Here is a 59,499-nt window from a genome sequence, read left to right as displayed (position 1 = left end):
GCAAGCAAGGTCTAATATGCTGTGAGAGCTGTCACGGCTTTGAGTGAGTGTTCTGACAAGGCTGTTATCTTTCTGAATTATGAATGCTGTTGTCGTGCCTGCTGATGAACAGTTTACAGCTGGAACATCACGACGCACATCTGCGTGTTAGTGCCATTCTGCACAGATTAATCATCAGGGGAAATGATCCAGCTTTATGCAACACTCCTGTTCATTCAATAGCTATCTATAAAGTTATATTTCACACATGATGGCTGTTCTTAGGTTAACATATTTATGTTTCTCCAATTTGCATTAGGATCTAGACCAGTGACAAATTGCCTGCATCATATGGCTAATTTAAGAAAAACTTAAGTTTCGCTGAAACCTACAATTAGACTTTTGTTTACTGTGCTGACAAAACACATTAGTTATTCTCCACACATTTTTTTCTGAAGGAATTTACAGACAGCGACTGACACCGACAGAGTGGTGTTTCGATTCCTCAAATTTGCTTGTTTGAGAAAATTATTAAATTACCCATTCTTGCTTCGTTGCTGAATGAATCAGTCCTTTTGAGCAAATCGAATAATTTAACGACTCATTCGTCAAGGGGCTGTTTACATGACACCGTTTTCAACTAAAAACGTAAAACTTTTTATGCTTTTTGGCCGTTTTTTTACACGACAACGGTGTTGGATGCCTGAAAACACAACGTTTTGAAAATGGGTTTTAAACGCTCGCGAGTGAAAACGTAAAAATATTTTATCGGTGGTGCCTTTCGTTTACACGGTGTCGACGTTTTGGGGGCTTAAAAACGCAAAATAGTGAAACCATCCACCAGAGTGGGAATCTCAAAAACGCTCCACCGCCATGTTCCCGTGTAAAGGGTAAAAACGGTAAAAACGCAAAAGTCTGCTTGACATCGAAGGTTGTACGCAGGCGCGCGGCCCTAGTGTTGTTGTGTGGCAGTGCTCCACATTGCCATCTAGGCGCCTGGAGTGCATACTACATTGAATTTCACACACTTTTGCGTCACCATATGCACGCTGATTTCCCACCCAAAATGCTCGTCTAAACGCAGAATATAAAGTGATAACGCAACGCCTCTTTTGCTTTTTCTCTTCAGATCGTTTCCGTGTAAACATAGCCAAAGTGCATGTTTTTGAAAACGGTCTCCGTGTAAACAACAAAAACGCGAATCTCTGAAGACGATGACGTCATACACATTACCTCGCACCAGTGTTAATTTTGATTTAGTTTTAGTCATAATCTTTTGACTAAAATGCCATTTAGTTTTAGTCATATTTTAGTCATCTGAATTGTTTTAGTCGACGAAATTCATGAAGATTTGAGTCGACTAAATCTAAAGTAGATTTACTCGACTAAAATATAATGGGTTTAGTTAAATTGTAATGCATTCATTTAGAATTTCTCTAAAATGTCCAAACCCATACCCCTGGATAAAACATCTATTAACCTATTAATATGAATGATTTTTAAGTTTGAACATTCAATGCAGATACGTTTTAACTACTGTGAATTAAAATTAAATAAAACCACTTTTCCTAAACTAAATCACAGTCTTCTTTTCAATGAATGATAAATGTATTCTTTAAGACTACATGCATACATCATTCTTTATTCTTTCAAACAGATATTTATTTGTATGAATTAAATACAATGAATCCTTATTTAAGCTATTAACAGTGAATGCTTTTCTCTTTTTCTTTTGTTGCTTGAATATTAAGGACACAGACCGCATTAGGTTTATTACCCACTGTCACTTTAAGACATCAGATCATGTTCAATGACATGCGGATCCAATGTGTGCATCTACCACAAACGCAGGACATCAGTTCTGACTGGTTCGCTCCCCAGATCGTCACTATCTAACATTTTCGTCTAGTTTTTATTCGTTGACGAAAATGTCAATAGATTTTCGTCATGGTTTTTGTCATTCAAAACTAGGTTTTATTTAGTTATCGTCTCGTTTTCGTCTGTGAAATAATGTTGTTGACGAATAATTTTCGTCATTATTTTCGTCAACGAAATTAACACTGCCTCGCACTTATTACGTGTTCAATCTATAGTGTTTCATCTCCGTCTAATTTTTAGTTTCTAATTTCTAATTTTTTTTCAGATCCGTGTTAATGGGGATCGTTTTGGCGTTGGCGTTGTCGTCTGTACGCGTAAAACTCAAAGGAAAAAGTCTCTATTTTAAGCACATCGTTGTCGTGTAAACATACATTTTTCCATAATTTTGTAATTCTATATTAAACAAAAAATGATCTCATAACATTATGCAATTTTAATTGCAATGTAAATCTATTCATAATGATGAGCCAAAACATTATGACCAGTCACAGGTGAAGCGAATATTTATCATAGCCACAGGTTATGGCCTGGGTAGATTAGATGGTAATAATCAAACGATCAGTTCTCATTATCTTCGTGTTGGATGCTGGAGAAATGAGCAGGAATAAAGGTCTGAGCGACTTCGACAAGGGCCAAATTGCTATGGCAAGGTGACTAGGTCAGTCTCTCTGTAAATGCAAGGCTTGTGGACTGTTCCCAGTCAGCAGTGGTGAGAATTTATTGAGGAGGGACAAACCACAAACAAGTGACAGGGTGGTGGGCGCCCAAGGCACATCAATGCACGAGGGCAACAAAGGGTTATCTCGTTTGATCGCGAATGAAATGGAGTCTTTAAACCACTGCAAGTCCATCATTCTCTACATGGTCAGAACTGAGGTAATGTGATGTGAGACATGTGATATGAACAAAAACATCACTCGCACAAATGATTTCAGTCAAGGAGAGTGCGACCTTTATTTCCCCTTGTGCAAGAAACTCAGCATTTTCAACTGAATATAACACAATTCCTATTGTGATTACTTATTAGGAAACATCTTATCACTGAAAACCGACTATAACAAAACATTTCACTCTTCAATGTCAGTAATAATATCAACACTAGTCAAAGACTGACTACAAATTTTAAATAGTCACGATAAGATCTTTTTCCTCCAAAGGCATAAAATGACAACACTCACTACCAACACCCATATTTTGAACATCAGAATTATTTCTCTAGATATTGCTATACTTTTGAATATATTGTAGGACCATGACAACTATCTCATGTAGCTGGTTCCAAAAAACAAATCCACATAGTGGACTTTAAAAAAGAACCTAAATGGAGACTTTGGTTCAAGGTATCTTTTAAAAGAGAGTACTTCGTACTGCATTTCCAAACAGGAAGTTTTACTTGAAGAATTAAATCTAATAACAAGACATTCTTCGAAAGGAACAATAAGAATCGAAAGGCACAACACTTAAGTAAAAAAACAAACAGTTTTGAGTAGTAGTGCACGCTGTGTGAGATCATTGTATGTTGATTCTGATTGGTTAAATCCATGTATCTCAACTTTAACCTTGTTCTTTTCTACTTTTCCAGTCCACTTCGAAGAGTCCAAAGTAGGTAGTGTAATTGTAAAGTCAACATGAAACCAAAATTAACCTTATTTACTTTAACATGTTGTTTGGTTTTACTGTGCGCAACCATCGGTGCATATTATTCCACAGATGATTTAATATTATATCATTGCTCAGCACTTTTGTCTGCTGACATCACCTAGGTCATGCATGCTTATTGGTTAATGTTAACCAGCCGTCAAACAGTTGTTTAGGCAATGTAATACTTACAATAAGTTTGAATATCTTACCATTATTTACTGCTTTGGGTATCATGAAATAAGCGAAAAACAATATTTTGCAGCATTTATTAATCTTGGTTAAAGGTAATTTGTATTGTTAATTCATGTTTGTGAATATAAATAATACACTTTCAACTGCTTTATGTCTAAATTAACATTAACCTAGATTAATAAATGCTGAAAATTATAGTTTGTTCATTTATATGTAATTATCAAATGTTTACAAATTGGATCTTAAATCAAATTGTAAAGTGTTCAAGGCCATTTAAACAGAAAGCGTTTTTGCATTCCACTACTCAACTTCTCCAATGTTTTACTTTGTAAACATGCGTTAGACGCAGGGCTGGAACTATGGTGGGACTGAGTCCAGGCAGTGAATTTTAGGAAGAGATTGAGGGATTCCATGTAGAAGATTTCCACGTAATAGCCGCCAAATCCTATACAAATTTCAACCATTTTATTGTTTTTATCTGCATCTATGGTTTAAAAATATACAATATCTCCCCAACTAGGAGATATAAACTTGCAATTCCGAGAGAAAAGTCAGTATTTTTTCCTCTGAAGTCCAAATTTTGTGAATCAGAGAAAAACTTTATAACTCATTATTATAACTGGGAAAAGAAGTCAAAATTGATTGTGAGCTTATGGTTATATCTAATTATGCTGTTATTTCTCACAAGAAAAGATGTAAACTTGCAATTGTGAAATAAAAAGTCACAATTATCTAAAAAAAAAATTCTTTATATATATATTTGGGTGGAAACAAGCCTCCTTCCATAGAATAGCATCTTAGTAGTACTTAGGTCTTGCTCTATATTTTGTTCTCCATTAATACCTGTTTTACTACCCAGACAACAACATGTGGCCGTGTGGATTCTACGTGTACCAGATGTGGGCCGACACTATGTTGCTGTCTGGGTAAAAAGTTCATCATTTTACTAAGAAATTGTTTCCTGCTGACTTTATTTCTAATAGTTCTTTTTTTATCGTCCTTATATTTACACATTTCCTTGTTAATGATCTATTATTTAAAAATCACACACTACTAATAATGAAAACTTGAGTAGCTACTAATCATTTAAGTATTAAACAAACTACTTATAAAAACACTGAAACTCATAGAACTCTATTATATAGGAAAAGGAATATTGCTTTAATACTGATTTTTTAAACTCTATGGTACCTGCACTACATTTCATATGTGCTTACCGAAAGAAAAAGAAAAAAACGTATCGGGACACTAGCGGATCTCGCAACCATCTTTGAAAATGAAGGTCTGTAAGGGTCTGCCAAAGCATCAAGTACACATCTGTAAGATGTGACCCAAACCATGGCGTTTTGTTCGTCCCTGAGGGAGCTTTTTTCACCACACTTGTGTCTGAGAGCCAGCCTCAGAGTGCTTTATTTCACATTTAGTTTACGAGTACACACCCCTGTGGGGCCTCTACGGTCTCCACCATCTCGCAGTCCAGGAAAGAAGCTCCAGGTGTGTGTTGTGCCGGGGGGCTCTCTGCTTTGCCCGTGGGGAGAGGCGGCTGGCCAGGAATCCATGCGTACAGGGGCTCTGAAGGGAGGGACGGAGTGTAGTTTGTTTGATTGTTTGGTGGCGGAGGCCAGTCTGGAAAGCGGGTTGACTTGGGGCCGTACGCCAGGGACGTTTGGGTCCATGTGAAGGGAGGGCTGGACAGGGGACTGTTCTGGGGGTCTCTGCAGTCCTGGGGAGGGGGGTAACCATCCTCTGCCAGCTGCATCTGGTGGAAGTAGGCCTGTACCTGAGACTGCTTCTGGAGATAGAGCCTCTTCTGCTGCAGTCTGCACATAGGATTACAATTGAAAAGGTGTCATACTTGGAAGTTATAGTGTCGCCCAAATCCGGCCCACATCTGGTACGTGTACCTGGGCCAACACTATGGGCTCTATCTTGCACCCGGCGCAAATGACTTTATACACAAACGCATGTGTCATTCCTATTTTGCACGTGCGCAAAGCTAGATTTTTCCCTCAAAAGACGCACGTCGGTAAACTAGGAAACGAACTTGCGCTCCCTGGGCGGATCGGCGCAAAAAGGAGGCGTGTTTCGGCACAAACATTCCCTGGTGCTTTTTTTACAGTTCCAGAAAACAATTGCGCGTTGTTCATAATGCTATTTTAAGCGCGCATGCTTGGCCATAATGTAGCGGGTGCATAACGCACGTACACTTTGATTCTCTCATCAACACAGATGCAGCAGTTTTTATTGTTGCTAATCATACATTATAACAAGTAAAAATATTAACACGTGAGGGAAATCATTGTGGTTTACATGAAGATGAAAAAACCTAATTACCCATTTTTTAAGGCTAATTGTAGTACTGAAGGATCAGACCTGTTTGCCCAATAGTGGCAAGAAACATTCGTATATAATGTTTAACCGACGCTAATGTGCGAGGGTTTCTCCCATCCCCATACAACGTCACTTCTCTGTCTTTTAACTGCCCTGACGAGATCGTCGGTCTCATCGGCTGTGAACGCTCCTGGCGCGCGCCTGGTAAACCCGCCGTTATAATAACAACCCGTCATGCAACATGCGCACCTGCTCTTAAAGGGTACGTTGGATGGCGCTCTGATTGGTTTATTTCACGTTACGCCCAAACCACACCTATGAATAATGAAGCTACTTCAGACCAAGCCCTTTTAGATTCGCGCCAGGTGCAAGAGGCATTTATCCCGCCGGGAAAATAGCAACAGCGCCGGGACACGCCCACAAAGTTACTTGCGCTTTGCGCTTTGACATTTGCGTTTCAGATCGTTAAAATAGGGCCCTATATGTTACTGTCTGGACAATTTCTGGACATTATGGATGCAGTTGTTCCTCACCTGTGCTCTTGGAGTTGTTGCTCTAAAGTGCGTGGTGAAGCCTCTTTACAAAACATCTGCCCACTTCCAAGACCACTTGCCAACTGACTGGCCCTCTGAAATAACAAAGAACAAAACAAGCCATAATAAAAATCTTTTTAAATATCTTTTTCATTCATGAAACTCTAGATAGTACAGGCTGATGGGTTCTTTACATGCTATCACATGATTTACTACATGGCACAAGCGAATTGGCCTCTGCTGATTCTGCAGCCAGTGAGATTGCTTGCTCAACACTTAAAGGAGTCATGGACTGAGAAATCTAAATTTCTTTGAGCTTTATGCATATAAGAGGTCATCATACTATACAAATATCCAGTAGGTTTCAGAGCTGAAAACGTCCTTGTTAGTCCAAAAAAAGCTTTTTTTGTAGCCAAACTGTGACGAGTTATTTCTGCTATGTAATGATTCATGTAGCTACAGTCAGATGTTCTTTGTCTATGTGTCAGTAAATCAAACCAGTGACTAAACGGTCAACTTCACATTGTTTCTCTTAGTAGGATGAAAATAATCAGTTATATATGGGGGAAATCTATTCTAGGGAGTCTTTTTTTTTTAAGTCGACAATTATTTTAGAACGTATTACTTCCTTGGCAACGTGCCATGCAGCCACACGTGACGCATGTATCGCGTTTCTTTTCTTTTTTTATTCAAAATATTCACAAACGTGTTCACTACGTTATGATATATTCCCATTATCAAATATGTGGAAGTGAATGTGTTGTCTCGTTTATAATGAACATGTTCGTGGATATAGACCATTTCACAAGATGTAAACAACACTGGTCCAGAAGCACTTCCTGTTTCAGTTTTTTAACACTACAAAAAAGCTGGGATAAAATACAACCAACAGAACATTTAAAACTGAATCAAAAAGTTAAACAAACATCTTTAAGATGTTTTCTTTACATGTGAAATAAAGAAAACAGTTACAAACTGAAACAGGAAGTGCTTCTGGACCAGTCTTGTTTACATCTTGTGAAATGGTCTATAACGCGCAATGCGTTTGCATCGAATTACAGAGGATCTGTCAGCTTTACATTAGGTAAATTCATCCATTTTTCCCGAAATACACAAAAGTAAGTGGCCGGTGAACTGGGAGTAGAATAGAGTAAACTTTATTGTTTCTTATAAAATGGTTAGTTCGAATCCTTGATTCTGATTGGTCAAGAGCTGTGCTTAATTCACGATAAAACACGGCTATGACCGCTTCACCCAACGGTTCTATTGATCGTTGCGCAACACTGCGGTTCTATGTTGTTTTTATTTGAGCTTTCATGCATTTTACACATTGGAACGTTGTTGCTGTTCACGCTCGGGGACTATTTTTTCTAGCGGAAGGAAGGCTTTTCGTGATTTTACTTCAAGAAAGTTGCACTAAAACATTGTTTTTTACTTTAATATTGTGTGGCAACCGTTTTATAAAAGCAATAAGGTACTCGAGGCAAGTGCTGTATCGTGAATAAGTAACGGCTGAAGGGGTTGCAGGTTGCCAACAACGCCCTTCAGCCGTTACTTATTCACGATACAGCGCAGCCTCTCGTACCTTATTGCTTACATACACAATGTGTATCTTGTATTAATATAGCACTTTGTCAAATTATAATTGAAATATTTATTATTGCAGCTTCCATAGACATCAGTTTATGAAACTTGAATTTAACAAACAATAAATGTTGTTGTTTTTTTTTTTACTTCATTTAAATATCTAAATTCTAACATAAACGTTATGTGGTTGAAAACATTGAATAGCACAAGCCAAAGAGAAAAACACGGTTGAATTTAGCAGTGATGCACTGAACGTTCGAATCACACCGGTGGGATCATTGGTGTCAAAGGGTTAACGTAAATCCCATTTCATGGGTGGAGGGGGGACAATTTGAAACTGTGGGGGCACAAATCAGATCCCCCTCGTGCAGAAATCGAGTTACAGTGACGAGATCTCTCAACATGTCTGATTGGCTGCAACCTTTCATGCCACAATCTAAATATAATGCTATAATCAACACGTCACAATTAGTTAACATTGACAGCAGTAATAGTAAAAATGTGGTAAAAGTGTTTGAGAGAGTTCCACATGTAATTAGCCTGGGAAAACCCAGACAACTTCCGGCAAATTTAGATTTGCTCTGAAAGTTAGTCTGGCAAAGAGCTCATTCAAGCCCATTTCCAATTCGTCGAAATCGCGGCACCAATCAGAAACGTTGGGGCGAGATTTACGCGATGACGACAGCGCTGGGATTTTGAAGCATATTTTCCCTGGCTACATTACAAAGATGGATGCCGCCGTCGAACATCACTTGTTCAAATCAGCCTCTGTTTTAAGCGATTTGAATGTTTCCTTTTTGTTTAAAAACTGAGCAAAAAACAAAACTTGGAGATGTTTCGCCGCTGGTCGCCGCTCTGCATACGTCATCTCCTTCATCGCTCTGATTGGTTTAGGTCTATCCGCGACGTCTGTTGGTGACACCCCTCCGGAAATGATTTGTCTATGACGCTTTGCCAGACCATAACTCAGTCACAACTGACAATAGTCTGGTTTTAACCAGGCTAACATGTAATACTTATTTCATATTAGGGCCGGGCGATATGGCCAAAAAAAAAAAAAAAAATCATGGTAAATCGATATCAGTCGATATCGATAATTATCACGATATCTGTCAAATCTTTATTTCTTTTAAGTTTAAAGACAGATTTTTGCTCCTTAGTGAAAGTTGTATAAACCAGAGTTTTTTTAATGTAATGACCACATTTTTATTTGGTAAAAAGTAATATTCTGACTGTTTGAGTTGTATTAAAATTAACCATTGGTCATCCAGTATCATGTATTTAGATCATGATAACCACAGATAAAACCAGGTATAACCTATAACTTAGCACCTCACTATCATGGCAACTTTATGGTTTCTGTGGTATTTGTATGAAAAACAGTAGCCTAACAGTTAAATACATCATTAAATACTGTACTTATATTCTATTAGTCATTTAATACATTGTCTACATTAATAATATTATACAATTCAATATGTATATCCCACATTTCATGGTACAGTTAATATTACTAGGCTAACCTTACAGTAAATCCATGGTAGGCTAAATGGATTCAGTATCAATTCAGATTCTGACTGTATCGTGACTGCACGCAATGTTTCTCCATTTTGTCAGCTGTTTCATCTGCCTTTAAACTGGTTTAAACTTGACATTTGTGTTCTTCGCTGAACTCAAGTGTTTCTCACTGGATCTCTTGAGCGAGACGATCAGAGTGCGAGTCTGCGTGAGCTCGTGCTGCGCTGCCGTTTGGACTTTGAGCCGACCGGATAAATGCTCCTTGTGTCGCGCACGGTTCAAATGAGTTTCGTTCCGCTTTTGCCGCATAAACATTATCGACCATTTATCGACCTCTTGATATCGTTTTATCGAAAAAAATTATATCGCGATAATTAACGTCATCATTTTAGCGCCCAGCCCTATTTCATATGCAAAGATGTTAGCCAATCAAAGCTGTTAGCCAGAAGGATAAAATCAGGGTAGGAAAAATGCCATACATTTCTAAACTATGACAATTTTAATTTGTAAAAGTCAAATTAACATTAAAGTGCACCCCAGGAAACATTATAAAACAATAAAGCAAAGCAGTTCATGACCCGGTTCAGTGTTTTCTGTAATTTGCTCCTCTGAAACCCTCCACCTCCCCCAGCTCCACCTGTCTGTCCTGCTATGGGATTTATCTATGTCTATTAATGCAGCAGCAGCATATCTTACATGCTCACAGCAGCATGTCTGTGCAAACTGTTTCAGTAAAATACGATTAATTGGTTGATAGAACGTTCCCGTACTATATACTACGTTGCATAACCGTAATAGATCAAAACCTCACATTTAATGTAATTTTACAGTAAAACACTTAAATTTACAGTTTTTGAAAGTGAAAAAGTGCAAGTCGTTGTATTATTTACAGTGAAAAACTGTAAATTGAAATTCCCAGAATTCCCTGTGTGACACTTCACATTTGATGCATCTTTGTTGAAATGATGATTTCTTCTTAGTTTTCTTCGTTTATTTCTAATTAATAATGTACATTAGGGTTTTATGTTGCATTTAATGCTGTTCAATTAATGTTTATTACATTTTTATTTTTATGTCATGCGTGTTACCATGATGGTGTTTAGTATTTGTGTGAATGACACTGTGCGCCTTCTATATATATATTAGTATTTACCTTCTCAGCTTGTGGAAAAGCTGCTTGTGGTGAGCTTTGATTCATCATGTGACTTTTTCATCACCACCTGTTGGGTGGTTGTCAGTATATTACAAAGGTACAAAACAGATATTAGTACTTCAGTAGGTTGGTAAATTAACATTATATCAGTTACTGAAATACCTTCTCCCCCCTGTAAATTTAAGTTAAACTTGCACAAAATAAAATCTTGCTACCGCATTTTTTACGGTAAATTTCTGGCAACCACAGTTGCCGGGTTTTTTTTACCGTAAATTTAACAATTTTTTTTTTTTACAGTGTACCAAAAATCAAGTTTAGATAAATAACCAGTTAACAGTTTACATGCCAACCAACAGTCCTGCAATTTATTTCCACATTCCACTATATTAGCAGAAATATTATTTTTGTACATTTATCACACTGTGATATCTGAATCAAAGATATGATGCTTATATTTTTTCTGTATCTATTAGTTTATTCAATAATACATAAAAAAACAAAAATTCATGCATACGACTTGAACACACCTATTCTTTAATGAGCATTTTAATTTTGGAATTAAAATTCATAATAAAAAAATCATAATAAAATAATAAAAATTGCTTATTGATATTTGATGTTTGCATGCATGGCCAGTCATGTGGTCTAACCAACATGCAGAATCCAGGGATAAAACAAAGCAGATCATTTGAGATTTTTATGATTTAGGCAAGGTTAGTTCAGGTATTACAGTTTTTCTCAATCGATTTGACTGTGTTGACTGTGATTTCCTGTGTTGTGTGTATTTCTAACTCAGCAGATATTTATTTGGGGCTAATTGAGAACATTCCAAGTGCAACTGAGAATTGTTGTGTTTGGAAAAATGGTGCACAAATGATTGTGATTTTTGTAAAACCAGTATAAAGAGCTGCAATTTGAGTTGTCCTAATGTTTTGGTTGGCTGTATGAACTACTGTGAAAACATAAGAGAATTTGATGCAGTTTTAAAAAAAATGATGCATGTGATTTGTAATTTGCATGAAATGAAGGACAATTTACAACCTGCTGCAAAATTACAACAATTTACAATTAGCTGTTTTGAGAAAAATTACCTGAGTTTGGAGATATGTGTCAAATCGATTGCGAAAAACTGGTGCAACTCCCCACAAACTTAATAAATAATTAAACATGCTCTTAAGTTTGAAAAAATATACTTATTTATATGATTTAGATATGAATGTTCACATAAATGCATTGTGTATGGAAAATATCCTATTATATTTTACTTGATGGTTACACCACATGACATTTTTAGAATAATTAAATATACACTTTTCTTGAAAATGATTTAAAAGTTTTTCAAACCTTTAAGAAATCAACATCATCACAAAGATTAGATTTCTAAAAGCTTGGCTTGTGTGATTTAAACCAATTTTTTTTTCTTTTGTTTATTGTGGACACAATTGACCCACCTGTAGTCGCTGAGCGAGGTACTGCGTCTCCAAACTCTGTCTCCTGGATAGCAAATAAGGGTGCATTTTACCCGTGAATGTCAACGTATCTTTTCCACTTAGACATTGGCGTCCTTCTCCCTGAAATTATTAAAGAATAAGTTTTCATATCAGCATAAATACCATAAAGACTCTTTTCTATATTCTGCCACCTGTTTTATTTCAAGTTCAAAGGCACAATACTTTTGCTTAAAGGAGTGTAGTTCACTTTAAAAAATAAGCTTTTGCTGATAATTTACTCACCCCCATGTCATCCAAGATGTCCATGTCATTCTTTCTTCAGTCGAAAAGAAATTAAGCTTTTTGATGAAAACATTCCAGGATTTTTGAATGGGAACCAAACGGTTCAAGGTCCAAAAGACAGTTTCAGTGCAAACTGTTCAAAGGGCTTTAAATGATTTCAGATGAATAAGGGTCTTATCAAGCGAAACTATCGCTCATTTAAAAAAAAAAAAAAATTTGAAGTTTTATAAGCTCAAATGGTTGCCTTGCTCTGTTCTGTGATGCACGTTCGTGACTCAAAATGAACAAATCTTTTTTCGTGTCATTTGGTTCAATCGATGAATGAAATGAACGAGTTTGAATAAGAGAGTCATGAACGCACATCACACCCTAACAGAGCAAGGCGACCATTTGAGCTTATAAAACTTAAACTTTGTTATTTTTTCTTTTAAATGAGCGAATCATCAAAAACCTTAATTTCTTTTCGACTAAAGAAAGAATGACATGGATATCTTGGATGACATGGGGGTGAGTAAATTATCAGCAAAAGTTTTTTTTTTTAAAGTGAACTACTTTAAAAATGTAAAAGTAGAAAACAAACTGAGACCAGCACAAATTGCTATCTGACCTGGTGACTGAATGGATAGTCCTGTGGACTGACGGTGGGGAGTCCACCATCTCCTAACACTATCTGGGCTTTGTTCAGCTCCAGGAAGCCCTTGGTCCTGGCCAGGTTCTGAAGGTGCTGTCTGAATGCCACTAAACCTGTTGAACCAAAGTTCAATAAATACATCAGATTTCGAGTCAGATGAACTGGTAGAGATATTCCTGTGACTGCTGCAGGGGTGGTTTGACTCATTGACTACTATAATTAGTAAAGAAGTGAATCACTGTGATTATATTCTGCTTTTAAAAGTAGCCATTATTCATAGAAGGTCAGATATCAGTCAGAATGAGGGTTATTTTATCCACTTACAATAAATATTCCAAAACACTGATTATGACGTGCAAATACATGCCTGCAGACAGTAAAGCTGTGGGCTTGCTAGATTTTGTGTTTTAATCACACACATAGAAGAACGGATGCAGTAGCAGCAATCTATTAAGTTTGGTTCATTCTGACCTGAGCATTTCTATAGTGAAAAGACATTTAACCAATAAACGATCTACATATAACAGAATAACCTCTTGCCTTAACCTCTTGAACTCCAATCTATATACTCTTGATAGTTCACCCAAAAGTGAAAATTAGCCCAAGATTTACTCACTCTCACAAGTCATCCTTAGTTTTATATGACATTCTTCTCTCAGACGAATACAATCGTCTTGGCTGGTCCATAAGTTCATAAACGTGCATCTATCCATCATAAAAGTGCTCCATACATCTCTGGGGGGTTAATAAAGGCTTTCTGAAGCGAAGTGTTGCGTTTATGTAAGAAAAATATCCATATTTAAAAAGAATTATAAAGTAAAATAACTAGATATTATATTTAAATTAGTGCTGTATAAAAATATTTAAATCGCATCAATGTCATAGCTAACTCACGATTAATCGCAATTAAAGGATTAGTTCACTTTTGAAAAAACTTTTGCTGATAATTTACTCACCCCCATGTCATCCAAGATGTCCATGTCTTTCTTTCCTCAGTCGAAAAGAAATTTAGGTTTTTGATGAAAACACTCCAGGATTTTTCTCCATATAATGGACTTCAATGGGAACCGGATGGTTCAAGGTCCAAAAGACAGTTAATAACTGTTTCAGATGCAGCTTCAAATGTCTTTAAACGACACCAGGCGATGAATAAGGGTCTTATCATGCGAAACGATCGGTTATTTCAAAACTTATTCCAAAAATGTAACTTTTCTAAGGACAAATGCTAGCCTTGCTCTATTCTCTGAGGTGCGTTTGTAACGTCACGTAATACGTAATTACGTTCAAAAGGTCACGGGCGACGTAGCCGGAAGTACAGAATCAAAATCGTCCGACATCGTTGTTTTTCCTTTTAATTCCTTTTTTTGTAAACGGTGTTTGAGTTAGTTTGCACGTTCAACCTATGCGTTCAACTTGTAAACACTGACTCTGTACTTCCGGCTACGTCGCCCGTGACCTTTTGAACGTAATTACATAATACGTGACGTTGCAAGCGCGCCTCACAGAATAGAGCAAGGCTAGCATTTGTCCTTAGAAAAGTTACATTTTTGGAATAAGTTTTGAAATAACCGATCGTTTCGCATGATAAGACCCTTATTCATCGTGTGATATCGTTTAAAGACATTTGAAGCTGCATCTGAAACAGTTATTAACTGTCTTTTGGACCTTGAACCATCCGGTTCCCATTGAAGTCCATTATATGGAGAAAAATCCTGGAATGTTTTCATCAAAAACCTCAATTTCTTTTCGACTGAGGTAAAGAAAGACATGGACATCTTGGATGACATGGGGGTGAGTAAATTATCAGCAAAAGTTTTTCTAAAAGTGAACTAATCCTTTAATCAGACATTTTTATCTATTCTAAATGTCTCTTGATTTCTTTTTGTCCCATTATTTTTTCTCATTTGAATGCTCTTATCAACATGGAAAAGTGGATCGGTTTGCTTTGTGCAAATGTTATTTATTGAAAACAACATTGGTATATACTATGTTCAAATTCACACTAAAATTCTCACTTGGGGCAAATAATCTCTCACACAATGTAACACTGTCCATCAATAAAAGGGTGAAAGAAATACTGATAAGGTCCTGATGTTGACGAGGGGCCGGAGAATTCGCATCAGCTGTGTGTGTGCGCTTGGCCATCATCAAGCAGTGTTTCAGACTGGACGTGCTGCGATGATGATAGCTCAGTTCAAAACGACAAAACACACAGATCACTTTGGTCTTGTCAATTGAACCATTTGGCAAATTTTTAAAAGTAAACTTTCCATTCAGAATCTTATTGGCATCCATTTTGGCGTCTCGCGCTCGTCATCCACTCAAAACGTAAAGTTAACCAACTATTTGGCCAGCTCGCAAGCTCAAACGAGTGTTTGAGTGCCTGTTGTTTTGTTTACGGTCTAGCTAGATCTGCTTGCGCTTTGGTCGGCGAAGCAACAAAACGTCCTCGCGCGGTGCAAGCCATTGAAATGAATGGGTTTCATAGAGCAGTGCGCACATGCCGTGTCCTGTTGCAAAAGCATGTGAAAGAAAACTACAAAGTTTAAAAAAAATTGACGCCATTAAAATGGGTTTGCGTTAACGCCGTTAATTTCACGTTTAACTGACAGCCCTAATTTAAATATTTCAAATATGGATATTTTTCTTACACAAACACATCGCTTCACTTTAGAAGGCGTTTATTAACCCTCCGGAGATGTGTGGAGCACTTTTTGATGGATAGATGCACTTTTATGATGGATAAATGCACTTTTATGGACTTCAAACTAGAAACGGCCATTCACTGCAATTATAAAGTTTGGAAGAGCCAAGACATTTTTAATATAACTCCAATTGTATTCATCTGAAAGAAGAATTTCATATACACCTAGGATGACTTGAGGGTGAGAAAATCATGGGCTAATTTTAACTGTTGGGTGAATTATCCCTTTAAGTACACTAAGTTGGCCCTTTATTTAATTAATAAAGGGATAGTATACTATTAAGTTCATATCCAGTTGCCCATATAATCCAAAGTAATGTCGCAAGCATGAACGTCGTGTGTCTATTTCTTGAACAAAGTTTGAGAGAAAGGTGATGGATGAAAAAGCGAAATGAAAAATGATGTGCACAAGAGAACACAAATCATCCCGACCTTGAGTGAGTGAGGTGTCTGAAGCCCTTCGCCCCTCTCTGAAACTGACTAGTGAGTGATTATGAGCGTCCCGCCCCTCTGTGTTGAGCGGCTGCAGGGGTTCAGGAGGCTTCATGCTGAGGAAGACTGGAACTGTAGAGCTGGCAGGTGTAGTGCTTTGAGCTGGATTCTCTTCAGGCAAGCTGAAGTCACTTTGTGTTGAACCCATGCTGTACTCTGAGTCCATGCTGCCGAGGGACGGGTTCAGACCTGTGGAGAGTAACTGAAGTTCACTCAAGGATATGGATGTATTCAGGGAGACAAGACTGAGTTAAAGCTGACTTTGGAGAGTATAAACCTTTCCACGTTACCGTGCACTTTAAGAACTGCAACATAATGCATGGTTTACATTACAATGTAAAAACAATAATCCAAGCCTCACTGACCACACTGCAGTCCAGACATAAACATAAACACATCTGTTTACCTGTGAATTCTCTGAATATGCACTTCACCTTACTGACTAGACTGCATTTTTAGTTTAGCATACTTTATCCTTTTTGTTTTAAGATTTAAATAAAGCTTTCACTTCATTTTCTCTAACTTTAGGTTATTTATCTTAAAGGAGTAGTTTGCTTAAAATAAAACTTTTGCTGATAATTTACTCACCCCCATGTCATCCAAGATGTCCATGTCTTTCTTTCTTCAGTCGAAAAGAAATTAAGGTTTTTGATGAAAACATTCCAGCATTTTTCTCCATATAATGGACTTTACTGCTAACCAAACGCTCAAGGTGCAAAAGACAGTTTCAGTGCAAACTGTTTAAAGGGCGTTAAACAAACTCATTAAAAAACAAAAACAAAGTTTAAGTTTTATAAGCTCAAATGGTCGCCTTGCTCTGTTCTGTGATGCGCGTTCGTGACTCTCCTGTTCGAACTAGTTCAATTCGTTCATTTCGATTCGTTGAATGAACCAAACGACACGAAAAAAGATTCGTTCATTTTGATAAACGGTTTCGAACAGGAGAGTCACGAACGCACATCACAGAACAGAGCAAGGCGACCATTTGAGCTTATAAAACTTAAACTTTGTTATCTTTTTTTTAAATGAGCGATCGTTTCGCTTATTCATTGTCTGTAATCATTTAAAGCCCTTTGAACAGTTTGCAGTTTGCACTGAAACTGTCTTTCGGACCTTGAACCGTTTGGTTCTCATTAAAGTGCATTATATGGAGAAAAATGCTGGAATGTTTTCATCAAAAACCTTAATTTCTTTTCGACTGAAGAAAGAATGACATGGATATCTTGGATGACATGACATTATATAAATTAATCAAAAGTGATAGTAAAGACTCATTGTTACAAAAAAATTGTATTTCAAAATAGAAAATTCTGTTCTTTTGAACTTTCTAATTGTCGTTGAATCATAAAAAGAGATCATAAGAGATGTTTCTTGAGCTCTAAATCAACATATTTAAATGATTTCTGAAGGATCATGAGACACTGACGACTGGAGTAATGATGCTAAAAATTCAGCTCTGTGTTCCCATGTACAATTACATTTTAAAATATATTAAAGTAGTTTTTTTAAATTTTCACGATATTACTGTTTTTACTGTATTTTTTGATCAAATAGTCTTGTTGAGCAGAATATAAAAACATAAAAAAAATTCTTACAGACCACAAACTTCACTATATTTCAATACACTATATTTCAATATGCGTCTAGACTATAATTGCCTTGACTCAACATACAGTATAAAATGCAGAACTAACCTGTGATAGGCGGCACAGCAGGTTGGTTGGTGACCTCAGACAGTGTGTGCCGGCGCTGACTGAAGCGAGCTGTATGAAAGGCGGCTAGGGGCACAGTGTGCTCCTCCTCTGCCTCAATGCCCTCATCAATGGACGTCTCCATGACGTTGCTAGGCAACGAGCCGCTGACTTTGCGGACAACGACTGGAGGGAGTGGGTCCAGTAAGCAGCCGTCCACCTGAGATATAAATACACAGACACTGTTGTTGGCAAAACTGTTTTGGGCTGAAACAGCTCAGCACTCTTTGGGCCGTTTTCACTTTTCTGTTCTCAGATCTGACAACTGAAATCAAAGCTGAAAAGCAATAGATGTGATGTGACTAGCTGTTCTCCAAGAGGCAAACAGGAACACTTTGAAAATGATGTGAAGTGAATATTATCAGGGAATAACGATTTAAATCCCACATGAAATGGAAATTCATCTATTTCCTTAATGTTATAGATGTATTATTAACAATAGATCCATTCATTGGTTTTTGACCTTGTCATTTTTTATCTAAAATGTCAATTAATCTTCTGCTGAAATGACAGACTTCTCTCTAGTGATGTATGCAGGAATTCTCCAATCTGCATAAACCCCACCCCTTTCTTACAATCGAGTGCAAGCTAACAATCAATGTACACTTATGTGACTGGTAGTTGTTATTGTGTTGGGGTACACCCTACTGATTTGGTTTCCCAAAGGTGTTCCTATAACTAAAATAAGTCCCAGTTCTTGCGGAGCGAACACGACAAAAAGCGGGTACTTTCACTAATATAGAAACTATGAAAAAAACTGTCCTCTACTGCAAAATCCCCTAAAGTACTAGTAAAATTGACTACTTTTTGATACATTCGGTACTTTTTTGAGATCGAAAACCATGGTCACTTTCATTCCATGACCTGTATAAGATTCAAAAGTATACTTTTGTGTTCTATGGAATAAACAACAGAATATAGGGTTGGAACAACATTATTAATTTTTATTCAGTGAAATTTAATTTCTCATATTCTTCTTTTCCTTAAATATCAGTTATTCTATTCTATCTTCTCTTTTGTGCGTAACATTGATTCTCTTTTCTGTTAGCCCAGGAGTTAAAAAAAAAATCAGCTGAACTCCTGAAATAATACGTTAATATTTCAATAATTTAACGACACATTTGCGTGTTCATGGTTCTCTGATGTTGGTTAATGTTTACATTGCAAGCAAGTAAACATAATATATATAATATGAATTATATAAAATGATTTACATATTAGCTGTACATATTCCCATCATTATTATTATTATTATTATATGATTGTTTAACTCTAATTCTAAAAATGAGTATAAAATATATTCCTGTTGTAAATAACAAATGTCCTGTAAAATAAATGAATGAATATTTGATCACTATAATAGTTATTTAAAGGAGCTGTATGCAAGAAATGTATTTCAATTAATCATAAATTTTCCCTGCTATGTCACAAGACATTAAGAAATCATGTTCATTTCAAATACTTATATCACTGACAACAGTAGTCCGGCCAGGATATTGTCATTTAAAAAGTGAAGTTGCAGCCCTCGACTGATGTTGATGTTGTCAAGTTGTGTTTTGGCCTGATGCTCCACCCTCCACCGATCTACCAATCACAGACTCAGTATTGTTGCGGCATTCGGGTTGCCAGCTCTTCTCTAGTTACCACAGCTGCAGATACAAACGCGTCGGAATCGGATATAAAAATTCTAACGTTGCGAAACCCCCAAAAACTCGATATGAATCCGAAATAAAGTCTGAAATAAATAATTAACAGAAAACTCACTGTGTAGGACTCATCACTTGCCATTGGAAGCTTCTTGTAACAGCGTACGTTCCTGCAGCATATCTGGCATCCTCGAGTCATGGGGGAAGGGGGGGATAAACCCTAATTTGAAAGTGATTGCAGTACCAGTTTTGGCCACAATCTTGCATACAGCTCCTTTAATTTTACACTGAAAGTTACAATACTAATATTTATGTCTTAAATTCTTCCCTTTCAAACTTTCAAATCCTCAAGCTTTTATTTTGGCAGAATATTGGTGAAATCCAGTGAACAAAAATGTTGGGAATGTGTAAATAAAGTGAACCTACTGCACAACGAATCGCCAAAATGCATGATAAACCCCTTTTGCAAACTCTGTTAGATTATGTCTGCAACTCCATGTCTTCAGTTTCATTTTTTCAGAGTTATGTAATGCTGCTCTGTCAAATGCCCATAGGCAACCAGCAGCTTTCCTGAATTACAATAAGCCAGTTGAAATAAGTTTGTGAGAGCGTGACCTCAACATGTTTGAAGAGCTCCCTAGATTGCCATCTGTTGTGCTCCACAGGTGCTGAGGCTAAATGAATGACTTATCACGCAGTCCATTCAAGGGCTACTGTTAAAGTGTGTTTGTTCTCTGGGATCTCTTGACCTTGGCTTTGCAAGCATCGGTTGAGGTGCAGGAGCAAACAGAAAAAGACCTTTTGGAGGCCAGTATATGGCAGAGTCCCCACAGGATGAGTCAACGCTGCACGTCAATTAAAGGAACAGTAGCTATGGAGATTGCCTTGCGGAAGCCAAGGTGACAAATGTTGTAGTCACGCTTCTCACGAGTGGACTGAGCACCCAGCACTGATCACATGGGTGGCCCATCACTGGCACATCAGGGGCATTTACTAAAACAGGGCCGTGGCGTTGTGTAACAGCAGGCAGCAAAACTGACAGGCTGGCGTTACTGTAACAACAGCCTGCAAATATAGGACTGAAATGCAGGCTACATGTTTCCCCATGATCAATAACGGTAGGCAGCATGATCGTATATCATGGTGTGATTACATAATAGTGATTTTAGCTGGGAATGCATCGAAAAACTGTTTATTTTTGAAATAATCATACACTCTTAGAAAAAAAAGGATTCATTGGGGTTCTACTGTATATATGAAGCATAGGGTTCTTTACTCAACTCCAAAGAACCTTTATGCTAAAAAAGGTTCTATAATGAAAGAAAGAACCCTTCTTTATAGGCTATTATTCATTCATATATTACATTATTCTGCAACATTTTGTAGTTGTAATTAAATTATTGTTTATTAAACTGTTGTAGTAACTTAATATCACCATTTTAATCATGCTGATTTTTGGAGGAGAAAAACTGAAACGGCACTCTTCGTGTGATATTGATTAACTACATAAAATTATGTAAATATATAGTGTACATATTCTAACCCCCATATCTTGAATTTTGTGATCATTCGCATGCACTCATAAATACATTTTAGGGTCTTGATGTTTGTCAATAATATGAAATATTTAATCCGGAAAGGACAAAACAATTGATAATGAATGAACCCAAAAGGTTCCATATAGAACCTTTTTCCTGGTTACAAAGAACCCTGAAGGATTCTGTATAGAACCTTTTAGGGGTTCCAAATACGTAGCGCTGATAGAACCTTTTCTTCTAAGAGTGTAACAGTGATTAAATAATAATATGTTTGAAAATGTGCATATATGCATCTCATTTGATTACAATTTTTTAAATTATCATAATAACAATACATTAAGATTTCATATTTGATTGTTTTTAAAAGACAAGTGCAAGTATGTGTAAAATGTGTGTAGTGCAAGATGGTTCATCAAAAGATGTTGATCCTATTTTCAGATAAAGTGCCACTTTTAACAGTCCACTAGAACACAGTACACAGGTGACCTCAAAGCTACTAATTGCTACAAAGTCTTCACTGTATACATTACATATAAATTGATTCTTATTTAAGATACAAAAGCTATTCAGTCAAGAGCAGAGAGTGATTTTCAGATCTTTTGTTCTTTGATTAATGACAGACAGCAACCGGTATATTAGGCTGCTGTCCCTTTAAGACCTCATGCAGGTATCAAATCTACTGACAAACATCCAGTTTTCCCCCAACTGTCTAATAGAGGTGGCTTTCTGTGGGCGTGCGCTTCAGTTAGCACAAGCATCGCATCGAGTTCTTTTTTTCATGGCTTATTGCGCATAATAACATCATGCACCTGCCCTTTATTTTCTCATTCATGCATTTTTCCATATCACGTATGTTACTAAGGATGTTGTTCACAGTTGCAGTTTGGTTCTTTTTTCTTTTTTTTTTTGGGCTGGGCCAAAAAAGAAAATCACATCACACCTTATATTAGGGTCCAATTCTCATCATTAACTATGAATTTGCCTCAATAAACTAGTTAAGGTATTTGTTAAGTTTTGGAATTGGGTAGGATTAAGGGATGTAGAATATGGTCATGCAGAATTAGGCATTAATATGTGCTTCATAAGTACTAATAAACAGCCAATTTTCTAGTAATATGCATGCTAATAAGCCACTAATAGAGAGAATTGGACCCTAAACTAAAGTGTTATCGAAAATAAATTTCCTGGTTCGCTTAACATTCATACTGCCATTTTAAGACTGAAGTTTAAGATACAAAACAAAAATGAAAAAAATAAAAGCTTTTATGATGTTTGTTCTACTATGGAAAGATCCAAAAACAATGTTGTGTGTTGGGCTAAATGTGCTCGTTGTATGTGTGTACTTATGATGTTCATTTTTAACAGCTGAGAACTCACAAAAAGCTTATAAAATGTGTAAGGGAGTCTAAACAGCACCACACAAACAAAAATCTACAGCAGGGTTCCTCAAATCCAGCCCTGGAGGGCCACTATCCTGCAGTGTTCAGCTCAAACCATGGTCAAACTCATTTACCTGCAACTCTGGAGACCTTGATTGACTTGTTCTGCTGTGTTTGATTAGGGTTGTAAATTTTGCTGCGTTCAAGTCCTCCTGGGAAGTTCGTATTTACGAGGTGGGAAGTCGTGTTTACGACGTCAGTTAAAGTCACTTTGATAAGTAAGATGGTGATTTACATTCTTTAAATTAATTTACAATACAAAAATACAGCAAGGTTTTTAACTCAATACTAATAGAAAATGAATATATATACGTTACTTATATTGTTATATATTACAATGCTATAATATTTTGTGCGGGCAATTAACTTAAAAAAGCCTGACAATATAATTGCTAAACACCTTTAAAGGGGTCATGAACTGGCTTTTTCAATTTTATTATATTGTTGTCTGAGGTCAACTTATGACGTTCACATGGATTTTGCATTCAAAAACATCAAAATGAATAAGTAATAGGCTATTTTCTACCCTAGTTTTGAGCCTAGCTGAAAAACGCTTGGTTTTTATGGGCGTCTCGCACTGAAGACTTGGAAGTAAACGCCCACTGCTGTGAGTGGAGAACAGTTTTGCATATTATAATGAGTTTCAACTCACTCGTTGATGCACAAATGGCAACCGGAATGATTCGCCCATACATGTTCGACCCAGAGTCCGTGTGTAGCACCATTCCTGCCGGATCCAATATAGACGGCACAGCACCGTTCTTTAATCTTAATCGGTCTGCAAATCCAGTATTGTTTACAAAACAATCCTCAGTGAAATGAAGCGAACAGACGGACAATGTTTTACCCTCATCAGCTGGAACGTCATTAATAATGAAGTTTATCCATGCAGTCCTATTGGAATCCAGAGGAAGCTTATGCAGCGACTGTCTTCCACAAACAGGCACTGCACAAATTTTGTTTTGCTCGGTAGCTCGATCTGGTTTGTCATCATGAAGTAGGCATCTATGTTATTTAGCTATGCATGTAATGCGCGAATCAGTGGGCGGGGCTAAACCGGCCGTGTTGATCTTCTTCGTGATGTTTTATCCTCTTTGACGTCATAGTTCCCCACTTTGAAAAACGAGTCGTTTGCTGAGCCCGGTGTCAATTAAAGCTTTTATTGGACTAACAATTACGTTTTCACTTTTGAAACTTACAGGATATTCTTATAATATGATGACCTCTTAAGATGTCAAAAGCTCAAGGAAAATTTGATTTCTCAGTTCATCACCCCTTTAAGTATTGTGGTATTCCGCCATGTTTCTCACTGATATGCCTCCAACTCGTAAAGATCAGGGTTTAAAGAAAATCCAGAGCCTCCCACTCATTTTAAAGACATTGTGGTGGCGTTATTGTACATTCAACACATAAATACAATTTTTCCGACATGACTTAAACGCACCATAAACTACAGTATGTAGGGCAGGATTTGAGGAACCCTAATCTACATTAAGGAGATGCCGTTTTCGACACCTCTACTCTACCGGACTGGAATGTGCAACGTTCACCTATGGTGTGAAAAAACATGATTGAGCATTCTGTCCTGTTTAGTTTTTGGTTCATTTAGATCATCATTTAGTTCATTTAGGTTCAACACACCTGAGCAAGCTAATCAAGGTCTTCAGGATCAGTAGAAACTCACAGGTAGGTGTGTTCGATCAGGGTTGGAGCTAAACTTTGCAGGGACAGTGGCCCTCCAGGACCGAGATTGGTGAACCCTGATTTAGATGTCTTTGGTCTGTGTAGTTTTGGTCTGTGCAGTCGAACCGCACCAGAGTCCGTTTGTTTCTTGTTTGGTGCGCACCAGGATTCGGATGGCAGCGTTCACACTTATTCAATGAACCGCACTATCAGAGCAATCGCACCAGAGTTTGTTTTAATCAAACCAAACCTGTGAACACAACCTAAAGTGTCAATAACTTTAAGCTGTGCAATCTGTGCTCAGTGGTGGAATGTAACGAAGTACAAATACTTTGTTACTTTACTTAAGTACATTTTTCACGTATCTTTACTTTACTTAAGTAGAATAAACAGTGCATACTTTTTACTTTTACTTCGTTACATTTTGCAGCAATTATTATACTTTCTACTCCACTACATTTCTACGACTTCTGTTACTTTTTCATTACATTTTCTGATCAGTTTTTCCCCTGCCCGTCCGTTCGTTGCACGTTTGTCTCACCAGTGACGTTTGGTTGCCATAGATACATCAACTAAATGCGTCTCGCACGCAGTGAGTTTATCGTTTATTTATAAATTGGTTTTACGTGCATAGGAAACACACCGTGTGTAATATACGTTTGGTTAGGATTATGGTAAGCCAAGAGGTTCAGAATTACACCATAAATTAATCGCGTCTACTGCCAAACAAAGTTATTAACATATAGTAAGGATAAGCATGGTTTATATTGCCTAATTGCAAGCTTGTTTCAAAAATGGTGACAACAATTTTTTTTCCATCATTATTGAACATCATTATAGGAGCTGAATGAGTTAGAATTAAATGTTTTATTAATCATTAGAAAATAGTCATTAAGACTATCAATTGTTCTATCAATTCATCAATTGCAAGTACTTTTACTTTTAATACTTAAAGTACATTTAAAATCAGGTACTTTTTACTTTTTACTAGGGCTGTGCAAAAATTAATTGCGATTAATCGCATCCAAGATAAAAGTCTGTGTTTACATAATATATTTGCTGTATATAATTATTTTGTATATATAAATACACACACATGCATGTATATATTTAAGAAAATGTGTTATTCATATATAAAATATTTATATTTATATAATATATATATATATATATATATATATATATACAGAATTTAAGCACAAATAATTCTTAAATATATACATGCATGCATAGGTATTTATATATACAAAATAATTATATACAGCACACACAAATATATTATGTAAACACAGACTTTTATTTTGGATGCGATTAATCGCAATTAATTTTTGCACAGCCCTACTTTTTACTTAAGTATGGTTGTCATTGTGTTACTTCTACTTTTACTAAAGTAAATATTTATCTGGTTATTTGTACTTTTACTTAAGTACTGAGATTCAGTACTTCCTCCACCACTGTCTGTGCTACACAAATATTTGTACATACCACAATATAAAAGATATAGCAAAATCACTGCCACAAACTATATCATCACACCGCCCTGCCCTGCTACCACGGTAGAAATGGTACAGCAAAATCTCTGCCGGTTGACATATTCCAGGTGTCACGAAGCACATACTGTCATATCGCCTAAATAAATAAATTCCCTTGCCTCTGTCTGAGTCACTCATATATGAATGATTAGCAAGGAGAGCTTGTGAAACCTACACTGACGCAAAGCCCCAGTGGTGGCACCAGCCGCTGAAATCATAAAGAGCGTTTTTTATTATTTAATATATATACGCAGGTGTTATTTTAAGAGGCTGAAATGCTGCGGAGATACTGCGGGTGAGTAATGAGGAAGAGATCAGGCTGACACGCAGGCAGAGGAACTTCACACGCTGCAGACAAAAGCTCTTATTGCCGTCATACAGCAGCGCCAATGAGTAACGCTGCTATTTAAAACATGCAGGCAGAGCTTACGAAATATAGCCTCAAGCCCAAAAGGAGGATGAGAGATTTCTCTCTGTGCAAGAAGAATCCATTTAATAACCTTTTTTCCCCTCTTTGTTTTTGATAACTGACCTTGGGAGTGGCCACGTCTTCCTCAATGAGCGTCTGATCTGGGGAAGCAGGGGTTTGTGGGAAGGTAAATGTGTCTGTGGTGGACTGCAACAGAACAGGTGAACGCAGGTGACGTGCTGCCTGAGGAGGGACGCACGCTTGGGAGGGAACCGCCATGGTCTGTAAAATACCAATAAATATCACGGAATCGTAACTATCATGGTTGGACCTATGTTACATGGTTGGACATGTACTTTTAAAGGATCCTCCACCCAAAAATGAAAATTTTGCTATCATTTATTTACCATCAAGTTGTTGCAAACCTGAGTTTCTTTCTTCTGCTGAACACAAAGCAAGATATTTTGAAGAGCGATTGGAATTTTGGCACCATTGACTTCCATAGTATTTATTTTTTTCTTCTACTATGGAAGTCAATGGTGCCCCACAACTGTTTGGTTCCAATCATTCTTCAAAATATCTTCCTTTGTGTTCAGCAGAAGAAAGAAACTCACATAGGTTTGCAACAACTTTCATTTTCGGGTGGAGTATCCCTTTAAGTAGTCTTAGACTCAAAGTACCATCTGATACAGCATGAATATGTAATGAATATGCTGATGAATCCATAAAAAGGATCCAAAAAGGACTCAATGTTTACAAGCACCCCACCAAACCTTGAAAGCTTGTTTATATGGTTTACGGTCACAGAGGTTACACTGAAAGAAGGGTGGCTGGAATACAGATTTAGTTTCTCATGATTCCAATATTTACATTTTTCTACCAACGCCATTTCAATATGTCTGGGAAGACTTCACAGATGGGGTTACCTTGACAACCGTCTGCTCAGCGACGGTGCTAGGGCGGCGCTGGCTGGCGTGCAAACGCTGTTCCACAGGGAAACTGCTGCGATGCGCTTTCAACCGCTCCACAAGCAGGTAGTAGATAGCAGCAAAGTGGTTATAGCTTTTGTTCTGGAGAGACTGTGACAGGAAAGGCAAGGAGAGCAAGACAGACAAGGAAAGAGAACACTCGAAATGTCACATTTCTATCAGTACGGTTTGAAAAGATTCTGAAAGGCTCTACTTTGGAGAAATCAAATTTGGAATTCAGAGGAGAAATTATTTTTAGAAAGAAAAAAAACACTACTAGAGTTCAGAATTGGAGAATTGGCTAAGGATTGTCAATAGAATCAAACTGGGCTCACCCACAGGAATTTGAATTACAGAAATATGCAAAACATAACTAATAATTCCATTGTTTTTGAATAATTATTCATGTTTATGTAAAGTATAATAACCACCCCCCAAAAAAATTATAAAAGTAATTTTTTTTTTATTAAAACAGATTTTAATTTTGACATGCAGCACAACAAAATGTCTTCATTAACTTAATTAAAATAAATACGGAAATTGAAAATTTAATCTAATTATGAAAGAATATATTGAGCAAATTACAGAATTTCGGTTCTCAATAAGTAATCTTCAATAATAGCACATAAAATTAGACATTTAGTCAAATATAATGAAATGTATATAGTTTATAGCTGGCTACGTCAAACATCATTTAAAGGGATACTCCACTTTTTTTGGAAATAGGCTCATTTTACAACTCCCCCAGAGTTAAACTGTTGAGATTTACCGTTTTTGAATCCATTCAGCCGATTTCCGTTACCCCTTTTAGCATAGCTTACCATACATCATTGAAGTACACAAGACCATTAGCATTTCTCCCAAAAAAATTACCAAAGTGTTTAGATATTTTTCCTATTTAAAACTTGACTCTTCTCTAGTTACATCGTGCACTAAGACAGACGGAAAATGTAAAGTTGCGCGATGATTACACAAACTTAGTCCCGGTCACGTTGGAAGCTGGGGACTATTTTCAGGCGCTGGGTCATAACATTACGCCTGCTGCACTCTTGTTACGGCAGTGAAGTTTCCTGATTATTACGCAGGAATGAGAGTATAGTTCCTAGTCATATCAGCCTAGAAAATTGCAACTTTACATTTTCCGTCGGTCTTAATGCACGATGTAACTACAGAAGAGTCAAGTTTTAAATTGGAAAAATATTAAAACTCTTTGGTCATTTTTTTCTGAGAAATGCTAATGGTCTAGTGCACTTCAATAATGTATGCTAAGCTATGCTAAAAGTGGTACCGCCAGAACCGGAGATCGGCTGAATGGATTCAAAAAAGGTAAAACTCAACAGTTTAACTCTGGGGGAGTAGTAAAATGAGCCTATTTCCAAAAAAAAGTGGAGTATCCCTTTAAGGTTTTTCATAATTTCATTTCAATTCAATCTGAAATTTATTTGAACTGAATTTTCAGTTCCACTGTACTTTCCTAACGTCAAATTTGAATAACAGTTCTACATCCTGTTTGCAACCGTAATTCAAAAGCAGTTTGATCTGAGGAATCGCACTGGAATTAATCACATTCCAAACCCTGGCCAAGTAAAAGCTGATCAACTGACCTCAATAGTCTTCTGCTGGTCGATGCCAAGGCTGTGCATGAGTCGCAGGACCTGCTCACTGTGCTCACCCAAGCCTGATTTGCTCTCGCAGGGCAAACCCTGTCTGTAGAGCACAGGCCGCTGGGACGGGACCTCCTGCACCATCCAGCGATGTTCTTTGATCTGACTCAGGGACAAACGTCTGGCTGGATCAAGAACCAACATCTTCCTGATCAGGTGCTCACAGTCTGAAATATTATACATTGAATACAATAAGCTCAAATGAGATGCTGCCTCCTTCCAAAGCTTTATCGTCTAGTGTAAGCAGCAATGTACTAAATATGTAGTATTTAATCCCCAACACTGTTATTCAGTATTGATTCCAAATGATATAGATATTGGGCTGGTTGATTCATGCCAACTCAAACATGCATGAACAGTCGTATAATTGTGTTATTGTGACTTCCTCACCCTCACTCATGAAGTAGGGGATGCGGAAACGACCCTCTAGGACCCTCTGTCTGAGAACAGGAAGGCTAGGGCCGTCAAATGGAAGAGCGCCACACACCAACACGTACAAAACCACCCCCATACTCTACATGACACACACATAGACAGAAAATCAATAAATAAACATAAATCTCTGCCTAGGAGCTAGCACAAAGGACCACCCACACACAATGCTGGAAATTATAATTATGTTTTCAATCAATTTAATTACCATTAGTTGATGACGCAATTCTCCATACTGACTGAGATGACAAATCAACTATTTCGTCTGCTGTCTAATACATACATATTAGTTTGATGCCCCCGAATATGGTATTACCATGCATTTTTAAACATGGTACCATGGTAATAAAATGGTTTTGTGGACATGATCATTCCATGCTATTTATTGGAGAACTATGTCAAGCCAAGTCAAATATACATGTAGCGTTTTTAACAATACACAATGTAAAGCATTTGTCAGATTAAAGCTAGGGGTACACTTTGCGACAATACAAGCAATAAAATGTAAGTATACTGTATGTATTAAAATAAAGTTGGACATACTTATATATACAACTTTATATAAAGAGCTGGGTGATAATATAGTTACATTTTATGACTAAATAAATCAGGCAGTTGAGATTTGTAACATAGTATATTTCACTTTATGGGGCTCTATCTTTATATAGAGCTGTGTGATAATAAAGTTGACCCTTTTATGACAATATAAACGATCACACAGCAGAGATTTTCTATAGAGCCTATAATTCTCCTAAAAAAAAAAACAGCTAATCTGGTTGGCTGGTCTTCCAGGCTGGTCATAACTGGTTTAACAGGCTGGCTTTAGAGGGGTTTTGACCACATCTTTAGATGATGAGGCTGCTCAGCTGGTCAGGCCAGGGGCTGACCAACCAGTTTAAACCAGCAGTACACCAGCTTGGCCAGGCTGGGAGACCAGCTACATTGATCTTAAAAAAGCTAAGATTAACCAACCAGATAAGGCTTTTTTCCCCAGCAGGGGCTTTACGTGATTATGATGTAACCATGTAAATAACATAATAACATGGTACATGAATATGGAACTCAGTTTTATATATATTTATGTCAAATTACTATAGTATTTCCATCTGACATAGTGTATTGCCAAGCTCTTACCCAGATGTCCAGTTGCGGACCCTCATACTGTTGTCCTTCAAACACCTCTGGAGCTGCATATGGTGGGCTTCCACACCAAGTGGTCAGGGGTTCCCCGGGACGGAAGAAGTTTCCAAAGCCAAAATCTGAAGCAGATAAAATGAAAAAGAAAAGTCAATGTCAGCATCAGTATATAGTATGCATTAGTATATTCATTCTGCTTGGAAGTACATAAGAAAAAATGTACAGGCAAAAAAGGTCCGTTGTATATTGTCAATGGTGTAGCAATGTATGAAGCTCAGCTCACACAGAAGTCACTTTCAAACTAAGTAGCTTTTTATTGGTCAACACAGCAAATCTGTTGCAATTACTATGTAAGTCAATATTCTGCACATTTTACCAATTCCAAACCACATTAATCTAAATAACTACAATTGATTTTGTATAGAATTTAATAGTGATATATAATAGATAACGGGGGTGGTAGTGAAAAACGTCTGAGAAGGGAATGAGATTCCCTGAGAAGGGAATGAGATGCTGTGTCGAAGATGACTCTTTGAAGAACACCTCCAGCATGAAAGTGTCTGAAGCAAGTGTAGAATTTCGAGTGGGGTTGCGTCATCATGACGTAATGTGACGGCATACACAGAAGCTACAAAGGGGAGCCGGCACTCAACAGTGATAGCTTCTGATAGGTCGAAGCCAGTCATTCTCAGGCACTCTGAAGGTGTGGAAAGGGACACAGCACCTTGTTCTCTTCTCAGAGAACAAGGGTTAAAGTCGTTCTCTTAAGAGATAACTTGCACTGCTTAGAAGACGACACGAAATACCCACTGTGCCACACTGACAAGTGCCTTTCATGATGTGAAGCTTGTCTAGGCACAGCTCAGGACAAGATGACTTGAGAAGCCGGCATGGAGGTCAGATCCAAGCTATAATATCTAATGATGGTGTGTGGGGAGGCCCAGCCAGCAACATCAGAGACTTCTAGAAGGGAAGCCTCTGATAGCAAGGCTTTAGAGGATGCCACTCCTCTAGTTGAGTGGGCTCTTATCAGCAGAGGCGAGGGGAAAATAGCCTCCACAATCCACCTGCTAATTGTCTGCTTTGAGACAGGAGAACCCTTCTTAAGTACTAATAGCTGGTCTGACTACTTCCAAACGTAGGTCCTACGTACATAGGCCTCCAGGGCATTATAAGTGTAGCCTTGATTTGCTGACACGTGTGGTGAAGGAAGAAAAGCCTGCACACTCACAGATGGTGCCACATTCAATGGCACCTTGGGTACATAGCCATGCCTAGGGTGGAGAATGGGATTTACCGTCCTAGGAGTGAACTCGAGGCGAGAGGGAGAAACGAGCATGCAGGTCCCAAAATCTTTTGGGAACGTAATTACTAACAGGTAAGCCATTTTAAGAGTCAAAAACTTCCCTGACACCCCGTCAATGGGTTTGAAAGGTGCTAGGGATAATCCCTCTATAATCACGGCCAGGTTCCAAACAAGAACCCTGCCCTGGATGACAGGCCTCATCCTTCTCCTTACGTTGGACGCTGCTGCCAAAATCCTCAGCACTCTCTGAAAGTGTTTGAAAGTGATGGCTTGGCCTATCTTGATGTTGGTGACTGTGGTCAAGATGGTCTCTATATGAGCAGGAGACAGCTGTGCCTGCATTGTAGTAGAGTCCCACACTACTCCCAGGAACATAGTTCTCTTCTGGTGAGACAGTGAGCTTTTCTTGACATTAAGTCTCAACCCCAAGCACCTTATATGGCGAAGAAGGGCACCTCAATGACGAACAACCATCTCTTCCGACGGGGCTAAGATGAGCCAGTTCTCGATATAATTTTGTTTCCTTATGCCCTGGAGTCTCAGCAGAGCCAGTGCTGCATCCATACATTTGGCGAAGGGGATAACGCTAGGCGAACGGAGGAACCAGGTATTGGTATGCTTTCTCTTTACCAAAATTAACCACAGGAACTTCCTGTGTTGAGGAAGGATGTAAATGTGGAAGTACGCGTCCTTGAGATCTATCATGTCAAACCAGCCCTTGGACCTGATTTGTCTCGCGATAATAGGGATAGTTAATATTTTGAACCTGAATCACCTCAGAGACCAATGGGGCGCAAGTATAGACAGTATAAGAAGTGGACAGAGCGATCTCATTGGAACTCCATTGAGACTCAAACAGAGCTTGACGACGTTGATGTGACGTGAGCAACCCGTCTGTCTTCTAGTGCTGTGGCATGAGAAATCTGAATCATTCCCTTCCCAAACATGCAGAGGCGGAGAGTAAGTAGGAGTTGTCCATGAGCTAGGAGCAGGAGACACTTTTGCTAGGTATTCTGATTAATTATTTTGTCATTTTGCTTCCACGTTTCCCCGATTGCCCGCGAGCTTCTCCTCCTGTCCATATGGTAATCTCTCTACTGTGCGACAGAGAGTCGCGTGGGTATAACACAATCGTTAGCCAACTTTACAAAAAACTGCTTCAACGGGGCCATAACATAAGCTACAAGGTAATGGAGCGTTTTATACATTGTCGTGTTTCTTTAGAAATAAATAAAGGACAAATGGGGTCTTCAAACGCCTCAGATGTAAAGTTATTCGCCGTCAAAGTGACGGCAAAATGAATGGGAGTCAATGGGAATGCTAACGAAAGTGAAGTTCTACTACAAGATGGCAGCTCCCGCGAGGCTTCAACTTCCAGTCAATGGATTACCCCCTTGGACGCAACCCTCTAACCGTCATGGGAACTATGAAGTACTGGCTGTAGAACCCAGCCCCCCTCTGTCGAGGAGGAATACATTCTATGGCCACCTTCACTGGATTGAACTTCTAGCTCCATTACCCAACAGTTGGGGTTGATTATGGTCCACACCACCTGAATTTTCCTCACATTATGACTGCTTAATAATTATGCAAAACTGAATAGCGGTTTTTCACTTCCGAATAAGGCGTTTTTCACTTCCAGCCATCATTAACAAATATATATCACTTTTAAATGATTATTCACAAAGTGAATAGTATTTATTTAAATTGATGTGGTTTGGAATTGGTAAAATGTGCTTGGAAAAAAAATATGAACAGAATTTGACTTGCACTGTTTGTGGGGAAATGTTTCATCCTCATGTGAAATACCCAACTGCATGGATTTCTATTGAAATGACTGGATTTCACCAAGTAAAATTCAAAGAACAGTAGTAAACTTGATCTCACATTTATTTGCATTTAAGTGAATGCATCCCTTAAAAAAAAAAAAAAAGAATCTGTCATTTGACTTGTTGAACAGCACAACTAATTTAAGAACCTAAGCCACAATGAAACTAAGTGTGTCTTTGTCAAGCTTCTTCAAATACATTTTTACACTTGCTGAAGAATATCGGAGGGGTTCTTGCCCATTTTGGTGTCATTAATGTGGGCGAATTCGCTCAAATCAATTGAAAGACCAAAGCTTAGGCAGCTGACTTGTTGCCTTGCTGCCGTATAAGCCATTGCCTTCTTAGGGAGCGTTTGCGTTCAAAGTTAGTTCAGGTTTCTGAGGCAGAATATCGAGCTAATAATTTATAACAGAATAGAGAGAGCTGTAGTGATAAAGAGGCAAATATTTAATTATCACATTACAATATTTTAACTAGAAATTATGAAAGTAAGTTGAGAGCCTGGTTGGTTTGGGATGAGCTATTCAACAAAGTTTGATTCTTGGGGTTAGGTTTTTTTTTTTTTTAAATCCCAAGTGCGAAGCAAGAAAATGTGTTATGAAGCCAATATGAAAACTAATAGCATTTTATCTGACAGATCTGGTCACTGGTGCAAACTAATATATAACACAAGTAATTGTACATATAAACTGTCCAGATGGCTAAATAGATTCCTGGCTGTGTGTCAGCTCGGGGAGGGTCTGCGCCTACTCATAGACAACCAGCAGTGACGCATTTCCCCTGATCTTTACTCCCAGCATATAATTGACAGGTTCAATTGTGTAATGTAATCTATATAATTTAAAGATTATTTGATGCACGTCACAGCTGATTGACGTAGAGTAATGATTGCATGGGAGCGGGAAGAAAAAACGAATATGCTCTGAGGCGAAAATAAAACAGAATGTTCTATGTCAACGTACTACAGAAATTAAATTCTAAAAGTAATGAAGACAAAAGCCTTGATTAGTCAGAGACTATTGAAAAAAAAGGTTATCCTTGACAGTTACCCTGGGTCAAAATTGCATTGTTGAGAGAAAATGAGCAATGGGCTATACAAATAAACATGGGCTCACATATTACCACTTACATTCGGCACAAATCCAAATGAATCTGCTTTGTGTATTTTTTTTGTGCTTGATATTAAATGAAGTACCAAACATAGGTTTAGGGAGGAGCCTAAACATTCAGTCCTGTCAATCATCATTTCAAGCCTACTATATAAGCACCAGACAATGCGTCATCCCATTGGCAAATTCTTCAGCAGCACTCCTCCTCCCCATCTCCTACTCAAATTCTCTCTTTCCATCTATCCGCAGTAGCATTATAGGGGGTTTAACTCTGAGCTCGAGCCGAGCCTCGGGTTTAAGCCTCCTCAAAAGACAGAAAGCCAAGTTAGTTTACTATTTACTTTTAAGGCTGAATGGGCAGGTGAACTTTTGAATTGCAGTATATCACTTATATAATATTTATTTTATATTTATAACTTATATCATATCACTTATTGAAATATAAGTTGCAACACATTTGAGAGATGAAAAAAATATGTCTAATATTACAGAAAATACGGTAGCAAAATTTCTGTCATGTTCATCCTGCCCTTGTAGGCTACCTTTATCTTGTAATGTGGACTTTAATTAAGTTCACCCCTATCTGCAAACTCTTGAAATAAAAAAGCAACAAAAGAACCCCACTTAAAGGGTTAGTTCACCCAAAAATGAAAATTCTGTCAGTATTTACTCACCCTCATGTTTTTCCAAACCTCTATGTGTTTATTTGTTCTGCTGAACACAAAGGAAGATATTTGGAAGAATGTTTTAATCAAACAGATCTCATTCCCCATTGACTACCATAGTAGGAAAAAATACATACTATGGTAGTCAATGGGGAATGAGATCTGTTTGATTAAAACATTCTTCCAAATATCTTCCTTTGTGTTCAGCAGAACAAATAAACACATTGAGGTTTGAAACAACATAAGGGTGAGTAAATACTGGCAGAATTTTAATTTTTGGGTGAACTAACCCTTTAAGTACAGATATGACGCAATGAAGCCTCGTTTACTAACCTCAAGTGACTTTATAAGTTTGATACATGTTTTGAACCACTGAATAAAACAAAATATTCACAAAGGTTTTTTTTTACAAATTGTGAAATCTCAAACTATTTGTTGAGATTACATATTAGCAATAATATCAGATAATCATGGTAAAAATGGCATTTTAACTCAAATTGATTTAAAACTGTATTTTCAAGCAGCCTCCATTGACTCTATAAGTAAGGTTCTAGAAGAGGTACAAACAGTTTCTAACCCTGTTCTCAGATTTGCCAAAATAAAGTCTCCAATGAAAAGTTGGGTTTCAATATAATGAACTCAAACATTACTTATTAACTTCTTCCCAGACCAAATTATCTGAGCTATGCTGTTCACATTAATTTTATTTATCTGCTCTTACTGTGTTAATGATTGTCTCAGTTTCTAAGGCGAGACATCAAAGTTGATACGCCAATGAAACATAACTGTGAACTCCAGCAACATCTTCAATAAAATTTCCCTTAGAAAAACAAATAAAACCCCTTTTAGAAATGACTCTGAAAGATGGAGACGTGTTTTAAAAAGCCTCTGCTGTGATGAGGAGCACTTCACTTCTGTTATCTAAGTGCATGAGTGACACAATGGCAACGCCTTATAATGCATTTTCTGTGTCTCTCTCTCAGCTTGGTATGACATAAATACAGACAAACGGTCTGGCACAAGTATCTATTCTCTGCAGTGACTGGTACTTATGGATAGCATGTGTCATCCTCCACCCCATCAGTATGTAACAGTCATTATTTTACATCTCAACACTATGACTGCATGCTTGAAAAGGACAAAACAAAACATATCAAACGTTTGATAGTTTGGAAGAGACTGATTGTATTAGAATTGGAACAGCTCAGTCAGTTGCTCGGCGTATAAGTGATTCTTTCAAGATTCCCTAATTAATAATTCCCTTTGAGCTAAATTGACCTGTTTGACCCTTACACTGATGATGATCTAGTGAGAAAAGTGGCCTATATTGCAGATTTAACACCATTAATATATGCAAATATTATACGTGTATGGAGAAATGGGCAAAAATAAAGATCTGAGCAGAAGATGAAAAGAGCCAAATTGCTATGGCAAGGTGACTGGGTCAGAGTATCTCTGAAAATGCAAGGCTGGGTTGGTCCCAGGCTTTGTCCACACTAATACGTTTTTATTTGAAAACGTATCCTTTTCTCTCCGTTTTAGCCTTCTGTCCACACTGAGATGGCATTTTTATTAATGAAAACCAAGCTTTTTGAAAACACTCTTCAAAGTGGATACATTTGAAAATGTAGTGTGGTCTGTCAAAACGGTGCTATTTAAAAACAATGACGCAAGTTTAGTCATGTGACGCATCTTGTTCCAATAGATATTTAAATGTTTATACTGGTATCATGCCTGTTGTGTGCCATTCACTTTCACACTTTTGCTAAAATGTGTTACTTTGCACACTCAGTCCTGCAAAGATGACAGAAAATGTACTCACATTTCCTGTCTTGCGGCAATACATGAGAGCAGTTGTGTTTAAGACCAAACATATGGTGACTGATTGCAACCTGGAGTCAGTAAAAGGTGAGGTATTTTGCTAAATAAAATTATCCTGTCAGGATATTGTCATAACTTTATTATTTATTTTTCCATCTGTTTCATCTCAGTGATCTTTTGTTTGGTTTTACGCATGCGCAATAAGGTGAATATAGTGATTTCAGGTGTGTTGGGAAGCACCTGAAAACGTCTGGGTGGACGGAGAGCGTTTTTAAACGAAAACTCAGTTTTCAAATGTATCCGGATTAATGTAGACGTAGCCCCAGTCTGCAGTGGTGAATTTATTTTTACCAATAGTGGTTTGAGGACAGACAATCCACAAACTGATGACAGGGTGTAGGGCGCCCAAGGCTCATCGATGCACAAGGGAAACAAAGGTTATTCCGTCTAGTCCAAGCCAAAAGAATTTCTACTGTGGCACAAGTCAAGCAAAATATTGTTTTTTAAATGATGGTTATGGGAGAAATGTCACCCCACAGTGCTTCACATTCTGCTGCGTAGCTTCAGACCAATCAGAGTGCCTATAATGATACTCTGTGTATGTTTGCGTCAAGCAATCTCTCTCTATCCAGACAACTCACTTCAGATCTTTGTTAGAAGTAAGTGTTCAAAACTGGCAGTGTGCAGATTTCTCTCTTTCTCATCTCAAGAACAAGTGAAAAGGGTTTAAGTTAAAATATATCAGCTGGTTAAAAATGAGTCAACTGCAGAGTCAGAGCTGTGTCCCTCCATGTTCTCGTCCTATGTCAGAACTGGATACACACGCTTATTGCTTTGTGTGTTTGGGGGAGGAGCAAGCGGTCGCTACATTGGAGTCAACCGAGTGCGAGCATTGTGAATTATTTACTGTCAAAATGCATTGTGCTCATCTTGGCTTCTTTCATTTCGCAGTCGCATCGTGGGGCTCCTGAATGGATTTGGCGGACAAGTAAGAGACGGGTTCGTCCCTTTTGCTTGCTTGTTCACCAGATCCACACATTTCCTCGGATGATCCCGAAGCACTCTCCAGTGCTTCTTTGGCTCACGCGAGGGATGATGATGAATCTCTTGGGTCTGCTGACTTTGAGCAGCCATTCTCTGAGCGTTCCTCGTACGTCGATAAATCCGTCGAGGAATTACTCGGGGTGGTTACTCGTCTGGGATTCGATCACGATGCGGGCACGAGTGTCTCCCGCTTGAATCGAGGCCATTCATCATACCCTAAGCAGAGTCAGTCTAGGCCAGTATCTCACTGTTCGTCAGTATCAAAGAGTGCTAGGTTTACATGGCATCAGAAGTCAAGGTAACCCGTTTGGGCTTGTTGCACATGAGACCATTTCAGTTGTGGTTCAGAGCCTGAGGATTTCATCCATGGCCAATACTCAAAGGCTAATAAAAGTGACGCACTGAAGGCTTCATACACTATCTACAGTATGTGGCTCAGACCCTTGTTTCTCGCCTTGGGTCCTACTCTAGAGGTGCCTTGTTGTTGCAGACTGCTAACGACAGACACCTCCCTGACGGGCTGGGGAGTGGTCTTAAGAGGTCGTCCAAATTGTCAAATCAACTGCCTCGAGCTGACAGCTGTATTTCTGGCCCTGAATTACTTTCTCCCTCAATTGAGGGGCTGTCATGTCCTAGTGTGGGTGGACAATACAGCGGGAGTCTCTTACATAAATCACCATGAAGGTCTGTGCTCACACAATTTGAACAGCATAGCGAGGCAGAATATTCTCTGAGCCCAAGACAAATTCCTGTCACTCCTAGCAATATACATTCCAGGGCATCTGAATGTGGGAGCAAATTTACAGTCCAGACATAAATTATGGATGGGGGAATGGAAACTTTCATGGAAGTAGTGAAACAGATTTGGACCAGATTTTATGAAGTGGAGGTGGACCTCTTCACCTCTTATCAGACAGCGCAATGTCTCCTCTACTTCTCTCGGAGTCACCCAGCCCCCCTGGGTCTGGATGCGATGGCGTACACATGGCCCAAAAAGCGCCTGTATATGTTTCCTCCCGTCTAGCCAGTTCTAGCCAGAGTTCGCCAACAAGTTCTTGCCTCTTACTGATTGACCGCGTTGGCCGAACAATGTTTGATACTCAGAGATAATATCACTCCTCAACGGCCGCCGTGGGCGATTCCGGAGAGAAGGGACCTTCTGTCTCAGGCGGAGGGCACGATATTCCATCCCTGGCCCAACTTGTGGAACCTTCATGTTTGGCCCCTGATGGATACCAACTACCAACTGAGGGACACCGGGCTTTCGCCTGATGTTTTTGAGACCATTCTAAGTGCTAGGACTTCCTCCTTGACTAGAGTTATGCCAATAAATGGGGTGTCTTTGAAAGGTGGTTCGTTGTTCATAATGCAGATCCAGTCAACTGCCAGATTGCTTCAGTTTTGGATTTCCTGCAGAAAAAAAAATATAAACAGGCACATGCCCCGCCACTCTCATGGTTTATGTGGTTGCTCTTTCGGCTTGCCACGCCTTTGTTGACGGGGTGCCACTAGGGAGACATTCTCTGCTCACTCGTTTCATTCGTGGGGCCAGGCGACTGAGGCCTCCTGTAAGAACCAAGATCCCTTAATGGGACTTGGCAATAGTTCTAGAGGGTCTTATAACCTATATAATAACTTATTTAAAAAGAATTGAAGATATGCAGGCTCTGTCAATCGAGTAATCCTGCTTAGACTTTGCCCCAGGAATAGTGAAAGTGATTTTGCATCCTCATCCTGACTATCTGCGTAAGGTTCCTTTTTCGACTGTACATCCTGTCACTCTTGAGACCTTCTGCCCTCCTCCGTTCACAATGCCAGAATAGGAGAGATCTTATAGACTGTGCCCAGTCTGTGCTCTTCAGGCCTACGTTCACCGCACTAGCCAGTGGCCTAAGTCAGTGCAACTGTTCGTCTGTTATATGGGCCACAACCGAGAGGCTGCTGCCACTAAGAAGACCATGCACACCTACACAACCGTAAGGGGCCCAGACACATTCAAGTACGGTGGCGTGGGCATTTTCGTTCCCAATGTGCAGCAGCGGAACATCGATTTTAGCTTTTGAAAGGGAATGCTCTGGGTTACTTAACTGTTCCCTTGTTCCCTGAAAAAGCCATAGACAGTAAAAAAAATGGACACAGTGACCCCATTTCCTGTCTTGCACATGCACTTCCTGTCTGATGTCTGAGCGACTGCGCAGGCTCAAACTGAGCGTGACGACAGTCTGACAGTTGAAAATCTTCTAGTAGCTGTGCCAAGGCAAATCCGAATCACCTAATTCCTCAAAAACGTTAACGTTATGAAATATTTTGTCCCGTTGCTTTTATAGACTCTCTATTTATGGGCTTCTACCTTGACTCTGTGCCTCCATGTCCCCCCGATTGCCTCAGTAAAAGACAGCCTGCGAGCTTCACCTCCTGTCTATACGGTAATATCTCTATTGTGCGACTGAAAGTCCCGTGGTTACGACGCAATCTTTAGCCTATTTTTACAAAAACGGCTTCAACGGGGCCGTAACGTAAAATACAAAAAAAGTAATGGAGCATTTTATACATATTCGTGTTTCTTTAGAAATAAATAATGGACAATTTTTTCTTTGGACGCCTCAGATGTAAAGTTATTTCGCTGTCAAAGTGACGCCAAAATGAATGGGAGTCAATGGGATGCTAACAGCAGGTGAAGTTCTGCTACAATAGTGGCTCCCGCGAGGCTTCAACTTCCGGCTGATGGATTACCCCCTTGGAAAAAGCGGAACGAGATGCTGCGAGATGCAGAAGATGTCCTGGGACTGCCTTTCAAACAAAATATTTGACGATGCACCTGCGGCTCATCTATTTATAGCGTCGCGGGTGCACGCCGATGACATCATCGACCGAGGCTATATTACCTCCGGCTCAATTCTATTGACATGTTTACACACTATATACACAGCTGGTCACGTTTAAAGATGTTCCCAATCCATTGAGCAGCGCAGCATCTCGTTCCACTTTTTCAGGGAACAAGAGTTACAGTTAAGTAACCCCTAGTGTTCCCTGCTGGAAGTAGCCTCTTTCAGCAAGATATTGTACCCTGCACACATCACTGTTGAAACTTAATTCATATTTTGCACAAAATTTACTTACAAAATTTGACACACTTTTGTCAATAGGTCAATCATTCACAGTTAATGGGTAATAAAGATAATCAAAATTGTCATGGGTTTATCTCCTAAAACTGTGTCATCCTCGCTGACTGCTATCAATTGATAGTTACCCAGCTATCAATTAAACTTTGTTTCTGTATTTGCCTTCGCTCTTGGGTCCTCTGTTTATCCTGATAAAAATGGCTAACTATAGGCCATTTAATCATCTGGTCGATCCCAGTAGTAGGCACTTCCTCAGCTATTCAAAACATCTAATATTATTATTGTTATTAATATTAATATTAATTAATATTATTATTAAAAAACTATTATGTAACATGATAGATTTATTTCCCAAGGCAAGTTCACCACAGGTTTGCAGTGTACAAACAGGGTTATGTTACTGTAAAAGTGTACTGGATGAACTACATGAGTTGGGGTCATTCTAACTTAGGAGTACGTCTGTGGAATTAACTGTGCAACTAAATCCAGTTTGAACTGATGTTACCGAGTAAATATGTGATCCTCTGATAGACTTTGCCTGGCATTATGTGTGTGTGTGTGTGTGTGTGTGTGTGTGTGTGTGTGCGTACTGTGAGAAAAATATCTGATTTGCCTTGTGAAATGCACCAGAGCCAGTGAGGATCGGGCAATTACACATTTTTATTCCAAAATAAAGCAGAAAATCTTCAGGAATTTGAAGTAGCTGTATTCAGTTTCAAGAGCATATTAAATAAACATAAAAGCATAAAAAATTAAATGTCTAATTACTTATTTCTAAGTTCTTGATGAATATGACAAAGGATAATAACTAAAACTGTTACTTAAAATGAACATTAACAAAAATAAAATAAAATATTGAAAAAAATATTGAAAAATATTAATTAAATATTAATTTATTTAAGCTAGTTTCCAAGGAAACATTTCTGATTTTAATTTAGTTTAACTTGATGCACTAAAATAACTATAACTGAAATAAAATTAATAAAACTATATTAAAAAGCAAAACAAAAAAGGCACTTTACAATAAAGTCCCAGTTAACATGACGTAGTTAATGCACTGACTAACTTCAACTGACAATGAGCAATGCATTCGTTATAGTATTTATTGATCTCTGTTAATGTTAATTAATACAAATAAATTGTTCATTGTTAGTTCAAGTTAGCTAAGGTCAATTAAAATTATTAACAGAAAACAGAACTGTGTATTAATAATGTATTCATAAATGTTAAAATTAACATTAACAAAGATGAAGAAATTTAGAAGATTTTGCAATGTAAGTTCATGTTCATAATTGGGGATTATATATATATGAACTCTTTGACGTGAAAAGTAGATTTGATTTTCATTCACATATTATTATTTTTGCCCAATCTAACTTTCTCATCTTGCATTCCATAATGGTTGCCTTCGAAATTGAAGGTAAAACCTAAAAAGTGATATTTCTGCACCAGATTGCACCGAACGGATTTCCTATCCAAAACACTCCAACCGCCCTCGCAGCTTATTACAGAAAGTCCCGCCCCAAACTCATACTATTAATTGAACCAGAAGTTGACATTTCAGACTGCTCAAACAAACAGAGCAATGTTTCATCTTGCAATTGTTTCATCATATTAAACAGGGATAGAAGAAAAGATTTGACATCAAGAAACATTTAAAAGTGCAGTAAGCGATTTCCGAGAAACACTGTTAAAAGTGGATTGGACTGAGCGCCACAACACACCAGTAGCCAATCAGCAGTAGGGGGCGTTTACACTCATAATGGGGGAGGAGAGAGCGTAACAGGACAGTTTTCAGTGTCATTGTTTATCTTTCTTGTACACTTGTATATATTCTTGTGTTCTGTTTGTTCATTTTTGTTCTTCCTTCCTTGTCAATCATTCGTCTTCTTCAAATTATTATAATTTGATTCAGCTATGATAAAGAGACATCCTTTCTTGCATTGCGTGTTCGGGCATTTTGGAGATCTGGAAATCGCTTACTGCATCTTTAAAGCCTGTTGGTGTCACTGACACCTACAGTATCATCCAGACTGTAAGAAGGAAAGGTACATCACTTACCTGCTATCTTCATATTCATGTGAGCATCCAGTAACAAGTTCTCAGCCTTCAGGTCTCTGTGAACAATATTGCGTTCGTGGCAGTACTCCACCGCTGAGAGGATCTGCCAGAACTTCCTCCTCGCATCCATCTCGCTGAGCCGCCCGCGGCTGGCCAGGTAGTCTGTGTTGCCAGACAGGGATCAGGTGTTATTGGGTCGTCATCTGCACATCCAGGCAACATGTCACAGTCATGAATTTTTAATGAAAATGGAATGCAGATTCTGACAATGAGCAGGGAAGGGCAGGGGAACATCTGTTTAACAGCACTGGTCATAGTAGTCCTGATTAAATACTGTATTGGACTCGACAAAAATATTGCAGCGAACAAAATCTATTTAAAGCTGAACAGCTGGGGTTCACCACACTCATTTGAAATAAATTGAAATGCAAGTAATTTACTTCAAATTAAATCATTTTTATTTTGCCTTGCTTATAATGTTAGTAGTTTGCTGTGCCAAAATCAATTCATGTTCAGTTTCACGCATTTCGGACTTTTTTTCTCAGAATTGTGGGTTAAAAAGTCCAATTCTAAAGAAACAATACTTTTTTTTTTCTCATAAATGCAAGTTTATACACTCACCGGCCACTTTATTAGGTACCCCATGCTAGTAACGGGTTGGACCCCCTTTTGCCTTCAGAACTGCCTCAATTCTTCGTGGCATAGATTCAACAAGGTGCTGGAAGCATTCCTCAGGGAGTTTGGTCCATATTGACATGATGGCATCACACAGTTGCCGCAGATTTGTCGGCTGCACATCCATGATGCGAATCTCCCGTTCCACCACATCCCAAAGATGCTCTATTGGATTGAGATCTGGTGACTGTGGAGGCCATTTGAGTACAGCGAACTCATTGTCATGTTCAAGAAACCAGTCTGAGATGATTCCAGCTTTATGACATGGCGCATTATCCTGCTGAAAGTAGCCATGAGAAGTTGGGTACATTGTGGTCATAAAGGGATGGACATGGTCAGCAACAATACTCAGGTAGGCTGTGGTGTTGCAACGATGCTCAATTGGTACCAAGGGGCCCAAAGAGTGCCAAGAAAATATTCCCCACACCATGACACCACCACCACCAGCCTGAACCGTTGATACAAGGCAGGATGGATCTATGCTTTCATGTTGTAGACGCCAAATTCTGACCCTACCATCCGAATGTCGCAGCAGAAATCGAGACTCATCAGACCAGGCAACGTTTTTCCAATCTTCTATTGTCCAATTTCGATGAGCTTGTGCAAATTGTAGCCTCAGTTTCCTGTTCTTAGCTGAAAGGAGTGGCACCCGGTGTGGTCTTCTGCTGCTGTAGCCCATCTGCCTCAAAGTTCGACGTACTGTGCGTTCAGAGATGCTCTTCTGCCCACCTTGGTTGTAACGGGTGGTTATTTGAGTCACTGTTGCCCTTCTATCAGCTCGAACCAGTCTGGCCATTCTCCTCTGACCTCTGGCATCAACAAGGCATTTCCGCCCACAGAACTGCTGCTCACTGGATGTTTTTTCTTTTTCTGACCATTCTCTGTAAACCCTAGAGATGGTTGTGCGTGAAAATCCCAGTAGATTAGCAGTTTCTGAAATACTCAGACCAGCCCTTCTGGCACCAACAATCGTGCCACGTTCAAAGTCACTCAAATCACCTTTCTTCCCCATACTGATGCTCGGTTTGAACTGCAGGAGATTGTCTTGACCATGTCTACATGCCTAAATGCACTGAGTTGCCACCATGTGATTGGCTGCTTAGAAATTAAGTGTTAACGAGCAGTTGGACAGGTGTACCTAATAAAGTGGCCGGTGAGTGTATCTCACAATTCTGACTTTTTTTAACATCTTGTGATTCTGATTTTTTTTTTCTCTCAGAATTTTGTGATATAAAATTTTGCGGGTTATGAAGTCAGAATAGTAAGATCAGATTTGTTTTCTGATGTAATTGAGCGTTATAAAAAGTAGCAATTACCTTTTTTATTCTGTGGTGGAAATAAGCTTCCATTCTTTTGTCATTTATATCGCTTTTAAAATATATATTTCCATTTAGTAGTTTTAGTAATTGTAGTACTTCAATTTATTTTATTTTAGTTAGTTGTCAAGGAAACATTTCTAATTATGGTTAAGGTTTTTCCGTATAGTATTTGTATCATATTTTTATTTCAGCTTTATTTTAATCGAATGCAACCCATTTTGAACAGTTAACACTGGTTCAGATATGTTTCTGAAAGGTGTATATGGAGCTCTTTTTTTCTCAAATGATTAAGGGACATTTATTTCCACAAGCAAAGACCCTTTTAATAACACATTATTTTCTCATGTCCTTTTCATGCATCACAGGTGTTTGTGTAATGATACCTTTTGCTATGTCGGAGTGACGTGAATATGGAACCACCAGCTTTTCATGAATTTTAAATCCAACGAAAGCAACCTGTATATTCATTCCCTCCTAAAACAAAAAGCCTGCCTGTCATCCACAGCCGACCACACTTTCAAAACAGGACCTGATTGTCAGCCATGCCTGCTTGAAATGCGAGTCGAGCGCTGATAAAACAGCAGCCCTCTGAGTTAATCAGTTGACAAGGGCATGGAGATGCCAGTTGCATGCGTATGCATGTGTGCGTCATACGGGGCATGTAGGAGACTTCAAAGGGTGCGCTGTGCATGTGAATTCGAGACAGTGTGCGGCACGAGTATGGTACGATATTGAGTTGACAGATGGCTTCACATCCCTATATGGATTGACTCATTTGCACCCAGCAGGTATAGGATAAGGAAATTGAACATTAATCTATATAATGACCACACATTAGATTTTAACTCAACAAAAATGGAACACCCAGAATGGAGGGAAACATGAAAGAAAACTGACTGGGCAGATATAAAAATACATAAAAAAAATATATAGATATGATTCAAGTGAAAAGGAAGTGAGCAAACAGCAGACAAAAGAAACAAAAAAAAAGACTGAATGAATCACTCATGCTATTCACTACATTTCTGTAGGAGTTTATGTACGTAGAATTGTGCTAAAGAGCAACTTGAAGGTCATTAACCTCCACTCAGGTATAAGCCCTCAAAAACAGCAGATATAAAAAGATCTCTACAATAACAATGAGAATTCCAGTTTCAGATGAGCTGACCTAATCCAGACTAATACACTTCAATACCAACCCAGATAGCAAACTGACATTTAATCAACGTGGAAACGACGTCTCTCATGACATTGAAACAACGTTGATTTGCTCATCGAATTAACGTTGAACCAACGTCAGACGCGGCATTCTTCAAAGCTAAATGAAATCGAAAATTGGTTTGCTTTCATAACGTTGAAACAACGCGTTGATTTCAAGTTGATTTTCTGTTAGTTTTGAAAGAATGACGCGTCTGACGTTGTTTCAACGTTAATTCGATGAGCAAAACAATGTCAGATCAACGTTGTTTCGATGTCATATTTCCACGTTGATTCAATGTCAGTCTGCTATCTGGGAAATAACATGCAGGGGTATTCAGGTAAAGTTTCAAGAGGTCCACAATATGTGTTTTATGTCATAGATCAAAACGTGAAAATATTTAGAGGCTTTGTTAATCACAGACCTTATTTCAGGCGATTTAGCAAAAAAAAAAAAAAAAACATTTAAAAAACCCATAGACTTTAGGGCGAGGGAACCGGAAGTGCTAAAATGCTAACTCACTTGCCTACAAAGTGACGTCATAACTTCAGCACTCTATTACTTACCTTTAACTTATTACATTACAGAATTGAAGTCAATATCAGGCAAAAACCTTATTGTCAATCCATTAATAATGTTTTTTTTAGTTATGAACGTGCTTGTTTAGAAAGGCCTATTTTATTGTACAGAACGCTAAATTGTATATGCTAATCAAAGTTATGAGTGAGTTCCTATCTATATCTATAAATGGTCACCATGATTTTGCCAAGTAAGACTTGTTCCTGGATCAACATATTTTCTTGACCCTGGAACGACAATCTTTGTCTGAAAATTTACTCCTAACCCTGTCCCTACTCCTAAACATACAAGTTATCCCTAAAATTAGAGGAAAATAATATGTAATGTGCCTAAATTTGACATAAACTGTAATATTATACCTCAAATCTGATTGGCTGATTGGAATATTGTTCCAAGATCAACTAAAATGTAGATCCAGCAACATGTTGTGGTGATCTTTATCTATAAATAAAGGCTTTAGATTACATGAAATTACAATTAAAATCATCATAACTGCAAAATGCATAGATGCTACTCCTATGTTCCCAGTCCCACCAATGTTAAAATCAAGCCTACGCCCTTTCTAATCTGTTACTGTTTGATTGGATGCATATACTTTGCTGTCATCAAAACATTCAGGAAAAAAGTCGTTCTTGTTTTGACATGACACAATAAGAACTGCTGGGAAACAGTTTTCCACACCATATGCGTCAAATGATGTTTCAGTCCATTCAATTAATTATACTTTTTTTAATCTGTGCGATGGTGCACTTGATGAATTCATTACACAACTGTTATTTGTGTCTCGCGAAGAGGAACACACAAACAGCAAATAACGGTAGAATTGTGTGTATTGTGACCCACCAGGACCCGATGTGAGATCCACCAATCAGAGATACCAACATTCAGGGCTTTTCAGAGATCCGAAATGTTTGCATGTTTAACCATGACAACAACTTCTCATTGGTCTATAAAAATGACTGACATTTATTTAGTGATCAAATTTAGCACTCTTATGGAAATATGATTATATTTTGCAATTCGCATTTAAATTTGACTATTTTTCGAATTGTTTATCATAAATCAAAATCTCTCAGGAAAATGTTATGGGGTTTCTAATCAAAATATAACTTTCTGTTACAAAACAGGGCATTGATTGCATATATGGACTTAAATACTAGGTCATGTTTATCAGGTGTTTTGAGAGATACACAAGAACAACAAATGAATAGGAAAATTATATATCAATATTCCTAAGAAATATTAAATAGTGCCAAATTATTACAACTCCCATTATTACACATCTTTGTGTATAAAACCATTCACCTAAAGGATTATTAGGAACACCATACTAATTCTGTGACCCCCTTTCACCTTCCGAACTGCCTTAATTCTATGTGGCATTGATTCAATAAGGTGCTGAAAGCATTCTTTAGAAATGTTGGCCCATATTGATAGGATAGCATCTTGCAGTTAATGGAGATTTGTGGGATGCACATCCAGGGCACGAAGCTCCTGTTCCACCACATGCCAAATATACTCTATTGGGTTGAGATCTGGTGACTGTGGGGGCCATTTTTGTACAGTGAACTCATTGTCATGTTCAAGAAACCAATTTGAAATGATTCGAGCTTTGTGACATGGTGCATCAGAGGATAGGTACATGGTGGCCATAAAGGGATGGACATGGTCAGAAACAATGCTCAGGTAGGCTGTGGAATTTAAACAATGCCCAATTCGCACTTAGGGGCCTAAAGTGTGCCAAGAAAACATCCACCACACCATTACACCACCACCACCAGCCTGCACAGTGGTAACAAGGCATGATGGATCTATGTTCTCATTCTGTTTACGTCAAATTCTGACTCTACCATCTGAATGTCTCAACAGAAATCGAGACTCATTAGACCAAGCAACATTTTTCCAGTCTTCAACTGTCCAATTTTGGTGAGGTCTTGCAAATTGTAGCCTCTTTTTCATATTTGAAGAGGAGATGAGTGGTACCCAGTGCTGTTGTAGCCCATCCGGCTCAAGGTTGTGCGTGTTGTGGCTTCACAAATCCTTTGCTGAATACCTCGGTTGTAACGAGTGGTTATTTCAGTCAAAGTTGCTCTTCTATCAGCTTGAATCAGTCGGCCCATTCTCCTCTGACCTCTAGCATCAACAAGGCATTTTCGCCCACAGGACTGCCGCATACTGGATATTTTTCCCTTTTCACACCATTCTTTGTAAACCCTAGAAATGGTTGTGCGTGAAAATCCCAGTAACTGAGCAGATTGTGAAATATTCACGGCCCGTCTGGCCCCAACAACCATGCCACGCTCAAAATTGCTTAAATGACCTTTCTTTCCCATTCTGACATTCAGTTTGGAGTTCAGGAGATTGTCTTGACCAGGACCACACTTTGAAGCAACTGCCATGTGATTGGTTGACTAGATAATTGCATTAATGAGAAATTGAACAGGTGTTCCTAATAATCCTTTAGGTGAGTGTACATTGTATTGAATGGGTTTACCATTATAGCCATTTCCCCCACATATTGCATAAAGTAAAATGGTTCATCAATTCTTATGCTCTTATGTTTTAGTCTACTCTAAACAATGTAATGACACAAACAAATACTACATTAAAAAAAACTTTTTTTTCTCAGGAGAATATTCAAATTTAACACAAATATTGTACACTGCAGAAAGAGTATGCTACTGTAAACATAGTGCCACTGCATAGATTTACTGCTGACTCTCGCAGTACGTGCGCTAAGAACAAAGTGCGCATGCCGTCAAACACAAGGAGTGTATTAACACAACTGAAGACGTACTGACAAAATCACAAGGATGTCTCTGTAAATGATTATCTTATTCCTCTTTTTTTTGGCAGCAGCTGCCGTATCATATTCTCTCTCTCGCTTTGTCAAACGCAACCTTTTGCCCCTTAATGAGGCTATAAATCTCATTCACTGTCTTTCATGTATGACTGTAGCGTTACTGCATGGGGCTGTTATGGGGGAGATGATTGTTTCTTTGGTCACGTAGCTCTCATCTAAAACACCAGGACCTTTTTCCATTACAGGTGCCATCACAGGACAAAAAATAGCTTCTGCTCAGCTCATCCATTAGCTTTAAGTGAGTGAATCAGTGTATAGATGGATGAAATATGCAGAAATGTGGTTTGACCATCTCAATCCACTGCAGGCATGGATTCACTGCACATGCAATGCTTTACAGCGTGGGGTGAATACATGGATCACAATGAAATAGCGTTTGTCTGCACATATATAACGAAACGGACGCACTCACCAAATATCTCTCCATTTCTGGCATATTCTGTGACTAGATAGAGCATGTTTTTGGTCTCCATGACCTAATGAAAGAGAAGAGACGTGATTCTTATCCATTGCATGAATGTGGAATGTTATGGCAATGCAATTCATATCACAAAAAGCCTCAAATCACAAGTGCACTAGAGACGGACAGCATTTTCACCTGCCACTATAGTGTTCACACTTGGCTTCAAGTGAGGAAACAATTCTACATCATTGCAAAGTGTGATGCAAAGGAGAAGAAACAAACTGTCAATGGTGACAAGTGATTCACGTCTAGTCAATAATATGTTATGGCTATTTTTTAAGATACATAGGTGTAATATTTCTGTAAGCTATCTTTCTCTACACTGCTGTCCTATCTCTGAGAGCACTAGTACCATAGCATTATTGGACATTTCTTTCTGAAGTAAAGTCAATATAAACATTTCTGTTCCTCATGCTGTTAAAAAGCTTTTGAGTTTGAGACTTATATACAGTACAATAACAAATACATAAATACATAAATACAATAATTCAAATGTAAAAGTTGTGTAAAATTAATATTTTTTCTATTAATAATTTAATAGATTAGTGATAATGATTTCTATTCTTATCTATTCATTAATTATATCATTGATAATAATTATAATGAGTATATTATTATTATCCACTGGTGCTGTTTCATATTTGTATTGACATTATTATTTGATTGATTATATTTTTAAGTTTTTAATTTTATATTATTAAGGCTGTTGATAAAATAAGCAAAAAATAAACAATACGATATGAAATAAACAATAACAAACCAGTGGATAATAATAAAAAAAATAATAATAATAATTATACTTTAAATGAATAAATGTCAACAACAATATGAAACAACACCAGTAGATAATAATATCCACTGGCATTAGATATAACAAAGTAGTTGTGTCCAAAATGTTGACGCACTGTAAAAAAAAATATTTTCATGATTTGTAATCACAACATTTTTTCTTTTGTCAAATCAACTTAGATAATTTATTTTGAGTTTCTGATAATTGAATCAATCACCTTCATTGTATTAACTCAATTTTTCCATTTCATTGAACGTAAAATTTTAAGGCAACCAGGTTACTTCGGGTTTTTTTTTTTTAAGTTAAACCAACAATATTTCTATATCAGTGCATTTCCTACTTGTACCATGATATCACCACATAATCTTTTTTTTTTTTTTATTGTAAGGCGGATGTTTCTTCATTTCATAGCACTATTTTTGCCTGGTTGTGACGTCTAGTGTTGAATTAATAACCATGTGGGCATTTGGTAGATTTCTATAAGTTACTGATACTCCCAGTTGACTCTGCCAAAGGAACAGTAAGCAGTTTAGTTTTTTTTAGAAAGCTCTATGTATAATACCAGACAGACAAATTACAATATGACCACTGTCATGATTGGACTGCTGCTGATGCTGTATTTGTGTTGTGTAACTGTTGATAATGCATTAGCATCCAGGCCCAGAGTGACCTAAAAATCTTACATAACATGACAAGACTAACTCTATAAAGCTCCCAGCCGAAACCACTGGATTCATCAGGCCTTATTCTCTAGAACAATCTCATGGAACAAATGTTAATACAGGTAAGAAACAAAAATAGCTGGGCAGCTGATGGGTTATCAAAAATGTATACACACACATGTTCATGCAGTACCTGGTAAAGCTTGATGATGTGAGGATGGTCCAGCAGCTTCATGATCTCCACCTCCCTGTAGATCTTCTCTAGGTTCACCGCATCTAGCTGGGTCTTGTCTATGATCTTAATGGCCACCTGCAATTCAGCAAATGTTATGTCTTATTGGGCTTTTATTTTGAAGCCACTGATGTATGAATTATTTATAGTTTCCAGGAAAATAAAGGGCTATTCACTGAGCTGCACCACAACAATACAATGACAAAATAATTTTGGACCTATTGGCTTTAAAAAGAAAAAAAAAAAAATTGAGTAACTGTAATAAAGTTGTTTTGTGCGGAAGATTTCAAATTAGCATAAACGCATTGCTCACAGACTGCTTCCTGTCTCATGTCTTTACAGGATCTTTAAAAAAAAAAAAAAAAATCATGCAACTGCAATATACAGCTGTTCCACTTTTTCTTCTAAGTGAGAAATGGTGGGAAGCGGCATCGCTTTGGTTTGGTTTTATCTGAATTGATCTTGACTGCGGCTCTTAGTCACTCTAAAACTCAAGATCAGAGTAAACTGACCCTGGCACAGCAACAACGTAATACTAATCTAAACTGACGACAGAGGCATAAGAGAAGATCCAATTATTTACAGACAATACACACCAAGCAATGAAATTTTTCATTTATTTAAAGTAAATTAATTCATTTAAAACAGCGACCCGAACATGCATGCATGTTTTTATACTTATGATTTGCCACTGTGCCCTAGATATCAAAGGTCACAGTTGTTGTTGGTGTTTTATGGATCTATTAAGCTATTCAAAAATATATTTTAAAACGTAATGCATGAGAAAAAAAAATCAGAACCTGTTTTATTTCACATATAACTTTTAATTTAAATAAAGTCTTAATTAAAATGCCCACACACAAACACATATGTATACTCAAGATGTTTTACATTTACATTTTACATTTATTCATTTAGCTGATGTAAGTCAAATATTTCAAGTTTATGGTCTGGGCATTGTATATGGTATAAACGTTGTTCAAAACTGTATAAAACCAACATGAGTAGCAAATATTAGACCTTGGCACATGTTTGAGAAAAACTGCAGTTAAAAAAATATATAGCCTATATATATGTGTGTGTGTGTGTGTGTGTCATATATATATAGGCAATTTTATGTTATATTTTTCTTACAGGCCAAAATACAACTTACAAATAATTACAACAACACTGATAAGTGTAAATGTAAGTTGTTCCAATGCACGTTCACGCATGCACACTGAAAACACTAGTGTGTGTGCGTGCGTGTATTAGGCTACTCACCTCAGATTTTGTGATGCGATGTCTCGCCAGCTTCACAACTGCAAAATTGCCTTTTCCCAGCGTGCGCTCAATATCATAAAATCCCACGCGAACCGGTGCCCGCTGCTGCGACGGCTTTTGGTCCTGGGCGGCCATGACCATAGTTTTCTAGTGAACTACTGGATAATGATGTGTGTGTGAGAGGATGGTTTGGCCACCTTCACCTGCTCTTACAAAGCAATTGAAGTGGCGGGTATGATTGTTTCTAATGCCAAAGCTAAAATGCAAATGGGGCATATGGGTGGCCAGGGCTCCAGCACATTTCTTCGCTGCCAGATCAGGGCTCTACATGACTGAAATGAGACTGAAATGAGAGCGCATTCCGCTCTGATGGTCGGAATGATGTTCTGGCGCTCGACATGCATTGACGTCAGTGCAGAAGGGATTTTATAAAGGGGCGGATCTCACAAAGCGGCTTCAATGTCCGTCGCGGCATGTCACCAAGACAACCTTATCCACTGTGTACGTCAATCAGCGCCTATAGCGATCTCTCCAAACACTTCAACTCGGTTGCGTTCATTTGACCTTCAACAAATGAAATGCATTTTATTGTTTACATTAATGAAACCCATCATCTTCTTCAACATAAACAGATGCGCCGACAAGTAGCCTACGCGTTTTAATTCATTTACGTTTCTCACAGAGGACTGGTTTTGCCCAATGCGTGCAAAAACAACTGTCACAGTCAGAGATAAAAACAAATATGAATGAATCACATGGATAGAGATGCTCTCCCTGTGAAATGCAGCTGACACAATTGCTTCATATTTAGAATTTCTTTTGGGTTCATCACCGCAGTGTCGACAAAGGAACACTAATCTATAATGTATACCATATTGCTATGCGATATTTGCAATATAACCACTTTGAATCTATCTATTTGGGTATCTATTACATACATTTTTTTTAATTTAAAAATGTATTTTTTAAAAATAAATTAGGTCTATATATGATTTTAAATGCATAGAATTTAATATATAAATATATGTAATAGATGGATATTTGTACATTTATTTAAACATCTGTAGATATGCGCTCCTCTGACTCTTGAGCATGCTGTCTGATAGCGACCTCTGCTGTCAAAAAATGGCTTCTGCTGTTATGTTATGCTCTTTTTTTATACATAGCCTACAAAATATTTATATTTGCAAATATGAATACACTCTTAAAACGAATGTGTTAAAACAACACAACCTGTTTTTTTAAATTTTATTTACTATAGTAATTTCTGAACACTTACAAATAAGCTCCAGAATGATCTATGTAAAAACTGGTTTCCAGTCTAATCAAATCGCTTGGTAAAATTGTATGGGTTTGGAATGTATTGGTCTGAATCTGAATCTGATTTTTTACCCTTCTTTTTACCTCAGTATAAATTACAATTTTATTTATTTTTGAACATCACATCTCTTAAACCATCCAGAGCAAAGGATATATTTGGTAAGCATGCTTAAAGAGCTCAGTGAATCACTAGTTAACACTATCACCAAAATGATCAGCTGTTCAACTTCGACTAAAAAGTTTAAGTCTCTCTTGGACAAAGGTGGGGTGTTTCTTGAAGTTGACCTCACAAAGACTCTTGACACTGTTAAACCACAGAAGTCTAATGTCTAAATTTTTATGTTACCACCTCTAAAACCATTGGACTCTCTGTATAAACAATCACAAGAATTATTGATAAAAAAATCTGTTAATTTTCAGCATTGTTTAATTATAATACTAAAAATAATAATACTTTTCATCATTAAAACTGTATGTTAGCGTTAGAACAACTGCACGTCACTCTACAAGGACTGGAGAATGAGGGGACTGTATTATTCCTCTCAGAAAAAGTCAATTTAGATGCTCTGTATTTTCAGTGTCAGCCACAAGGGAATGAAACTCCATCAATAATTAGAAGACTGGATATACATATGGTTATTTTAAGTTTCATCTAAAGAAAAAAAAAATGGTTACTTGCTACTCAGCACTGTCAACATTAGTATCTTAAAATTCTGATTGCATCTTTGTAATAATTGTTATTTGCTTTCTCCTGTCACAATTTTTTTTCTCTGTTATGTAGCACAATATGTTTAGACAAAATTTACTGTTAGTTTATTTTAGCATGATTTCCACACAAAATCATGAACTATTTTTTATTTTTTTTTAATTTGATAAAATTTTAATGGGGGTTTCCCCTCGTGTTTGAAGATGCTTGGCTTTTAGGGTGACTTTTTAACATTCTGTCAAGGCTCTACAGATGAAAAAATGACTTTTTTTATGCATATCTGACACATTTACATTTATGTTGTTCATTAATGTGCACAGCCCACAAGTGAAATAAAGTCAACATGAGAGACTGCAAGACTGAAAAGAAGTCAGCACAACCATATTTGCTTTGTTTTGAAAAGCAATTTACACTACTATATCTATACATCTATGTTGCTGTTTTTTCTCCCCTTTATTTGTATGTGAGTGAGTGTGTGTGTGTGTGTGTGTGTGTGTGTGTGTGTGTGTGTGTGTGTGTGTGTGTGTATAAATGTCATTGGTCTCTTACTTTGTATGAGCAGCTATGTCTTGTTAATAATAAAAGGTACAGAAATGCAATCAAATAAAAGCATGTTTTGTTTTTGAAAAGTTAAGACAATCATCTCTATTTACAGATTGTTTCAAAGCAGCTTTACAGTGATAAACTGGAAGATAATGTTCAATGATGCCAACACAATTCAATTCTCTAAGATTCAGCTCTATTGTCATTATTCAGCTGCAGTCAGTTCAGTAATTGTGTAAAGTTCATCAATTATGTAATGAGTTCAATTCAGCTGTAAAGCAGCTCTGCAGAAACAGTGATGCCGCATTCAGCTCAATAAAAATCTTGACAAAATTTTTTAAGTGGATCTTAGTGGGATTATAAAAAAGTAGGACATGATCCCTAGTTTAAATAAATGCTTTCAAAGAATAGAAAAATTAGGTGCACGACAGCCCTCTCTATGGTTGTTAAAAATGTCAGCCTCTGTTTTCATTTCATTTCTTGTATTATTAGAAAGATTCAGGTCTCAAATCTTTAAAATTGAAGAAATAGCTACCCACAAACAAAATATAAAATTCTAAAAAAAAAAATAAACAAAAAAAAAACATATATTTTCATCATTATTAACTAATTAACTCATATGTTGTTCCAAACTCATATGTGATTTAAAAAAAAAAAATTGTCAGTTTGAAGTGAAAGGCCTATATTTTTGTGCCTTTTATTTTGCACTGAGATTTATACTGAGATCTTCAATCTATCCCTAACAACCCTATAATAAATGAGACTAGAGCCTCTTGACATAAATAATAATAAAAAAATATTTTTGCATGAAATCATCACTGGTTATTAAGCTTACAGAAGCTGCTATTGTATTATTAGAAAGATTCAGGTCAGTCTTGAAGCTTATTTGAAGAGTTCACAGATCTAGGAAAAATGATATATTCGAAATGTATATTTGACACTAAGGACAGTGATGTGTTTATTCAATTGTCGAAGCTGGGTCTAACTCTAATCATTAAAAATACGCCGCTGCGGTCGTTTCGGATCTGCCGCAAATGCCCGATCTCATGAAAGTTCGTATCTGTAACATTACAGTGAATGATCTGTCTCTAGATGTATAATAAACAACAACTTTTCATATTATGTCTTATTGTTTCTTACCTTAATTAATTATGGTTTTCTAAGTATGGGTTTGAACACTTTTATGACATTTACTTTTTTATTAAAACAAATTAACCATTGACATATAAAACTAAAACTCAAATTATGGTCTTCAAAGTATGTGTTTTCACATATTTATTTATGACATTTATTTTTTTAAAATGACAACAAATCTTAATGATTTACTTAATTTTCAGCATCCTTCACTTGGTCCTCCATAAGTGCAACACGAGGGGAGACGACAACAACTATTGGGTTTGCTTCGCTATCGTTCGCCTTAGCTAACTCATTTACCACTAGTGGAGTGAGCTGGAAAATCAAACTTTTCCCGAATCCCGTGGGGATGAGGGCCACAACATCATGGCCACCAACAAAACTTACAGAAGAACATTGTTCTTGCTCCGGCTTTAAATTCTGTATATTCGGCAGTTTCCCAATAATGGACCGAATAGCTTTTTCTCACGTCTTTCTCCGCTGTTAACTCCAACTTAACTGATGTGCTACATCAACGTCATCGTTCTCAGCCACTCCCTTTATTCAGCCACTCCCTTTATTATTATTTAGGGCTTGATCCTGGTCATGACAATCTCCTGAACTCCAAAGTGAATGTCAGAATGGGAAAGTATAGGTGATTCAGACAATTTTGAGCGTGGCATGGTTGTTGGTGCCAGACGGGCCGGTCTGAGTATTTCACAATCTGCAAAGTTACTGGGATTTTCACGCACAACCATTACTAGGGTTTACAAAGAATGGTGTGAAAAGGGAAAAACATCCAGTATGCGGCAGTCCTGTGGGCGAAAATGCCTTGTTGATGCTAGAGGACAGAGGAGAATGGGCCGACTGATTCAAGCCGATAGAAGAGCGCGTAGCTCGCGTGGTGAGCTGAAACCTGCGTACCTCATGAAGTGCGGAACATCCAATAGGAAAATTCAACTGCAGTAGCCACCGTTCAACCTGAAGAGGGCAGCACTAAGAGGTTTTTACACCATATATTGTAGAAATAAAACACTTTGTACACAAATGTCAAAAAAGTTACTCGAATCAATGACAGGGTTTACAAAGAATGGTGTGAAAAGGGAAAAACATCCAGTTTGCGGCAGTCCTGTGGGCGAAGATGCCTTGTTGATGCTAGAGGTCAGAGGAGAATGGGCCGACTGATTCAAGCTGATAGAAGAGCAACTTTGACTGAAATAACCACTCGTTACAACCGAGGTATGCAGCAAAGGATTTGTGAAGCCACAACACAACCTTGAGGCGGATGGGCTACAACAGCACTGGGTACCACTCATCTCCTCTACAAATAGGAAAAAGAGGCTACAATTTGCAAGAGCTCACCAAAATTGGACAGTTGAAGACTGGAAAAATGTCGTCTGGTCTGACGAGTCTCGATTTCTGTTGAGACATTCAGATGGTAGAGTCAGAATTTGGTGTAAACAAAATGACAACATAGATCCATCATGCCTTGTTACCAATGTGCATGTCCATCTCTTTATGGCCACCATGTACCCATCCTCTGATGTCTACTTCCAGATGGATAGTGCACCATGTCACAAAGCTTGAATCATTTCAAATTGGTTTCTTGAACATGACAATGAGTTCGCTGTAGTAAAATGGCCCCCACAGTCACCAGATCTCAACCCAATAGAGTATATTTGGCATGTGGTGGAACAGGAGCTTCGTGTCCTGGATGTGCATCCCACAAAGATTCATCAACTGCAAGATGCTATCCTATCAATATGGGCCAACATTTCTAAAGAATACTTTCAGCACCTTATTGAATCAATGCCACGTAGAATTAAGGCAGGTCTGAAGGCGAAAAGGGGTTAAACACAGTATTAGTATGGTGTATATGGACAAGCAGGACTTTTTTATATTGATGTTGTTTGTGTTGAATTCTGTGTTGTGCTCAAGGCAGGTGGTTAGCTGCAGTGCCGTCGCATAGGCTGTAAATAAAAAGGAGAGTGGCTCTGGAGCGCGCATCTATGTCACATCCGATGGATTTCGCAGAAAATCTGACCCGGAGACTTCACATAGAAATAGGAATACTGGCCTTCAGAGGTAATAGCAAAACCCGACAAGTGGATCATTGTAATGTGTGATTACAACCCCTTCACACACAGGCAATAAAAAAAAAGGATTCATTTAAGAAGAAAAGATACATATAGCTCCTTTTAAAGGGTTAGTTTACCCAAAAATAAAAATTCTGTCAGTATTTACT

General features: G+C 37.8%; 1 protein-coding gene across 3 annotated transcripts; it reads right to left on the bottom strand.

The window, feature by feature from the left end:
* Window positions 1-2,770: 2,770 nt before the first annotated feature.
* sik2a (salt-inducible kinase 2a) lies at window positions 2,771-54,009 on the bottom strand. 3 transcript variants are annotated; one of them, XM_039662296.2, is made up of 15 exons: window positions 53,573-54,005; window positions 52,271-52,387; window positions 50,575-50,638; window positions 43,529-43,690; window positions 30,569-30,693; window positions 29,393-29,516; window positions 28,943-29,169; window positions 27,297-27,449; window positions 26,494-26,652; window positions 18,067-18,283; window positions 16,313-16,561; window positions 13,153-13,289; window positions 12,264-12,383; window positions 6,555-6,649; window positions 2,771-5,510 (listed from the first exon to the last, which is right to left on the bottom strand). In XM_039662296.2, exons 1-15 carry the CDS (start codon window positions 53,711-53,713, stop codon window positions 5,111-5,113), a joined length of 2,490 nt encoding a protein of 829 aa, XP_039518230.2. In that variant the 5' UTR covers window positions 53,714-54,005; the 3' UTR covers window positions 2,771-5,110. The 3 variants fall into 3 exon arrangements, with proteins under 3 accessions (XP_039518230.2, XP_088986036.1, XP_039518231.2); XM_039662297.2 differs by lacking the exon at window positions 2,771-5,510 and adding an exon at window positions 10,813-10,879 and having other exon boundaries at window positions 6,556-6,649; window positions 53,573-54,009; XM_089129910.1 differs by lacking the exons at window positions 52,271-52,387; window positions 53,573-54,005 and having other exon boundaries at window positions 43,529-43,731; window positions 50,575-50,634.
* Window positions 54,010-59,499: the final 5,490 nt, after the last annotated feature.

This window comes from Pimephales promelas, chromosome 4, assembly GCF_988280905.1.
Source record: "Pimephales promelas chromosome 4, fPimPro1.hap1.1, whole genome shotgun sequence".
Taxonomy (NCBI): Eukaryota; Metazoa; Chordata; class Actinopteri; order Cypriniformes; family Leuciscidae; genus Pimephales; species Pimephales promelas.
The sequence above is the reverse complement of the archived record's forward strand: the minus strand, read 5'-3'. Positions and strand labels throughout refer to the sequence as shown.

What these genes read in the sequence shown, in the direction of transcription:
- sik2a (XM_039662296.2), bottom strand. Translation starts at nt 53,713, where the DNA reads ATGGTCATGGCCGCCCAGGACCAAAAGCCGTCGCAGCAGCGGGCACCG. An exon ending in ACATCATCAAGCTTTACCAG is followed by an intron (nt 50,639 to 52,270) that starts GTACTGCATGAA and finishes CTCTTTCATTAG; the next exon opens with GTCATGGAGACCAAAAACAT. An exon ending in CAGAAATGGAGAGATATTTG is followed by an intron (nt 43,691 to 50,574) that starts GTGAGTGCGTCC and finishes CTGGCAACACAG; the next exon opens with ACTACCTGGCCAGCCGCGGG.